Source organism: Phyllobates terribilis, unplaced genomic scaffold (genome assembly GCF_046119375.1).
Source record: "Phyllobates terribilis strain yellow unplaced genomic scaffold, ASM4611937v1 Scaffold_4__5_contigs__length_816908805, whole genome shotgun sequence".
NCBI classification, from domain to species: Eukaryota; Metazoa; Chordata; class Amphibia; order Anura; family Dendrobatidae; genus Phyllobates; species Phyllobates terribilis.
Window position 1 is genome coordinate 176194964 of NW_027362764.1, and position 72089 is coordinate 176267052.

Here is a 72089-nt window from a genome sequence, read left to right on the forward strand (position 1 = left end):
GTTTGAAGGGATGCTAGGACAGTATTGAGGTAAACTTGGAGGAGGACAAGGAGTATGAGGTGGAAAGAGTCTTGAAATCCAGCCGGCGACTTCAGTTTCCAGTTAAGTGGAAGGTTTCTGGTCTGGAGAACAACTCCTGGGTGGATGCTAAAGACCTACTGCTTCAGCAGTTGGGGATCTCTGTGGGTCCAGTGGCCCCTCTTTGACTGTCATGCTTCTGGATTCAAACCCTTGATTCTGTGTTCTGTGGTCAGCATCTCTTTCCGCTGAGCCACAAGAGTTACACATTTTCTTTGGGTGTTTTAGTTCTGTTATCTTTTGGCTTTGTGTAACAGGTGTTTTTGATTTACTGTGTGTCTGTCCTATTACCTTTCGGGTGCAGCTTTAAATACCTTCCCCTCCTGGTGTTTTGTGCTGGTGATAGACTTTGTTGGATTCATTCACTTAGCTGTAGTTTGCATTGGTTGCAGTTGTTTTGTATGTGATTCCTTTATCCCTTAGAGAAAATGCTGCTCTAGCGATCCTAGGAGTAGAGATGAGTGAACATGTTTGTTTTTTTCAAATTCAGCATCCTTAGAGAAAATGCTGCTCTAGCGATCCTAGGAGTAGAGATGAGTGAACATGTTTGTTTTTTTCAAATTCAGCATGAACATTGCACATTTGGCTAAAGTGCGGTAAATGATCGTGTTTCCACTACTGTATTTTTTAGGACTTTGGCTAGGATAGTAGTTGGAGAGGGGGACGTGTTTAATGAGAGGAGTGGGTGAGGAGAGGTCAGAGTAGTGGCGGACTGTTAATCTAATTTTTTTTCTTTCTTAACTTAATGTGTGGAGATTCTGGCAAGCCAATTAGGGCGCAGGAACCATCCACAACGTCCAGACACAAGACCTTTTGTAACTGGCTGCTAAAGTCACATCTCCCTCTCCATATAAAGATCAGACATGTTGTTTTAATGCCATTTTGTCAGTGTAACAGCAGAGAGGCTGCTCCTAGATACTGAGAGACTGAGATAGTTAGCGAGGCGGTTGTTTGTAAGTCAGATAGCTTAGATAGATAGGATCCTGTGTGGCTGTGAAATCGACCTTCCAGCAGATCAATCGATTTTGTTATTAGTGTGGTCCAGACAGAGACACCATTTCAGCATAGACTCTGTTGTGCTGATATTGTGCTCCATGTAGAGTACACCTTTGAAACGCAAATTTTTTCTATTCCTACCATGCTACATAAAGCAGGCCACATGTGAGCTTGTAATTTTTTTGCGCTGAGATTCAACTGTATCCAGTGCTCCACAGTAAAAAATCTATTTTTTTCAGCTCCTACCATGCTACATAAAACACGACACATCTCAGCTTGTAATTCTTTTGCGCGGAGATTCTGTTGTATCCAAGGCTCGTCCACAATAAAAAATCTAATTTCTTCTGTTACTACCGTGATACATACAGCAGGCCACATGTCAGCTTGTAATTTTTTTGCACTGAGATTCAGCTGTATCCAGGGCTCCACAGTAAAAATCTAATTTTTTATGTTACTACCATGCTACATAAAGCAGGCCACATTTCAGCTTTTAATTCTTTGGAGATGATATTCTGCTCCATACAGGGGTTCACATTATAATATTTAAATTTGTTGTCTTAATACTGTGCTACATGAAGCAGGCCACATTTCAGCTTTTAATTCTTTGGTGCTGATATTCTTCCCCATACAGGGGTTCACATGATAAAATATAAATTTGTTCTGTTACTATAGTAACATAGTAACATAGTTTGTAAAGCCGAATAAAGACTTGCGTCCATCAAGTTCGACCTGTTAGTTCTGTAATTGCTAAAGTTGATCCAGAGGAGGGCAAAAACCCCAAATGATTTGGCCAATCTTCACCTGAGGAAAAATTCCCTCCCGACTCTGAAACCAGCAGTCAGAATAAATCCCTGTATCAACCTACTATTTTATTTTTAAGTATATGCTGAAATCTGCCTGGTATCTAGAAATGCATCCAGTCCCCGCTTGAACTGGTGTAGTGAATCCGACATTACCGTCTCCTCACTCAGTGAATTCCATATTCTCACTGCTCTTACCGTAAAGAACCCCTTCCTATGCTGGTGCTGAAACCTTTTCTCTTCCAGTCTTAGTGAATGCCCTCTTGTTACCGTAATATCCCTCCTTTTGAACAAATCCCGGGCAAGATCTCTATACTGTCCCCTAACATATTTGTACACATTTATTATGTCCCCCCTCAACCTTCTCTTTTCCAGGCTGAATAGTCCTAGTTTTGCCAACCTCTCTGGGTATTGCAGTCCCTCCATTCCCTTTATTAATTTTGTTGCCCTCCTTTGTACCTTTTCAAGCTCATTTATATCCTTTCTATATATTGGGGCCCATAACTGAGCACAGTATTCCAAGTGTGGTCTGACCAGTGCTTTGTACAGTGGAAGAACAATGTTCTCATCCTTTGCAGCTATACCTCTTCTGATACATCCCATTACCCTGTTTGCCCTTACAGCAGCGGCCTGACTTTGGGCACTCCAATTTAGTTTGCTATCAATCAAGATGCCCAAGTCCTTCTCCATCTCTGAATTCCCCAATGATTTCCCATTCAGTGAGTACTGGTGACTTCCATTTTTCCTTCCCATATGTATGACCTTACATTTCTCCTCGTTAAACCTCATTTGCCATTTAATGCTCCACCTACCCAGCTTATCCAAATCCCTCTGTAGGTCTGCACTGTCCTCTTTTGTATTAATTGTTTTACATAACTTTGTGTCATCTGCAAATATTGATATTTTACTATTTATCCCGTTGACTGTCGTTAATAAAGATATTAAATAACATTGGGCCTAGTACAGACCCCTGTGGTACCCCACTAGTGACGCTTACCCAATCTGAGTATATTCCATTTATAACCACCCTCTGCCTTCTATCCTTTAGCCAGTTAGCTACCCACTTGCAGACATTTTCCCCCAGCCCCATCATTCTCATTTTGTATACCAACCTATTATGTGGCACGCTATCGAACGCTTTTGAGAAGTCGAGATACACGACATCCACTGGTTCCCCCTGATCTACTCGAGAGCTAAACTCCTCGTAGAAGTCAATCAGGTTTGTTTGGCAGGAGCGATTCCTCATGAATCCATGTTGGTTCGGGATTAAAAGATTATTAGCATCAAGATGCTCCGTAATTGCCTCTTTAATGAAGCTTTCAAAAATTTTGCCCACAACGGACGTCAGACTCACCGGCCGATAGTTTCCGGCGTCACTTTTCGCTCCCTTTTTTAATATTGGCACTACATTCGCCTGTCGCCAATCAAGTGGCACAGACCCAGTCTCAACAGAGTCCTTAAATATAAGATATAACGGTCTGTCTATCACATTACTTAGTTCCCTTAGTACCCGTGGGTGTATGCCATCAGGTCCTGGTGATTTATTTATTTTAATGTTACTGAGGCGTTTCTGTACCCCAGCTTGGGTTAGATTTGTCATACTTAGTGAAGGATTAAGTTTGTCACTTCTCATTTCTCCTGTTAGTTCGATTTCCTTTGTGAAAGTTGTCGAAAAAAAATTATTTAATAGATTAGCTTTATCCTCATCTTTCTCTATGATTTTGCCTTCCTCACTTTTTATCGGTCCAATATTATCCGATTTAATCCTTTTACTATTTATATACGTAAAGAACAGTTTGGGATTTGATCTACTTTCCCTAGCAATACGTCTCTCTGTTTCCTCCTTCGCTATTTTTATTTGTTTTTTACAGGTTCTCGTTTTTTCCTTGTAACACATTAGTGCCTCCTTACTGTTTTCCTGTTTTAATCTCTTGAATGCCTCTTTTTTGCTATTTAACGCCCCTTTTACGTTCTTGTTCAACCATATTGGTTTCCTCTTATTTCTGGCCCTTTTATTCCCATACGGTATATATCTCTCGCACTGAGTATTCAGAATTCTTTTGAAGGTTTCCCATTTACTATTCGTATTCCTTTGATTAAGAACTTTGTCCCAGTCAATAAGTTGAAGGCTTTCTTTCAGCTGATCAAACTTCGCCCTCCTAAAGTTTAATGTTTTTGTTGTTCCCTTATTGATAACCCTACTGAAGGGCATTTTGAAGTCGATAATATTATGGTCGCTATTACCTAGGTGCCCCCCTATCTGTACCTCAGTTATTCTATCAGGCCTATTAGTCAATATTAAGTCCAACACGGCCTTCCCTCTCGTTGGTTCCTGCACTAGTTGGGAGAGATAATTATCCTTAATATTTGTCAAGAACCTTTTTCCTTTCTGAGATCTACAGGTTTCTGTTTCCCAGTCAATATCCGGGTAGTTGAAATCCCCCATTACAATCACTTCATTATGTTTTGCTACATTCTCCTCTGTTATATTGGGTGGCTTATAGCAGACCCCCAGTAATATTTTATTATTATTTTTAGTTCCCTCTATCTCTACCCACATGGACTCGACCCCCTCTTCTCCCTCTCCTATATCTTCCCTTAGTCTGGGTTTTAGACATGACTTTACATATAAGCAGACTCCTCCGCCTTTCCCCTGTTTCCGGTCCCTTCTAAATAAACTATAATCTAATAAATTTACCGCCCAGTCGTAGCTATCGTCTAGCCAAGTCTCTGTTATACCTACGATGTCATACCTCTCCTCCGATATAAGCGCCTGCAGCTCATCCGCCTTATTGGTCAGGCTTCTTGCGTTGGTCAGCATGCAAGATAAAACTTTGGGGTTATTTAGCATCCTATTCTTCTCTAACGATCTAACTGTACTATCCCCACCCCCCTCTCCACCCTCATTATATTCACTTCTCCCCTTCCCCCTTGCTTGCCTCACATCCCACCTATTTCCTTGGTCCCCCCCCCGTCTCTAGTTTAAAAACTCCTCCAACCTATTAGCCATCTTCTTCCCCAGCACCGCTGCACCCTCCCCATTGAGGTGCAGCCCGTCCCTACGGTAGAGCCTGTAGCCGACCGCGAAGTCGGCCCAGTTCTCCATGAACCCAAACCCTTCTGCCTTGCACCAACTCTTTAGCCACTTATTCACCTCCCTAACTTCCCGTTGGCGCTCCTGTGTGGCTCGCGGGATTGGTAGTATTTCTGAGAAAACTACCTTGGAGGTCCTTGCCCTAAGCTTCCTACCTAGGTCCCTGAAATCATTTTTAAAGATCCTCCATCTACCACTCACTTTTTCATTGGTGCCGATGTGGACCATGACCGCTGGGTCTTCGCCAGCCCCACCCAGTAGCCTGTCAACCCGATCCGCGATGTGCCGGACTCGAGCGCCAGGGAGGCAGCACACCGTTCGGCGATCCCGGTCTTTGTGACAGATTGCCCTGTCTGTCCCCCTAATAATAGAGTCACCCACTACCAGAACCTGTCTTGCCTGCCCTACACTTCCCCCCTCCCCCTCATTACTGGAGCATACACTCCCCCGGCGGTCAGAGGATCTGTCGTGCTCCAATAATGCCGGTTCTGAACCAGCCTTCCTATACTTCTTCCCTCTATCCCTCCTAACTGTTATCCAGCTCCCTGCCTGTTCAGCCTGCACTTCCCCTCTATGCTCCACCCCCAGTATTGACCCATTGAGTGTCTGCTCGGTGAGCAGCAAACTCCGTTCCATGTTGTCGATGCTCCTCAGTAGAGATGAGCGTTGTTCTACTCGAACTGTTCGCCAATCTCAAATTCGAGCTGTTTTGGGTGGTGTTCGAGCCGGTCGGCGAACACGAACAATTTGAGAAAAATTCGGCTGTTCGAGGTTATGTTCGATAACTGTTCGTGCACCAAAATCATAACTGGATTTTTTCTCAGTAATGATGAAAATTAATGTTAATACGCAGTTTGAGTGTACAGCGGGGCGGGGGGAGGGGCAGGGGATGGATCTCTGCAGGAACAATGAAGATCTCCATTTTTTTTTCTCTTTCCCGCATTTGCAGTGGGGAGGTGCAATCTGTCAGCCTATCAGCAGCGCACACACGGAGCGAAGTGCTTTTTTTCACACAAGCAAGGGCATGTGTGATTGGCAGTGTATGTCACATGTCCTTGCCCTATAAGACCAAGCCATTTTCCCCGTCGCCACCATTTTCTCACTGCTGCAGCTGCGTGTTAGACGGCACCGCTGTTGCTGTGTGCGCTATACCTTGTTAATTTCAAGCCAATTTTCGCACAAATATACAGATAGCTTGGGAGTAGGGAATAGTTGTGATTGCAGTCCTTTTAAGGACTAGGTTACAGCATTTCCTACGACTTTTATCAGGCAGGTCTGTGCTCTTAAATAGATAGATTGTGGGAGTAAAGACTAATTGTAATTGGAGTCCTTTTCAGGACTAGGTTACATCAGTTCCTATCAGTTTTTGCCAGGCAGGTCTGTGCCAGTGCTGTGCAAGTTTTTTTCACAGCATTTGGCTGAATCTAGCAAAGCTAATCCTTTTTGGCCTATTGCAGTGTGTTAGTCAGTGGAGTAGCCTATCTGCGTTGCAAGATATACCACCTGTGTATAGAATACCAATTTTTTTACTGCACCTAGTGAAGTAAAATCTTTTGGGCATAGCATCATTCTATTAGTCCATCTATACTGACCTCCATCAGGTTGCAAACTGAATATAATTTTTTTCTGCATCTAGCTCTGAAAAAATATTTGGGCTTCTAGCGGTGTGTGGGACTTGGTCTATTAGTCCATCTATACTGACCTCCATCAGGTTGCAAATTAAAAATATTTTTTTTCTGCATCTAGCTCTGAAAAAATATTTGGGCTTCTAGCAGTGTGTGGGACTTGGTCTATTAGTCCATCTATACTGACCTCCATCAGGTTGCAAATTAAAAATAATTTTTTTCTGCATGTAGCTCTGAAAAAATATTTGGGCTTCTAGCAGTGTGTGGGACTTGGTCTATTAGTCCATCTATACTGACCTCCATCAGGTTGCAAATTAAAAATAATTTTTTTCTGCATCTAGCTCTGAAAAAATATTTGGGCTTCTAGCAGTGTGTGGGACTTGGTCTATTAGTCCATCTATACTGACCTCCATCAGGTTGCAAATTGAATAAAAAAATTTTCTGCATCTAGCTCTGAAAAAATATTTGGGCTTCTAGCAGTGTGTGGGACTTGGTCTATTAGTCCATCTATACTGACCTCCATCAGGTTGCAAATTGAATAAAAAAATTTTCTGCATCTAGCTCTGAAAAAATATTTGGGCTTCTAGCGGTGTGTGGGACTTGGTCTATTAGTCCATCTATACTGACCTCCATCAGGTTGCAAATTAAAAATAATTTTTTTCTGCATCTAGCTCTGAAAAAATATTTGGGCTTCTAGCAGTGTGTGGGACTTGGTCTATTAGTCCATCTATACTGACCTCCATCAGGTTGCAAATTAAAAATAATTTTTTTCTGCATCTAGCTCTGAAAAAATATTTGGGCTTCTAGCAGTGTGTGGGACTTGGTCTATTAGTCCATCTATACTGACCTCCATCAGGTTGCAAATTAAAAATAATTTTTTTCTTCATTTATCTCTGAAAAAATATTTGGGCTTCTAGCAGCGTGTGGGACTTGTTCTATTAGTCCATCTATACTGACCTCCATCAGGTTGCAAATTAAAAATATTTTTTTTCTGCATCTAGCTCTGAAAAAATATTTGGGCTTCTAGCAGTGTGTGGGACTTGGTCTATTAGTCCATCTATACTGACCTCCATCAGGTTGCAAATTAAAAATAATTTTTTTCTGCATCTAGCTCTGAAAAAATATTTGGGCTTCTAGCGGTGTGTGGGACTTGGTCTATTAGTCCATCTATACTGACCTCCATCAGGTTGCAAATTAAAAATAATTTTTTTCTGCATCTAGCTCTGAAAAAATATTTGGGCTTCTAGCAGTGTGTGGGACTTGGTCTATTAGTCCATCTATACTGACCTCCATCAGGTTGCAAATTAAAAATAATTTTTTTCTGCATCTAGCTCTGAAAAAATATTTGGGCTTCTAGCAGTGTGTGGGACTTGGTCTATTAGTCCATCTATACTGACCTCCATCAGGTTGCAAATTGAATAAAAAAAATTTCTGCATCTAGCTCTGAAAAAATATTTGGGCTTCTAGCAGTGTGTGGGACTTGGTCTATTAGTCCATCTATACTGACCTCCATCAGGTTGCAAATTGAATAAAAAAATTTTCTGCATCTAGCTCTGAAAAAATATTTGGGCTTCTAGCGGTGTGTGGGACTTGGTCTATTAGTCCATCTATACTGACCTCCATCAGGTTGCAAATTAAAAATAATTTTTTTCTGCATCTAGCTCTGAAAAAATATTTGGGCTTCTAGCAGTGTGTGGGACTTGGTCTATTAGTCCATCTATACTGACCTCCATCAGGTTGCAAATTAAAAATAATTTTTTTCTGCATCTAGCTCTGAAAAAATATTTGGGCTTCTAGCAGTGTGTGGGACTTGGTCTATTAGTCCATCTATACTGACCTCCATCAGGTTGCAAATTAAAAATAATTTTTTTCTTCATTTATCTCTGAAAAAATATTTGGGCTTCTAGCAGCGTGTGGGACTTGTTCTATTAGTCCATTTATACTGACCTCCATCAGGTTGCAAATTAAAAATATTTTTTTTCTGCATCTAGCTCTGAAAAAATATTTGGGCTTCTAGCAGTGTGTGGGACTTGGTCTATTAGTCCATCTATACTGACCTCCATCAGGTTGCAAATTAAAAATAATTTTTTTCTGCATCTAGCTCTGAAAAAATATTTGGGCTTCTAGCGGTGTGTGGGACTTGGTCTATTAGTCCATCTATACTGACCTCCATCAGGTTGCAAATTAAAAATAATTTTTTTCTGCATCTAGCTCTGAAAAAATATTTGGGCTTCTAGCAGTGTGTGGGACTTGGTCTATTAGTCCATCTATACTGACCTCCATCAGGTTGCAAATTAAAAATAATTTTTTTCTGCATCTAGCTCTGAAAAAATATTTGGGCTTCTAGCAGTGTGTGGGACTTGGTCTATTAGTCCATCTATACTGACCTCCATCAGGTTGCAAATTAAAAATAATTTTTTTCTTCATTTATCTCTGAAAAAATATTTGGGCTTCTAGCAGCGTGTGGGACTTGTTCTATTAGTCCATCTATACTGACCTCCATCAGGTTGCAAATTAAAAATAATTTTTTTCTGCATCTAGCCCAGCCAATAGTTTTGGCCTAATACCACAGTTTGGCCACTCAGCTCAGCTCGGTTACCATCCATTGTTTTTTTGTGCAAACAACTCCAGAGTTGTGAATTAGTTAACCACCAAAATGAGTGGAAAAAGGCCTGCTGCTGGTGGAAAGGGGAATAGGCGTGTTGGGAAGGGGAAAAAAGGTTGTGTCCGTGGGGTAGGTGCAGAAGAAAGACCATCTTCCAGCCAAACTAAAATGTCTACTTCTTTTAGCGGACAATGTGATAAGATCCCTTTCTTACGGCCACGCCAATCGCTACAAATTCCAGATGAGGCACAAAAACAGCAGGTGCTTCAACGGATATCAAGTGCTCCTTTAAGTGGGCTCTCCTCCACATCAACTTCAACATCACAAATACTCCAGTCCTCAAAGGTGTCACCCAAATCGCACTTGCTTCCTCACAGCTCCCAAATCTCCAGCTGCCCGTCTGAGTATGAGGTAGAACAGATGGTTGAGTCTGCAGAGCTGTTTACTCATACTATAGCCTGGGAATCAGAGGTCGACTCCAGCGCTTCTGTGAATCCAGACGAGGAAATGATCTGCACTGATGCCCAGAATCTTTATGAGTCGGATCCAGGACCAGACGCAGAAGGTTCTGACCATAATGTAAACCCTCATTCCCAAACTGTAACTCCTGTTGGTGGAGACAATGAGGAAGACGATGATAAGACTCAAATACCTGATTGGAGCGACAACTTTAGTTTTTTGTCAGGGCAGGAACAGGTTGGCTCTGAGGACGACGGGTGTGATAACGCACAGGGTGATGATGATGAGGTCGGAGATCCCACTTACTGTCAACCCACAGTCAGCCAAGAGATGAGGTCAGCAGAGGAGGTGGAGGAAGATGCTAGTGACGACGAGGTCAGGTTGCGCCTTCCTGGACAGAGACGTAGTACTGGAAGCACGTCAACAACTGCATCCTCAAACACAACTCTGCCTCTCACCACAAGTCGTGGTGGCTCTTCAGGTCGCATGGGTGCTAAGCCTTGCATAGCCTGGGCATTTTTTCAGATCGATAAAGATGACCCAACTCGTGTTATCTGTAACATTTGTCAGCAAAAGCTAAGCAGAGGCCAAAAAATACATAGTTTGAGTACTTCATGCATGAACCGGCACATGGACATGAAGCATAAGTTGCAGTGGGAAGCTCAGTGTGCTACAATGCGGCCTAGCCGGCCGGGCCAATCACCGTCTGCCATATCTTGTGCATCCGCGGCCTCTTCATCCTCTGTGACTGGGGGGACAGCAGTCACACCTGTTTTGGGGCGCAGACCTGCCACCTCTTTACCCGCAACAGCCAGCGTGATTGGCAGGTCATCATTTTCTTTGGAGGTGGTAACACCAGCTGGTGTTGAGCGCTGTCTGACATCGATAGCACCACCTTTGGATCAAGGCAACCTAACATGTCCGCCTGCATCTTCCTCACAGACCGGCAGTTTGCCGGGGACACCCTTATCAACCCCGTCTAAGCACAATAGCCAGCCCTCGGTCCCTCAGATGTGGACAAGTAAAAGACCATTTCCTCCTAGCCATGAGAAAGCTAAGAGGTTGAATTTCACCATCTGCAAGCTCTTGGCTACAGAAATGCTGCCTTTCCGCCTGGTGGACACAGAGGATTTTCGAGACCTTATGTCCGTCGCAGTGCCCCAGTACCAGATGCCCAGTCGGCACTACTTCTCAAAGAAAGGTGTGCCTGCGCTCCACCAGCATGTCGCACACAACATCACCGCTTCTTTGAGAAACTCTGTGTGTGACAGGGTGCATTTCACCACAGACACTTGGACGAGTAGGCATGGACAGGGGCGTTACATGTCGCTGACTGGGCACTGGGTAACTATGGTGACAGCAGGACAAGGGGCTGCTGTCCAAGTCTTGCCGTCCCCACGAGTTGTGCGTCAATCCTCTTTATGTCAAAGTTCCTCCACTGCTTCTGCCTCCTCAACCTCCTCTCGGTCTTCCACCTGCACCCAAAGCCTGTCTGGTCATGCCACAAGCTTTCTAACTGCGCAGAAGGGATCCTGCACACCTCCTTACTATGCTGGCAGTAGGGCTCAACGTCATCAGGCGGTTTTTACATTGAAATGTCTGGGAAATGTGAGTCACACAGCTGAGGAGTTGTGGTCAGCTCTGGAGAACCAATTTCATGAATGGTTGTCTCCACTGGACCTGAAACCAGGGAAGGCCGTGTGCGACAATGCTGCAAACCTGGGTGCGGCCCTTCGCCGGGGCAATGTCACACACGTGCCTTGTATGGCTCACGTGTTGAACCTGGTTGTCCAGCAATTTTTAGCCCACTATCCCAGACTAGATGGCCTTCTGCAGAGGGCACGGTCGCTGTGTGCTCACTTCCGCCGTTCGCATCCCACAGCTCAGCGACTTACATCTCTACAGAAGTCGTTGGGCCTGCCACTTCACCGGCTAAAATGCGATGTGCCTACCCGGTGGAATTCAACTCTGCACATGTTGCAGCGACTGTGGCAGCACCGACAAGCCCTGGTGCAATACGTTCTGACGTATAGCCTGGGCCAACGAGATTCAGAGGTGGGGCAAATCACGCTGGAGGAGTGGTCTCAGATCAGGAACCTATGCACCCTTCTGCACAGTTTTGAAATGGCGACGAAGATGTTTAGTGCTGACGATGCCATTATCAGCATGACTATTCCGGTGATTTACATGCTGGAGCACATGTTAAACAGAATTCGGAGTCAGGTGGTGGCACAAGAGGAGGTGAAGGAAGTAGAGGAGGAGGAGTTGTATGCGGAAGGGCTAACATCTGCAAGGTCCAGACGGTCGGCAGCACCAAGGCGGCAGGCATGTGAGGGTGGGGGAGATGGTTTTACCAGGGCGCATGGTAGCAGCCAAACTAGTGAGGAAGGTGCAGGAGCCCAGGAAGAAGTGGAGGACGAACTGATGGAAGACTCATCAGATGAGGGAGACCTTGATCACATTTCTGTTGTGCGAGGTTGGGGGGAGAGGACAGAGGAAGGAAGCATGATTGTTACCTCGCCACCAACACAACAGGGACTTGGTGCTCCTGGATGCGCAACACACATGAGTGCCTTCTTGCTGCACTACCTGCAACATGACCCTCGAATTGTGAGAATTAGAAATAATCCTGACTACTGGGTTGCCACACTGTTAGATCCCCGGTACAAAAGTAAATTTGCAGAAATTATTCCTGCCATAGAAAGGGATGCACGCATGCAGGAGTATCAGCAGAGACTGTTGCAGAATCTTACATGTGCTTTTCCACAAAATACCAGTGGTGCACGTAGTGAATCTCACAGTTCCAACTTGCCAACCGTGGGACCGTCAAGTGTTCAGCACTCAAACCGTAACAGAACCACAGTATCTGCTGGTAACATCAATTTTGCGGAATCATTTCACCACTTTTTTAGCCCATCCTTTGCAAGGCCACAGGAGACAAGAAGTCTGACACATAGTCAACGCCTAGAGACGATGGTACAGGAGTATCTCCAAGTAAACATTGAAGCCACGACTGTGTCACTGGACCCTTGCTCTTTTTGGGCTTCCAATCTGGATAAATGGCCGGAGCTAGCCACTTTCGCCTTGGAGATCTTGTCATGCCCCGCAGCCAGCGTTCTGTCTGAACGTGTGTTCAGCGCTGCTGGTGGTGTGCTGACAGATAAGCGCACGCGGCTCTCCACTGATAATGTAGACAGACTCACGTTCATAAAGATGAACAAATCATGGATCCGAAACGACTTTTCTACCCCTGTGTCATCCTGGGGAGAGTAAAAGCTTGATGATTGGTTAAAATCACCCTACCAAACGTTTTAAGCTTTCAAATTACTAATCATGTTTATCTGTATCTTGACTGGAAAATAATTTGGGCTTTGTAGCAGTGTGCAGCACTGATCCTATTAGGCCATCTATAATAAGCTTCACCAGATTTAAAATTAAAAATAATTTTTAGCTGCATCTAGCCTGGAAAATAATTTTGGGGCTCCGAGATGCGCAAGACACATAAGTGCCTTCTTGCTGCACTACCTGCAGCATGACCCTCATATTGTCAGAATTCGAAGTAATCATGACTACTGGGTTGCCACACTCTTAGATCCCCCAAACTTTTCGATCAACCTTTTCATTTTAATAAAGACCAAAAAAATGGTCATTTTTGAAATTATAAGCATTAGCAGGTTGTTAGAAACTGAAATCAAACAGTTTTCAACTCAAAACTTTATTCTAGGTGATGTTACATTTTCACATAGGACCCCTTGTTCGAAAGGAGCTTCTGAACTCTCTCGTCCATTGAATTTGTCAGGTTTTTAAATGGTTTCTGCTTCAATTGTTTTGCATGAGGACAGAATACCCTCCCAGAGCTGTTGCTTAGATGTGAACTGCCTCCCGCCATCATAGACACTCCTTTTAATGATGCTCCAAAGGTTCTGAATGGGGTAGAGGTCAGGGGAGCATGGGGGTCACACCATAAGTTTGTCCCCTTTTATGCCCATATCAGCCAGAGATGCAGATGTTTTATGTGCAGCATGAGATGGTGCATTATCATGCAGAAAAATGATCTTGCTGTGAAATACACGGTTCTTCTTCTTGAACCATGGCAGGAAGTGCTGTTTGAGAAAATCCACATACATTATGGAGTTCATCTTTAGCGCCTTCAGGGATCCTAAAGGGGCCGACAATCTCTCTCCCCATGATTCCAGCCCAAAACATTACTCCACCTCCTCCTTGTTGGCGCTGTAGCCGTGTTTGCGTGGGGTGTCCATCAACCAGCCATCCTCCACTCCATTCATCTGGACCATCGAGCGCTGCACGGCACTCATCCGTGAACAAAACAGTTTTGAAATCAGTCTTCATGTAATGTTTGGCCCACTGGAGCCGTTTCTGCTTGTGTGAAGTGGATAGAGGAGGTCGACAGGATGGCATATGCACAGCTGCAAACCTCTGAAGGACCCTGCATCTTGTTGTTCGGGGGACGTTGGAGGCACAAGCAGCTTCAAAAACTTGTCTGCTGCTATGACAAGGCTTTTTTGCCGCTGCTGTTTCAACCTGACGTAATTGCCTGTAGGAAAGAGTCCTCAATTTGCCCTTATCAGCACGCACACGTGTGTACTGTGAATCAGCTACATACTTCTTGATTGCCAAGACACTTCATCCTGATCATCGCACAATGTTGATTGTAGTCATGCCTTGACCTAAACACTCCACAATTTGTTGCTTCTCAGCAGCCGACACATCCTTTTTCTTTCCCATTTTGGCAGAAAATGTAGGCTGCTTAATAATGTGAGAGAGCCTTCTTAAGTAGTCTTGCCTTTCATTGGACACACCTGCCAAACTAATTAGCACAGGTGTCTGCAATTGCTTACAGTGATATAAAGAGCCCTGACACACATCACCATCAATGAGTTTAACTGACAAACAAACAAATTCTTCCCTTATCACTCCTAAACACTTTTTGCATAATAATTTGGAACGCGGTGTACATGTGCTTTTCCACAAAACACCAGTGGTTCACGTAGTGAATCTTACAGTTCTAACTTGCCAACCGTGGTCTGTATGGAATTGTTCAATAAAGGGCCCAAAATTAAGATAACATAGATGGGAGAGGTCTCTATGAATAGGAATTCCTAAGTAAGGGAAAGTTGGACTGGATGGAATCCTATATGGATTTAGGGAGGGAGACATCGAGGGCCTCAGACTTCGCTGCATTGATTTTAAAATTGTAACAAAGTGATCTATTTCAGCCATAACAGCAGGGATGGATATATGTGATTGAGTGATATATACTAGGACATCATCAGCAAATAGAGAGCACTTGTACTCGGTGCCTCCCACCTCAATCCACCTAATATTGGGGTTATGGCGAATTGATGAGAGCAGGTGCTCCGTCACTAGGATGTATAAGAGAGGGGACAGAGGACATCCCTGCCTTGTCCCATTGGTGATTGTGAAAGGTGATGAAAATGTTCTGACGCACCCCCTGGGCCTTGGGACACCCGGAGCCGGACACTTTTTGGTGAATGCTGGTGGTTGTAGTCTTCGTGGCGGCGATCCGGTTCCGTGGCTCAGGGCGGTCAAACCAGTGGCGGAACTATTTATGTGGTTTTGATGTTTAAATGTCCGACTACGCCACCCGTGGATTGCGGTCAGAGTGAACCGCCGCTACAGGGCAGACCGCTAAGGCTGGTGTTGTGGGTGCAGCAGAGCGTAGCATAACTCCCCACGGGAGGAGTATAGCCTCATGGCAGTGTATGCGGAGGATGGGGGTGATGGTGCAGGGCAGCAGCAGTAACGACACGGAGTCAGTGATGCAGTTCAGGGCCTTTACTCACAGTTCTTATTATCCAGACCACGTCTGCAGGTAACGGCTGCCCACGTCGTACTGTGCTCACCAGGTGAGGGGCTCAGACAACTCCCAGATAACTTTGGAGCGCTTCACAGGACCCCCTTTGTGTGTCCTTTGTCTGGCCTTTCTTACCAACACTTCTGTCCGGCTGCCTCGGGCCTCCTCTTGGTAAACTTGGCGCCAGTTTCCCTGACCCTATGTGGTGCCTTCCTAGCGGGTGGAGCAAGGGGCTGCGCCACATAAAATGTCAGAGCCTCCGGTTTCTAGCTGAGGGTCGTTTCCTGCCTCCACTAGTTCGGGGACCGGTCTCCCCCTTTGGCCTGACCCCTCCACGCAGGTGGATTCGGGCGTGCGGTGGCGACTCGCCCGTCCGCACCCCTGGGATCCCTTCATTCCTCGTTCCTGGAGCCTTCTCCGCTCCTCTTCCTTCCTTCTCCCTCTTGCAGGCCTGGGCCTCTGTTACTAGGCCCGCCTCCGGAGCAGAGCTCATGCAGAGCCCCTGCTCCCTGCCACTTCTGCTCAGACTTCTCTGCACTGAACTAAGATGGTGCCCACCTTTTATACTCCCTTCTCAATGCACCCAGGAACTGCTTCCTCCCTGCTCCTGCACTGCAGGGTTCCCCTTCCTCAGTGTTCCCTCCCCCCACTCCAGCCAGGGACAGGGACTGTCGTGCCCATCTCAGGGGCATATTGGTCGCCCTGCCCCATGGCAATGTGGTGTAATGCATGCAGGTGTCGGGTCCTGATCCACACTCCATCCTTATCTGATAGTGAGATATCACACCTCTGGGTGAGGTGCAATACGTCTGTAGCAACCGAGCCCTCGGTGCTACAGTTCCATTTATCTTCAGCCTAGGTGACGTATTGTGATACAGGGCCGTGATTTTGTCTATAAAAGGGTCCCCTAGACCCCTACCCCAAGCTTTTTAAGAGAATCATATATGGCGTGCCAGGAGACTCTATGGAATGCTTTCTCAGCATCCAACGAGAGTATCTACTTACAAATTTTTAACTGCATCTAGCCCAGGAAATACTTTGTGCCTAGTAGCAGTGTCTGCTAGTCAGCGGATTATCCCGGCTGTTAAGCAAGCTACACCACCTGTAGTTTGGACACTTAATTTTTTCAAAGGAAATGCTTCGGGACCACGGGATACTTAGTGAAGAGCATCAGGAGGCACCCCAAGGCATAGGGGCTGGGACTGGCACTAGGATGCCTTGCGGTGGACAGCCGAGCTCGATCCTTATAAAAGCTTTTTAACTGCAGCAGCTTTAGTGGACGCTACTGGAGCTGGAATTACGCGGCTGCTGGCATGAGACTTGCCCTCCAATAGATCCTTGTAAATGGATTTAAAGTGTATTCATTCAAATTAGAGGGACAATTTAAATTAAAAAGCTTAGAGCTGCCTCCACCACAGGGGGGCTCGCTCGACCCACCAGCGGACAGGCACCAGTATTGGGAGAGGGGGGCTGGCCGTCAGGGTTCACCGCGGCTCTGGCACAAACCCGGCGACACGGAGGTGGCACGGGCAGGAGCGGACTGAACGTGTCGGCTTCTCACTTTTTGGATTTTAGAAGGGCATGACATGCCTATATCTGTGTCTCCCCCTTCTTTTACTCCTCCACCTCTTTTCTTTTCGCATGACTATATGTACTTGTCACTTTTCCATGTGTTAGTTGTGTCTTCTGAGCAGTTTGTCAGCTTTTGGACACCTTTGAAGGTGTTTTCTATGTGTTTCTATGTGTTTTTGTTTGCCTGCCATTGGTTTTAACGGTGTTCGAAGGTGTTCGACGAACAGTTCGACGAACAGTTCGGCGAACACATGGGTGTTCGACGAACCGAACCGAACTCGAACACTACGGGGGTGGCTCAACACTACTCCTCAGTACCGCTATCTGAGCACTTAGATCCAGAATTTGGGCTTCCAAGTGCACGATATGCTCACATCTCTCGCAGCAGTATGGATCCTCGAGCGGTTGCTCACGGAATGCATACATTGCGCAAGATGTACACTGCACGGCTCCGGACAAAATGGACGTCATTCTAAATATGGGGATACAGTCAGTATATATATACAAGTACAAAACACAATTATTTATATATAGGTGTATGGACGGGGATCAATTAGGGATGTGCAAGTGTATCAATTAGATATCGGCGGGGGATCAGTAAAGTATGGACGGGGGATCAATTAAGTATCAAGTATGGACGGGGGAATCAGATAAGTAGGTCAGGTGGATTAATTAAGTAAAAAGTAAAGTAAAGAAAGATGAAATACAGTCAGCAATTCAGTCCTAAGTCCTCCCTTCCAAACTCCCTGAATCCAAAGTCACTGAAAAACAAGTCACACACTTACTTTCGTTCACACTTACGCTCTGGACACACGCAGCTCATTCACACTCGCAAACTAAGAGATTTAAAGAGTTTTTTTTTTTTTTTCCTTTTCCAGCAATGTACCCTTCACCTCAATGCACTTCCAAAGGACTTGATGTCCAACCAACTGCCCCTTATAAACCCTTAATTATGACCCCTTCCCCTTAATTAACCCCTTGTGAGTAAATCTACACCTCAGGATTTTAGTGCAATGTAGTTAACCCTTAAATACACAGGTAGTAAACTAAGAAACTAAAACTGTAGTGAGAAAATAGGTTTTAAAAAGCCCAATAAATCTAAACAGGTAGAAAAGCACTCAGCAGGTCACAATGCAGCACTCACCGCAATTCACACAGGTATTTTCTGCAGGATTCCCAAATACCTCTTCACTGAAAAACAAGTCACACACTTACTTTCGTTCGCACTTACGCTCCGGACACACGCAGCTCGTTCACACTCGCAAACTAAGAGATTTAAAGAGGTTTTTTTTTTTTTTTTTTTCCTTTTCCAGCAATGTACCCTTCACCTCAATGCACTTCCAAATGACTTGATGTCCAACCAGCTGCCCCTTATAAACCCTTAATTATGACCCCTTCCCCTTAATTAACCCCTTGTGAGTAAATCTACACCTCAGGATTTTAGTGCAATGTAGTTAACCCTTAAATACACAGGTAGTAAACTAAGAAACTAAAACTGTAGTGAGAAAATAGGTTTTAAAAAGCCCAATAAATCTAAACAGGTAGAAAAGCACTCAGCAGGTCACAATGCAGCACTCACCGCAATTCACACAGGTATTTTCTGCAGGATTCCCAAATACCTCTTCACTGAAAAACAAGTCACACACTTACTTTCGTTCGCACTTACGCTCCGGACACACGCAGCTCGTTCACACTCGCAAACTAAGAGATTTAAAGAGTTTTTTTTTTTTTTTTCCTTTTCCAGCAATGTACCCTTCACCTTAATGCACTTCCTATAGTGCTACAGAAAGTAGGCCACATCTGAGGTTGTAATTCTTTTGAGCTGAGATTCTGTTGTATCCAAGGCTCGTCCACAGTAAAAATCGAATTTCTTCTGTTACTTCTGTTACTACCGTAATACATACAGCAGGCCGCTTGTAATTTTTTTGTACTAACATTCTGCCGTATACAGAGGTTCACATTATAAAATCTAAATTTATTGTCTTACTACTGTGCTACAGAAACCATGCCACATTTCAGCTTTTAATTCTTTGGTGCTAATATTCTGCTCCAGCCAGGAGTTCACATTTAAGAATCTAAATTGGTTGCGCTAATAGAATGGTCCTGAAACCATGACACATTTCAGCATAGTACGGGGCTTGGAGCAGCATTTCTAGCTTAAACTATGATCAGTAACAGGTAGATGAGTGACAGGTGTAGGCCTGGTGCTCTGATAGCTCTGCCAAATTCAGGCAACACACATGAAGGAGACCTAACTTGGAGACCAAACATTTCCAATAATTATGGGCGGATACCACTAAAATGGCATCAATTTTTATTTATTTATTTTACTTACTTATATGGCGCCAATAATTCCACAGCACTTTACAAACAACAAATTCCCCATAGTATAGTATAATGGGTCTCTAACACCCCCTCCACTACAGGCAACCCAACTTGGAGTCTTCACATTTCGAAAATATTTTAGTAACATCAGCAGCACTAGTAACAACAGACACAGAAGCCACGACAAAGGTGTCACAACTGCAATAATTTGAGATCAATGCAGCACACTAAAAACTTCACCATCGCCTAGTCTCCCGACCTGCGACTGGGGTGCAAAAGTCATTGGAGATCCATGACTTGTTCATCTTGATGAAAGTTAAGCGGTCTACACTTTCAGGGGACAGCCAGATGCACTTATCCATGAAGAAACTAGCGGTAGTGAAGACACGTTCTGAGAGAACGCTGGCTGCCGCCCATGACAAAACTTCTAAGGCGTGACAGGCGAGTTCAGGCCACTCTTCATTTTGTTTAAGGCCAAAATTCAAGAGGGTCCAAACCCCCCCGATGGCATTAATATTGAGCTTGAGATACTCCTATACCATCTTCTCCAGTCGTTCTCTGCGTGTCAAACTTGTACTCTGTTCTGAAGTTGCATGGTCTGGTCTAAAAAGGAATGAAAAGACTCCCAGAATTTTTTATTTTTTTAAATTTATGTTACTCATCTAGTGCCATTAATTCCACAGCGCTTTACAGACATTTACAGACATTAGTGGCACTCTCCCCATTGGGCTTACAATCTAAATTTCTTATTAGTATGTCTTTGGAGTGTGGGAAGAAAAATTAGTACACAGAGGAAACCCTCGCAAACTCGGGGAGAACATACAAACTCCTTGCAGATGTTGTCCTTGGTAGGGTTGGAACACAGGGCCCTAGTGCTGTAAGGCTGCTAATGTTTTTGCATTGATGACTCAACATTCCCGGGGTTGGAAGTCTATAACTGCGATGCGCGCTGTGTGCTTCACTGCTGTCTTGGGGAAAACCATTCTCAAGATTGTCTTCAAGCATGTTTTGATACTCCAGCATGGGCGTGTTCCTTTCCAGGGGAGGAAGCATGTGGCAAAATTTACTCTTGTACCATGGATTGAACAGAGTGGCAACCCAGTAGTCAGCAGTATTTAGAATCCTAACAATACGGACAACAATCATGTTGCAGATAGTGCTGCAAGAAGGCGCTCATGAGTCGGACTCTTTCATGAGGTCCAAGTCCATAGTGTGTTGGTGGCAGGATAACACTCAAGCTTGCTTCCGCCATCCCCTCCTGGCAACCACACACAACTGAGAGGTGATCATTATCCTCTTCATCTCCTAACTGTTGTGTGTTCATCACCTCTTCCTCCTCAGCTTCCTCCATTTGTTCCTCGGCTCCTGCACCTTCACTAACAGTTTGTCTGGTATCATGATCCCCCATTGATTACTGTAATCCACCCTCCCACTGTAATCCACCCGTCTGTGCGACGACAATCCAGAACTTAGAGATATTGTTAGCCCTTCCACATCCTCCTCTGCTTCCTCATCTTCCTCCTCTTACCTCGGGACCACCACCTCCTCCCGCAGACTATTCAAAGTGTGCTCCAGCATGTAGATGACCAGAATAGTGATGCTGATGATGGCGTGTCTCATTAAGGCAAAGGTTGAGGGTGCAGGTGGAGGTGCTAGAGGAGGTGGAGGAGGCAGAAACAATGGAGGAAGTGTTAGATACAGAGGTTTGACCTTCAAGCCTTGAGGATTCCAAGACTTGGTGTCTAGTGACACCTTGGTATCTAGTGGTTTAGTTCTTCATCCCTGGTGTGTATTTGTTTTGTTCTCCAACCCTAGGTGTTTAGTAGTTTAGTTCTCCAACCCCTGTTGTGTACTAGTTTAGTTCTCCAGCTTCTGGTGGGTTGTGGTTTAGTTCTCCATCTCCAAGTGCCCTGTAAGCCTTTTGGATTCCAAGACTTGTGGAGCAGCCCATTCCTCGGCTGCCCCCACAGCCGCCAGAGTCATCCAGTGGCCAGTAAGCGAGATGTAACCCTCCTGGCCATGCTTGCTCGTCCAGGTGTCAGTGGTGAAAGGCACCCTGGCAGACATAGATTTTTTCAAGGAATGGGTGATGTTGACTGCAACATGCTGGTGTAGCGTAGGCACATCTTTCTTAGAGAGGAAATGGTAACTGGGAAACTGGGGGACTTCGAATGCCATCAGCTTTCACAAAACATCTGTATCTGCCAGGTGAAAAGGCAGCATTTCTGTGGCCAACAGATTGGAGATGTTGAAGATCAAGCTCTTTGCTCTGGCATGTGTAGGAGGAAACAATCTTGTACATGACCACAGTTGTGGGATTGAGGGCTGGCTGCTGTGCTGAAATAGGATGGACACGACAAACTGCTGGACTATGAGAGAGGTGCAGGCGGAGATGTTATAGTGGATTGAGAAAGATGTGGTGTGCTCGGTGTCTGAGATCAGTCGAAACCAGCAGGCATGTCCACTTCCGTAACAGCTGACGAGCTCTCACTCACCCCAACTGTAGCAGGTAAACAATTGGAGGTTCTGCGGCCGGAGACCTATGTGAGAACACTTGCCACGGTGACGGAGGAGGAAGAAGCAGCAGTTGCGGTTGATGAGGCGGCTGTTGATTGGCTAGGCCCGCTAGTCTGCATTTTAGCGCAATGAGATTCACAGTCTAAGGAATGTTGATAGCGCATGTGCCAGTTCATGCATGTAATAGTCGAATTATTGCAATTTTTGCCTCTACTCAGTCATTTTTAACAAAATTGGCAGATAACAAGAGTTGTGTCATTCTTTGCGGTCTCCAAAAAGACACAGGCTAGGTAAACCTTGCCACCCCTGCGAACTGCAGACCTGCGACCGCTGCTGGCCACAGCCACAGTTGTGGCTGTGGATGCAGTGCTTGTCATGGTTGCATCACTCAGTATTGTGTGGGAAGCCGCAACATAACCTCCTAGTCTTCCTCCTCTTTCACCTCCTCTGATGAGCTACTCTGCTGCGTGCCTCTGGGCTCACACCAAGTGGGATCTACAACCTCATTGTCATCCTATCTGTTTTCCCACTCCTCACCCTGAGAGTCACCCTCCTCCTCTTCCTGACCTGACAGCACAGTACAGTCCACGTGCTCCTCTGGTATCTGAGTCTCATCAGTATCACCTCTATGCTGATGACACACATATCTACCTCCCTGGATCTGATATCACCTTCTTACTAACCAGAATCCCACAATGTCTGTCCGCTATGTCATCTTTCTTCTCTGCTAGATTTCTAAAACTTAACATAGATAACAGATAAACTGAATTCATCATCTTTCCACCATCTCATTGAATCGCCCTAACTGACCTATCCATCAAAGTCAATGGTTGCACACTCTCCCCAGTTCCACAAGCTTGACTCTGATCTTTCCTTTAAACCTGAGATCCAAGCCCTTTCCACTTCCTGCCGACTCCAACTCCAAATTATCTCCCGGATCCGCATATTCCTCAACCATGAATCTGCAAAAACACTAGTGCACGCCTTACCGCCACTACTACTGCAACTTCCTGCTCTGTGGTCTCCCTTGTAACACTCTCACACCCCTCCAATGTATCCTTAACTCTGCTAGCTGACTAATCCATCTGTCCCCCCGATATTCCCCAGCCCCTCCCCTCTGTGAATCCCTGCACTGTCTCCCTGTTGGCTAGAGACTCCAGTTGAAAACCCTAACTTTGGCGTACAAAGCCATCCAAAACCTGTCTCCTCCATACATCTGTGACCTAGTCTCCCATTACTTACCTGCACGCAACCTCCGATCCTCTTGTCACAATCGCATACAAGATTTTTCCCTTGCATCTCCCCTACTGTGGAACTCTCTACCCCAACATATCAGACTCTCGCCCGCCGTGGAAACATTCAAAAGGAACCAGAAGACCCACCTCTTCCAACAAGTGTACAACCTGCAGTAACCCTCGCTCCACCATACCTCTACATGAACAGCTCTACCCTCACCTACTGTATCCTCACCCATCTCATGTAGATTGTTTGTGAGCCCTCACCGGCAGGCAACTCTTTACTCCTGTACCAGTCGGTGACTCTTTTTTGTTCAAGATTATTGTACTTATTGTTTGCTATGTATACCCCTTTTGACATGTAAGGCACCATGGAATAAATGGCGCTATAATAATAAATAATAACTATACTATTTGTACTGTGGGTTAATTGATGCCACTTTCCTGGTGTTTGCCTCTAATTTGAGCTGTTTTGGCAGCTTTTGGGCCCCTTTGAAGGTGTTGTGTATGCGTTTGGTTTTGCCTCCCATTGAATGCAATGGGATTTAGATATGTTCAACGAACTGTTCGACGAATTGTTCGGCGAACATCGGGAAGTTCACCAGTCTGAAACGAATAAAACCTTTAAATTTTCGCTCTTCTCTACCGAGGAGCTGTTAAAAACATTCAGGGTAAGCCGCCATTGAGTAGGGGCACCATTGCATTATCTTTGGGTGCCAACCTCCGCGGTCAGACAGGGACAGACCAGGTTCAGGGAAGGGCTTTTCCTAGTCTGAACAGGGACCTGTTAGGTTCAGGTAATTGTCTTCCTGGTTTGTACATCACCTGTGTGAATGTGCTTTGGCTGTCATAGCAATTCCACCAGAATCTGACGTACACACTTTATTGAATCAGAACTATAATTAATCTACATATTTATTTGTATCTATCTATCAAGCTATCTATCCATCTACATACAAAAAGAAAGGCAGCACTCCCAAAATAGAAAATTTAAAAAATGGTTAATGACCCATAGTGACAGTCTTATCTTGAGAAGGGTCCTTAATCGGAGTGAAACGTTGCTGTCACTATGGGCCATTAACCCCTTCCCGACATGCGCCATACATATACTTCTCTGTTGGAGCTGCGTTCAAGCAAAGAGCAGTATATGTATGGCGCAGTGATCGCGCGGGCTCACACTGAGCGCCTCCGCGATCACATGCGGGTATCAGCTCTATGTGAGAGCTGACACCCCGCAGCACCGCCCACGATCGGTGCTAGCACTGATCGCGGGCGTGTAACCACTGTGATGACGCTGTCAATAGTGACAGCAACATCGCAGGGCATCGCAGAAGGGAGTGGCCTCCCTCTTTGCTCCCATCGGCAAAACACGATGCAATCGCGTTATGCTCATGGTCTCCATAGTTACCTCTGGTCCCAAAATGGCCACGGGGTCCTTCAGGGGCCTTCAGGAAGGTGGCTGTGTCAGTTTCTGCTCAGACAGCAGGAGCTGAGATGCCTTCTTCCTGCCTGTCAGACGCTGATTTGATGCATTGCAGAGCATCAGATCAGTGATCTGAAAGTTTGAAGATGATGTCCCATCCTGGGACAATGTATAAAAAGGGAAAAAAACAGTTAATAAAAATTCTAAAAATATTATAAAAAATAATCACAAAATAAATTTAAAAAAAAGAAAAAATATTAACCAATAAATATATTTATTTGTGTAAAAATAAATAAATAAAAGTACACATATTTGGTATTGTGCATAGGAAACGACCCGACCTATAGCATTGTCATACTAGTTCACGCCTTCATTGAACACCGTAAAAAAATGTAATAAAAAACAAGGCAAAAAACGATGCTTTATTATCATACTGCCGAACAAAAAGTGCAATAAAACATGATCAAAAAGACGAATGTAAAAAAAATAGTACCGTTGAAGACGTCATTTTGTCCTGCAAAAAACAAGCTGCCATACAGCTCCATCAGCGGAAAAATAAAAAAGTTACAGCTCTCAGAATAAAGTGATGCGAAAATAATTATTTTTTCTATAAAAGTTTTTATTGTGTAAAAGCACCAAAACATAAAAAAATTATATAAATGCGGTATCGCTGTAATCATACTGACCCAAAGAATAAAGCTGCCTTATCAATTTTACGACACGCAGAACGGCATAAAAAAAACAAAAAACAATTCCTGAATTGCTGTTTTTTGTTCATTCTGCCTACCAAAAAACGAAATAGAAAGCAATCAAAAGATGTAATTTGCCCGAAAATAGTACCAATAAAAACATCAACTCGTCCCACAAAAAACATGCCATCACTTGACTCTGTCGGCAGCAAAATGGAAAAATTATAGCTATCAAAATATGGCCCTGCTTCATTTTCAAGCCCTGCCGTGCACCCAAACAGTAGTTTTCCTCTACATATTGGGTATCAGCTCAGTGTACTCAGGAGAAATTTCACAAGAAATTGCATGGCGCAATTTATCCTGTTACCGTTATAAAATGCAAATTATGGGGCTACAGAAAACATTTTTGTGGAAAAATGGAATTTCTTTATTTCCACGGCTCAACGTTATAAACTTCTGTGAAGCACCTGGGGGTTCAGGGTGCTCACCACACCTTTATGTAAGTTCCCTGAGGGGTCTAGTTTCCAGAATGGTGTCACTTATGGGGGGTTTCCACTGTTTAGGCTCATCAGCGGCTCTTCAAATGCAACATGGCGTCCGCTAATTATGCCAGCAAATTTTACATTCAAAAAGTCAAATGGTGCTCATTCCCTTCTGAGCCTTGCTGTGTCCCCACACAGTGGTTTTCCCCAACATATTGGGTATTTGTGTGCTCAGGAGAAATTGCACAACAAATTTTGTGGTCCAGTTTCTCCTGTTACCATGGTGAAAGTAAAAAACAATGGGTCTAAAGTAAAATTTTTGTGAAAAAAAGTTAAAAGTTTATTTATTTTTTTTCTTCCACATTCTATAAATTCCTGTGAAGCACTGGAAGGGTTAATAAACTTCTTGAATGTGGTTTTGAGCACCTTGAGAGGTGTAGTTTTTAGAATGGTGTCACTTTTGGGTTTTTTCTGTCATAAAGGCCCCTCAAAGTCACTTCAAATGTGATGTGGTCCCTAAAAAAATGTTTTTGTAAATTTTATTGTAAAAATTAGAAATCGCTGGTCAAATTTTAACCTTTATAACTTCCTAAGAAAAAAAAAATTGTTTCCAAAATTGTGCTGAAGTAAATTGCACATGTGGGAAATGTTGTTTATTAACTATTTTGTGTGGCATGCCTCTCTGATTTAAGGGCATAAAAATTAAAAGTTTGAAAATTGCAAAATGTGCACAGTTTTCACCAAATTTCTTTTTTTTTCACAAATAAACATAAGTCATATCAAATAAATGTTACCACTATCATGAAGTACAATATGTCACGAAAAAACAATATCAGAATCACCGGGATCCGTTGAAGCGTTCCAGAGTTATTACCTCATAGGCCACGGCCCCACCATCAGTATTTGGTCAGTATTCGGTCAGTATTTTTTCTCAGCAGTGGGAGCCAAAACCAGGTGAGGAACAATCAGAGAAAAGGTATAATAGAAACAAGTCACCAATTCTGCATTTATCACCCACTCCAGGTTTTGGCTCCCACTCCTGAGAAAAAATACTGACCGTCTGGTCTATTCACTAACCAATGAGTTAAATATAATCTAAGTCTACAAAAAGCAGCTTGACTTCTAAAGTAAAATCTAGCAGAATGGATCTGTTGCCACAGGCTATCAGGCTACAGTTTCGCATTTATCCTTGGAACCACGGAAGCATGTGATGTAGGAAGGTAGGGTTTACATCACTATGCATAAATATTTTTATGTGATTCTCTTGTATCAAAAAGCCAGTAGAATTTTATCACAAGGAGCAGAAAGCTGTTATGTGTTGCAGTAATCTGACAGCCTCTGTGAGCTCGTGGTAACAATTTCCTTTTATTTTTATATTGTGCTTTTTGAGTCTGAGCTCAGCTATGGTCGAAAAGCAATTAGCTGTTACTACTCTGCATCTGCATTGAGCATAAACTACACAGCGAGGACAGACTACAAGAAATCTAAGGACTTTGTAGGTCTATGAGACTTGGGTAATTTATTAATTTATTTTCAATGATTTATGTATATATATACAGATGTAGCAAATGTAATCGTGACAGATGGTTAACCCCTCCGCCCCGAAGCCTGTTTTTACTTTGCTGACCAGGCCAAATTTTACAATTCTGACCAGTGTCACTTTATGTGGTAATAACGCTAGAACCCTAAGGTCACTGCCCCACTATCAGTATTTTTTTAGTACTCGGTCAGTTTTTTTTCCCAGGAGTTGGTGATAAATGCAGAATTGGTGACTTGTTTGCATTATACCTTTTCTCTGATTGTTCCTCACCTGGTTTTGGCTCCCACTCCTGAGAAAAAATACTGACAGGATCCCGATAGTGGGTTCGATAACGAATTCCAGTGATAATGAGAATGTTTTTTCGTGACACATTGTGCTTTACGTTAGTGGTAAATTAAGGATGAAATTGTTTGTATTGATTCGTGAAAATATCGGAATTTTGGGGAAAATTTTGAAAATTTCGCAATTTTCAAACTTTCAATTTTGTATCCTTAAACCATTTAGTCACACTGTACAAAATAATTTTTTAAATAACATTTCTTATATGTCTACTTTATATCAGCATCATTTTTTTAAACATTTTTTTTTTGTTAGGAAGTTAGAAGGGTTAAAAGTTTATCAGCAATCTCTCATTTTTCCAACAAAATTTATAAAAACATTATTTTTAAGGACCACATCATGTTTGAAGTGAATTTTAGGGGCCTATATTACAGAAAATACCCCAAAGTGACACCATATTAATAACTGCACAGCTCAAAGTGCTCAAAATCACATGAGGTTTATTAACCCTTTAGGTGCTTCACGGGAATTAAAGCAATGTGGAAGGAAAAAAATTAACATTTTAATTTTGCCCCAAAAAAATCATTTAGCCCCAAATTTTACATTTTTACAAGGGTCACAGGGTAACAGGATAAAATAAACCTTACAATTTATTGTGCAATTTCTCCTGAGGACACCGATACCTCATATGTTGTGGAAAACTACTGATGGGCACACGGCAGGGCTCGGAAAGGAAAGAGCGCCATTTGACTTTTGCAGCGGAAATTGGCTGGAAAAGATAGCAGACACCATGTCACATTTGCAGAGCCCCTGGTGTGCCTAAACAGTGGAAACACCATAGAAGTGACCCCATTTTGGAAACTACACCCCCCCAAGTAACTTATAGGTGCATCTCACTAAATTAGAATGTCATCAAAAAGTTAATTTATTTCAGTTCTTCAATACAAAAAGTGAAACTCATATATTATATGGAGTCATTATAAACAGAGTGATCTATTTCAATTGTTTATTTCTATTATTGTTGATGATTATGGCTTACAGCCAATGAAAACACAAAAGTCATTATCTCAGTAAATTAGAATACTTTAGAACAACAGATTGAAAAATATTTTTTAAATCTGAAATGTTGGCCTACTGAAATGTATGTTCAGTAAATGTACTCAATACTTGGTCGGGGATCCTTTTGCATCAATTACTGCATCAATGCGGCGTGGCATGGAGGCAATTAGCCTGTGGCACTGCTAAGGTGTTATGGAAGCCCAGGTTGTTTTGATAGCTACCTTCAGCTGTCTGCATTGTTGGGTCTGGTGTCTCTCATCTTCGTCTTGACAATACCCCATAGATTCTCTATGGGGTTAAGTTCAGGCAAGTTTGCTGGCCAATCAAGCACAGTGATACTGTTGTTTTAAAACCAGGTATTGGTACTTTTGGCAGTGTGGACAGGTGCCAAGTCCTGCTGGAGAATTAAATTTCCATCTCCAGAAAGCTTTTCGGCAGATGGAAGCATGAAGTGCTCTAAAATTTCCTGGTAGACGGCTGCACTGACTTTGATCTTGATAAAACCAGCAGATGACATGGCTCCCCAAGCCATCACTGATTGTGGAAACTTCACACTAGACCTCAAGCAGCTTGGATTGTTTGCCTCTCCACTCTTTCTCCAGACTCTGGGACCTTGATTTCCAAATGAAAATTGGAACTCTGGGACCTTGTGGAGTGTGTCAATAACTGCCTTCTGGACATCTATCAAGTCAGCAGTCTTCCCTATGATTGTGGAGCCTACTGAAACAGACTAATAAACCTTTTTAAATGCTTAGAAAGCCTTTGCGGGTGTTTTTTGTTAATTATTCTAATTTACTGAGATAATGAGTTCTGTGTTTTCATTGGCTTTAAGCCATATTCATCAACATTAACAGAAATAAACACTTGAGTTTCACTTTTTGTATTGAAAAACTGAAATAAATTAACTTTTTGGTGATATTCTAATTTAGTGAGATGCACCTGTACCTAGAGGTGTAGTGAGCACCTTGAACCCACAGGTGCTTCACAGAATTTTATAATGCTGAGCTGTAAAAATGAAAAAATACATTTTTCCCACAAAAATGTTGGTTTTGCCCCCAATTTTTGATTTTCACAAGGGTAACAGGAGAAAATAGACAACATCATTTGTTGTGCAATTTATCCCGAGTACACCGATACCCCATATGTGGTGGAAAACTATTATTTGGGCTAATGGCACGTCTTGGAAGGGAAGGGGCGCCAACTGAATTCTGGAGCTCAATTTTGGCTGAAATAGAGTGCGGATGTCATGTCTCATTTGAGAGCCCCTGACATACCAAAACTACAGAAACCCCCACGAGTGACCCCATTTTAGAAACTACACCTGTTATCAAATTAATCTAGTGGTATAGTGAGCATTTTTAAAGCTCGGGCAATTCACAGAATTGTATAACACTGGGCTAAGTCAATGGAAAATGACCATTTTTTCCATTAAAATATTACTTTGGCCTTAGTTTTCAATTTTCAAAAGGGATAATAGGAGAAAATGGACCACAATATATGTTAATCCAATTTCTTCTGAGTACGCCAATATCTCATATGTTGTCGAAAACTACTTTTGAGGCACAGTGCAAAGTTCAGAAGGGAAGGAATGCCATATTGAAGTGCTCATTGCTGGAATGATTTGAGGGTGCCATGTCATATTGGCAGAGCCCCTGAGGTGCCAGAACAGCAGAACACCCCATAAGTGACCTCATTTTATAAACTACACCTCTCAATTAATTAATTTAGGGGTGATTATGACTCGCCCCCTGGGCCGTGTGGGGAACCCGGAACCGGGCCTTTTGTGGGATGCTGGGGGTTGTAGTCACCGTGGCGATGACCCGGTCCCGTGGCTCAGGGTGGTCAAACCAATGGCAGTCTATTGAGGTGGTTTTCATTATCTTCAAATGTCCGACTACGCCACCCGTGGATTGCGGTCAGAGTGAACTGCCGCTGCAGGGCAGACCGCTGGGGCTGGTGTTGGTGAGCAGCACAGGAATGGTAAAACCCCCCACGGGAGAAGTGTAGCCCCAGGGCAGTGTAGGTGGATGATGGGGGTAATGGTGTGTGGGAATAATGACTCGGAGTCTTTGTAATGCAGTCCAGGATCTTTACTCACAGTTCGTTATTCCACATTACTCCGGCCGGCTGTAACTTCCCGCGTCGCACCATGTTCACCAGGTGAGGGGGCTCGGCCAACTCCCAGATGATTTTGGAGCGCTTCGCAGGACCCCCTTTGCGTATCCTTCCTCTGGCCTGTCATACCCCACCAGTGATCACGCTTCTGTCCGGCTGCCTTGGGCCTTCTCTGGGTAAACCTTGGCGCCAGTTTCCCTGACCCTATGTGGTGCCTTCCTAGCGGGTATAGTGAGGGGCTACGCCACATGAAATGTCACAGCCTCCGGTTTCTAGCTGAGGGTAGTTCCCCGCCTCCACTAATTTCGGGGACCGGTCTCCCCCTTGGCCTGACCCCTCTACTCAGGTACATGCGGGCGTATGGTGGCTACCAGCCGGTCCACACTCCTGTGGCCCCTTCTTTCCTCTATGTTCCTGGAGCCTCCTCCGCTCCTCTTCATTTCTCTTCTTCCCCAACTCTCTCTCTCTCTTTCTTTAGTGCTGACTGGGCCTCAAAGGCTAGACCCGCGTCCGGAGCAGAGCTCCACAGAGTCCTGCTCTGTCACATCTTCTCTCTGCCTGAACTCCACTGAACTCCACTCTGATCTAAGATGGAGCCCACCTTTTATACCTCCCTCTAGGTGCACCCAGGAACTGCTTCCTCCCTGCTCCTACACTACAGGGTTCCCCCTTCCTCGGTGTTCCCTCCCCCCACTCCAGCCAGGGACAGGGACTGTCGTGCTCTACTTGGAGCATATCGGTCGCCCTGCCCCCCAGAAATGTGGTGTAATGCATGCAGGTGTCGGGGTCCTGATCCACACTCCATCCTTACCTGAGAGTGAGATATCACACCTCTGGGTGAGGTGCAATACCTCTGTAGCAACTGAGCCCCCAGGGTGCTACAATTATATTGACACTACATGTGTCACAGAATTTTATATTATTGGGTGGTGAAGAAAAAATAATTACATTTTTACCACAAAAATGTTGTTGTAGCCCCAGATTTTACATTGTCACATGGGGAAAAGGGGAAAAATGGCATAAAAATTTGTTACACAATTTCTGCTGAACATGGCAATACCTCATATGTGGCTGTACAGTACTACTTAGCAAGATGAGACTCGGCGAGGCAAGACTCGGAATGGAAGGAGAACTATTTGACTCTAGAGAACAAATCATTAATCGTAGAATAGTTTGTGGACTCCATATACAGAGCCCCTTAGTGCTAAAAGAGAAGAATCCTCCCCCAAGTGACACCATTTTATAAATTACACCCCTCTGGGAATTTATCTTCAGGTCCATTGATGATTTTGACTCCATGGGTGTCTGCCAGACACAAGCAGCAGTGAATGTTGATGTGTCAAAATTGCAAATCTGCTATTGTAGTGCCCTTACATTGTAATGCCCATACATTGTGCTCAGCTCGTGTTTCTGGAAACATGGACCCCATACATTAAGCAGGCTCTCATCACTACAGAAATCCCAAATGTGGATGCTAACTGTGGTTTAGGCACAGTAGTGTTGATCGAACACTAAAATGCTCGGGTGCTCAAAGCTCGGGCCGAGCTCGCCGTGATACTCGGGTGCTCGACCCGAGCAACGAGCCCAATGTTAGTCTATGGGAGACCCGAGCATTTTTGCGGTGGCACCCCCGGCAGTCTTTTAAAAGCCTAACAAGTGCCCAAAACGATAGTGACAGTGCTCAAATGACAATGGGACAGCATGGGGATCGCCCCAGGAAGCATTTCTGACCCCCAGGTCACTGCTGTCAACAACGTTGTCAGAGGTATTAAGCCACTTTTACGGGCTCACAATAAAACGTTCAAAAACTAAACTGAAACTTTTTTCCTGTGAAATATGTTAAGGAATTTCTTTTCCAGGGTAAAGACTTGTGTATAAGGTAAAATAAATAAACAAAAACAAAAATACTTCTCCACACCTTGGGCTATGTTCACAAGTAGCATTTTTTATGTGTTTTTGCACTTTTGTATTGCTTTCAACTGTGACAAATGCATTCACCTGGAAATGTCATTTTAACATTTTACAACCTTATCTGGCCATGTGCTGTGTGACACATGCATAAAGTGCTGAAAAGACATGGGAACAGCATGGGGAACACCCCTGGAAGCATCTCTGACACCCAGGTCACTGTCTAAAAGTGTGCCCATCATAAGTGATCCTTGCCGCCTCAGAAGATGCAGACTTGCAACTATCCCCGTGCAAGTTCTAGTCCCAGGGCAGTGTTCAATTGTACCTCCCCCATTCCTTGCAATACAAGCGCAAGTATGCAGCCTGCCACCCACCCACCCCCAGGCTGCAATACTATACTGCTTGCTTGCACTTGAAATTGGGCCTTTTAGGCATGTGGAGGCGGAATCTGGCCACCACGTCATGGCTGCGTTGGCGGCCTGGAATCCATACTCAGTCCCCAGCCGCCCGGAGGCCGGGTGTCCATGCTCGGTCCCCAGCCGCCCCGCGGCCGGGTGTCCACACACGTTTCCCAGCCGCCTGGGGGCAGCCGGGTGTCCATAAACGGTCCCCAGCCGCCCCTATTTCTCCTTGGAACATCCCCCCCCACACTTTTCTTAGCCCGGCCTGCTTTAGGGCAGCATTGGACGAGCCCACCAGAGAACCAGACTCCTCCGGTGGACCCTGGCTTCTCCATCGGGAAGTTGAGAGTGCCAAGGTGAGGAGCATGATGATGATGACAGAAGTTAGCATCTGCTTTGTTTTCTTTTAATGCAAGTGTAAGTGTGCAGCCTGCCACCCACCCACTCCCAGACTGCAATGACATACTGCTAGCTTGCACTTGAAATGGGGCCTTTTAGTTTGGAGGAGGCCGAAGCTGGCCACTACCTCATGGCTGCTTCGGCAGCGAGGTATCCATACTCAGTCCCCAGCCGCCCCTATTTGTCCTGGTGTGCCTTATACATAAGATTAAGCGCGTATACCAAAACATTACCTGTGCCCTCCCCAGTGCATTTAGTGGGAAGGAGAGCCTATTCCGCTGTAGTGTGTGCATGCCAAACCCCTGTTCATGGTACATGCGAAGATGCTTCCCACCCTACACCTGTCGTTGCAGACTTGCAACTATCCCCATTCAAGTCCTTGTCCCAGGGCAGTGTTCAATTGTACCTCTCCCATTCCTTGCAATGCAAGCGCAAGTATGCAGCCTGCCACCCACTCACCCCCTGGCTGCAATACCATACTGCTTGCTTGCTTGCACTTTAAATTGGGCCTTTTAGGCATGTGGAGGCGGAATCTGGCCACCACGCCATGGCTGCGTCGGCGGCCTGGTATCCATACTCAGTCCCCAGCCGCCCGGTGGCCGGATGTCCCCGCTTGCTCCCTAGCCTCCAGGGGGTGGCCGGGTGTCCATACTCGGTCCCCAGCCGCCCCTATTTGTCCCGGTAACCTTTCCCACACTTTTCTTAGCCTGGCCTGCTTTAGGGCAGCATTGACCGAGCCCACCAGACAACCAGACTCCTCCGTGGGCCCTGGCTTCTCCATCAGGGGAGTTGAGAGTGCCAAGGTGAGGAGCATGATGAGGATGATAGAAGTTAGCATCTGCTTTGTTTTGTTGGAATGCAAGCGCATGTATGTAGTAGCAGCTAGGCCTGAGGTGGTCAGCGTTTTGGCGCATATCCTACCTCCTCCGAGGATTGCTGGATGTTTTCCAGCTACTATCCAAGTTCTATGACTCCCGTTAAAACAAAGCTTCAGGTGATAAATGATGGATGAGGTAGTGGCAAAGGAGAAAGAGCAGGAGGAACAGGGACCATTCACATCAATATCAGGCTAGTCAACCAGATATGTCTTGTAGGATATGTTTCTGTAGCAAAAGGAGCGGTTCGGCTACACAGTTATAGGGCATACAGTGAGTGCAATGCCTACCAAAAATTTCGAGGCACTCCAATGCCCCTTGGAAATGACATCGAGGTCAGAGGGCCTTAACAAAACCTTTTTTTCCATTTATAGCAACTGGGTCTCCTGTGCACTGTTGGCATAAGCAGTGAATGGAAGGCTTTCCAAAAATTATGAGGAACTGCAATGCCCCTTACAAGAGCCATGCAGTACAGCATATTACAAACATAAGTCCCATTATTGGGGAGTGGGTCTCCCAGAGGATTTGCTTATGCCTTCCAAGTAAAAGCTTCCAAAAATTAGGACGGAGCAACTTGCAATGCCCCTTACAAGAACCATGCAGTACAGCATATTACAAACATAAGTCACATTATTGGGGAGTGGGTCTCCCATAGGATTTGCTTATGCCTTCAAAGCAAAAGCTTCCAAAAATTAGGATGGAGCAACTTGCAATGCCCCTTACAAGAACCATGCAGTACAGCATATTACAAACATAAGTCCCATTATTGAGGAGTGGGTCTCCCATAGGATTTGCTTATGCCTTCCAAGCAAATGCTTCCAAAAATTAGGACGGAGCAACATGCAATGCCCCTTACAAGAGCCATGCAGTGCAGCATATTACAAACATAAGTCCCATTATTGGGGAGTGGGTCTCCCATAGGATTTGCTTATGCCTTCCAAGCAAAAGCTTCCAAAAATTAGGATGGAGCAACTTGCAATGCCCCTTACAAGAGCCATGCAGTACAGCATATTACAAACATAAGTCCCATTATTGGGGAGTGGGTCTCCCATAGTATTTGCTTATGCCTTCCAAGCAAAAGCTTCCAAAAATTAGGACGGAGCAACTTGTAATGACCCTTACAAGAACCATGCAGTACAGCATATTACAAACATAAGTCCCATTATTGGGGAGTGGGTCTCCCATAGGATTTGCTTATGCCTTCCAAGCAAAAGCTTCCGAAAATTAGGACGGAGCAACTTGCAATGCCCCTTACAAGAGCCATGCAGTACAGCATATTACAAACATAAGTACCATTATTGGGGAGTGGGTCTCCCATAGGATTTGCTTATGCCTTCCAAGCAAAAGCTTCCAAAAATTAGGACGGAGCAACTTGCAATGCCCCTTACAAGAGCCATGCAGTACAGCATATTACAAACATAAGTCCCATTATTGGGGAGTGGGTCTCCCACAGTCTTTGCTTATGCCTTCCAAGCAAAAGCTGACAAAAATAAGGACGGAGGAACTTGCAATGCTGGCAGCCTGGTGGTATAGTGGTGGTGGAGGCTGAGGATAAGGAGAAGAACATAAAACAGCCGAAATGAGGAAGCGTATACCCATGTGTGGGTGTGAAGCGGTGCATGTGAATACACCTCCCGAAATAACACAGTGGATTTGACTTTATGTTACTCTGCTGTCATTTGGTAGTGATGAGAAGTCTGAGCCAATCCAGCCCTTGTTCATTTTGATAAGGGTCAGCTTGTCAGCATTGTCAGTTGACAGGCGAGTGCACTTATCAGTTATAATTCCCCCAGCGGCACTAAAAACACGCTCCGATAACACGCTAGCGGCAGGGCAGGCCAGGACCTCCAAGGCGTAAAGAGCGAGTTCATTCCAAGTGTCCAGCTTGGATACCCAATAATTAAAAGGCACAGAGGAATCATGGAGGACGCTGGTACGGTCGGCAAGGTACTCCCTCACCATCTTTTGAAACTTTCCACTCCTTGTGAGAGTACCCCGCGCCTCAGGGCCTGTAAGCTGGGCGGGTGTCAGAAATCTGTCCCAGAACGTTGACAGTGTTCCCCTGCCTCTGCTGGATTGGAGTTGCATCTCTCTCGCCTGTACGCCTTGGTTGGGCAACGAACTGTGACCTCTGCCGCTAGCGTGTTCAGATGGGAATTTTTTTAAGAGTTCTGCAGCAAGGGCCTTCTGGTACTGCCCCATTTTTGTAGACCTCTCCACCTCAGGAATAAGAGAGTGAAAGTTCTCCGTGTAGCGGGGGTCTAAAAGTGTCACCAACCAGTAATGACTGTCACCCAACATTTTGACAACGCGAGGGTCACGGTTAAGGCAGCGTAACATAAAGTCAGCCATGCGTGCCAGACTGGTAACGGGCAAGATTATCGTGTCCTCACCAAGATGACGACTGACCATGCTCTCCTCCTCCTCCTCCTCCTCCTCCCCCCTGTCCTCAGGCCACCCACGCTGAACCGACAGTATGACACTTGTACAGGTACTACCGTCTACAGCGCATGATAGCAGCTCCTGTTCGTCCTCCTCCTCCTCCTCCTCTCCCTCATTGTCCCCCAATGCACGTTGGGATGAGATGAGGCTGGGCTGTGTGTAATCGCCCACTACGGCTTCTTGATCCATCTCATCATACTCTGGCTGCAATGCCTCCTCTTTAATTCTCTGCAGAGAGCGTTGCAAAAGACAGACAAGTGGGATGCTGACACTAATGATGGCGTCATCGCCACTCACTATCTTGGTGGCCTCCTCAAAGTTTGTCTGGATGGGACATATGTCAGACATCCAGGTCCACTCCTGAGGTCTTATGTGTGGAGTCTGACCTGAATATCAACGGCCTTGTTGCAGCTGGTACTCCACAACTGCTCTCTTCTGCTCACAAATCCTTTGCAACATGTGAAGGGTAGAGTTCCAACGTGTGGGGACATCACACACCAGTCGGTGTGCCGGAAGCTGCAAATGCTGCTGCAACACAGCAAAGGCGGCGGAAGCTGTAGTCGACTTGCGAAAATGAGCTGAAAGGCGGTGTACTTTCACGAGCAGATCTGGCAACTCGGGGTACGATTTAAGAAACCGCTGAACCACGAGGTTAAGCAAATGAGCCAGGCATGGTACGTGTGTGATCTCACCTCGCCTCAGAGCCACCACCAGGTTACGGCCATTGTCACACACGACCATGCCGGGATGTAGGTTCAGCGGTCTCAGCCACAGATCTGCCTGCTCTTTCACAGCTCTCCACAACTCACAAGCAGTGTGAGGTTTATCACCTAAGCTTATGAGTTTCAGCACAGCCTGTTGCCGCTTGGCGGAGGCAGTACTGCAGTGCTTCCAGCTTGTAACTGATGTGGTGATATCTGAGATGGAGGCTGAACATGAGGAGGAGGAGGAGGAGGATGATGCGCAGGAGCTATACACTGTGGGGGCAACTATGACTGACATAGGGCCCGCAATCCTCGGTGTGGGGAGGACATGTTCCGTCCCAAGGTCCGACTGGGTCCCGGCTTCCACTTTGTTTACCCAGTGTGCCGTCAGAGAGATGTACCATCCCTGGCCACAAGCACTTGTCCACGTGTCCGTTGTCAGGTGGACTCTCCCAGTAACTGCGTTGTTGAGGGCACTGCAGATGCTTTGGGACACGTGCTTGTGTAGTGCGGGGATGGCATACCGGGCAAAATAGTGTCGACTGGGGACCGAGTACCGAGGGACGGCCACCGCCATAAGATTGCGGAAGGATTCCGTCTCCACCAGCCTAAAATGCAGCATTTCCAACACAAGCAGTCATGAAATGTGCGAATTTAGGACTGTGGCCTGTGGGGCTTTAGTATGGACAGGGGATTGACTTGCACACACAACAGGGGGTTCTATTGCACGCACAACAGTGGAAGAAGCAGTGGTGACACCCGCTGACACTGGTCGTGGACCCTGGGTTTCGCCCCACAAAGTCGGGTGCTTTGCTGCCATGTGCCTGATCATGCTGGTGGTGGTCAGGCTGGTAGTTTTGTCACCCCTGCTGATGCTGGCATGGCAGGTGGAACATATGGGCTTTTTGCGGTTATCAGCAGAGTCTTTAAAAAAATTCCAGACTCTGGAAGACCTACCGCTTGTACTGGCAACGTCCCTCGTGTTGGTGTTACGGGGAACGGTTGCCCACCTTCTGTCTGCGGCCACCACACTGCTTCTTCCTGCCTGTTGGGGTACTCTGCCTCCCTCCCCCTGTGTGATGCTGGCCTCACTCTGCATGTCCTCCTGCCACGTTGGGTCAGTTACTAGATCATCCACCACCTCCTCCTCTTCCACTTACGCACCACGATGCTCCTCCTCACTTCCTGGCAATTGTGTCTCGTCATCGTCCACCTCTTGTGACAAATTGCCAGCGTCGACTTCCTGTGGCCGTGGCTGTTCAAATATTTGGGCATCGCTACATGGGATCTCCTCTTCCACTACTTCAAGCGTATCAGGCGAGGGGCACAAATATGGAAATGGACCAGTGAACAGCTCTTCAGAGTGTCCAAGTGTGGGATCAATTGCTGTCTGACGACACTCGGCATGTTGGGAGGAAGGAGCATCAGGGTGAGGAGGAGTATGCGGTCGAGACTCACGGCTACTAAGAGTTGACCGTGTGGAAGACAGACCGGAGGTGGTGGTGCCCAGGTAACTGGAAGTATTATCTGCTATCCAATTAATAACCTGTTCACACTGATCAGTTCTCAATACTGGTGTTGTTCTGTGCTTCCCTAGTAATTCGGTCAAGAAGTGGGAGCGAGAAGATGTGGCTGTTGGTTGTGGCACATTTTCACGTTGGCCACGGCCCCGTCCTCTGCACGAACCATCACCAGAACGTCCACTTCCACGTCCCTTGCCACGCGCCTTGCCCATTGTAAAGGAAGTAAAATAGCTTACACTTGCACTATCAATGGAAAAAGGGTAATAAAAAGTAGATTAGAACCGTGGAAGAGGAAAACCACAGTTCTATTTCTCTGGCCTACACCACGCGCCTTGCCCATTGTAAAGGAAGTAAAATAGCTTACACTTGCACTATCAATGGAAAAAGGGTAATAAAAAGTAGATTAGAACCGTGGAAGAGGAAAACCACAGTTCTATTTCTCTGGCCTACACCCGACTCTTTTAAACAATCTGAACAATCAGGGAGAAACTATTACTGTTTTTCTTTACGTAAAAAATAAAACTGGACAGTACCACAGTTATTGTTTACTGGAGTATACCAGACTTTTTTAAATATATAGATTTGCGGCTGAACAGTGAGCGACACACTCAAACTGTTTTTTTTTTAGATACCAAAGGCCCAAAACTGGATAGTACAGAGATTTGACCCGTGGAACTGCAAAACTACACTGGGATTTGTCGAGCCTACACCAGACTATTTTCAACAGATATATTTTTATGTCACAACAGTCAGGAGACACTACTGTTTTTCTTTACGGAAAATATACCAAAACCTGAATAATAGAGATTTTTTACTGTGGGATGGCAAAACCACAGTTATTGTTTACTGGGGTATACCAGACTTTTTTAAATATATAGATTTGCGGCTGGACAGTGAGCGACACACTCAAACTGTTTTTGTTTTAGATACCAAAGGCACAAAACTGGATAGTACAGAGATTTGACCCGTGGAACTGCAAAACCACACTGGGATTTGTCGAGCCTACACCAGACTATTTTCAACAGATATATTTTTGTGTCACAACAGTCAGGAGACACTACTGTTTTTCTTTACGGAAAATATACCAAAACCTGAATAATAGAGATTTTTTACCGTAGGATGGCAAAACCACAGTTATTGTTTACTGGGGTATACCAGACTTTTTTAAATATATAGATTTGCGGCTGAACAGTGAGCGACACACTGAAACTGTGTTTTTTTAGATACTAAAGGCCCAAAACTGGATAGTACAGAGATTTGACCCGTGGAACTGCAAAACCACACTGGGATTTGTCGGGCCTACACCAGACTATTTTCAACAGATATATTTTTGTGTCACAACAGTCAGGAGACACTACTGTTTTTCTTTACGGAAAATATACCAAAACCTGAATAATAGAGATTTTTTACCGTGGGATGGCAAAACCACAGTTATTGTTTACTGGGGTATACCAGACTTTTTTAAATAGATATATTTGCGGCTGAACAGTGAGCGACACACTCAAACTGTTTTTTTTTAGATTCATATGACCGAAAAGTGGATAATACAGAGGTTTGAACAGTGGAAGTGCAAAACAACACTTCTGTTTCTCTAGCCTACACCTGACTATTTTCAACAGATATATTTGTGTCTGAAAAATCAGAGACACTCTTTTTTTGGGGGGTGGGGGGACACCAAAAGGTTAATAAGACGGGTATTTGTACAGTGTGTAGGAGGAAAAAAAAAAGAGGATTTAGATGAAAAAAAAAAAGGATTTTTCCTGTCCCCTGAGACCTGGAGCTAAGTCCAGCAATATCAGCAACAGGAGCAGCACACAGGACTGTAATGCAGCGTTTGCTGGTATAACCACTGCGTCTCCTATACAGCCTGCCTGCCTGATATCTGGGGTGGATATTAGTCCTGAGAAGGACTGTTTGTTTGATCTGACAGCCTTTACAGACCCTACACTAACTATTTCGCAGTTTATATCTCTCCCTAAATCAGCAGCGCTGTCCCTACACTGTCTGATCCGGAGCGACTGTGTCCAAGATGGCGGCGCCCAGTTTTAAATACTCGAGGTGACGCTGAGTGGCCCGCCAATCACTGTAATGCCCACAACCAACATGGCTGCGGCATTACAGTGACTGGCTGGCAATCCCTGCATGTTCATTGGCTCTGTAAAGAGCGCCAGAAATGCAGGGCGGAGACCCGAGTAACCCGGAAAATGCTCGGTGCTCGCCGAACATCCCAAGTAGCGTGATGCTCGGGCGAGTACCGAGCAGTGTCAAGCATGTTCGCTCAACACTAATCAACAGCATTGGTTTTATTTTATTTTGTACGACGTTTCTTGTGTGGTATAAGTGATTAGACAACTTTATTCTTCAGGTAGAAGCGATTACAGCGATATCAGATTTGTATAGGGTTTTTATGTTTGGTCACTATAATATACTAAAAGACGCTTTTTTTTGCAAAGCAAAGTTTTTGCATCACTATATTTGAGAGGTATAGTTTTTATGTATTTGTGCCGACAGTCATGTGAGGGCTTGTTTTTTGTGAGACAAGTTGATGTTTTTATTGGTACCATTTTCAGTGACATAACGTTTTTTGATCGCTTTCTATTCCAATTTTTGGGAGGCAGAATGAACAAAAATCTGCAATTCAGGAATATTTTGGGGAGTTATTTTTATGCCATGCATCGTGTAGTAAAAGTAATAAGACAATTTTATTCTTCGGGTCAATATGATTAGAGCAATACCACATTTATATAATTTTTTTAAGTTTTGATGCTTTTACACAAAAACTATTTTACAGAAACAATAATTGTTTTTTAATCTCTCTATTCTGAGAGCGATAGCTTTTTTATTTTTCTGCTGATGGAGCTGTATGGTAGCTTGCTTTCTGCGGGACAATATGACATTTTCAGCGATCCCATTTTTATTTACATTCGACTTTTTGAACACGTTTTACTCCACTTTTTGTTCAGTGGTATGATGAAAAAGCATAATTTTTTGCCACTTTTTTACGGTGTTCACTGAAGGGATTAATTAGTGGAACAGTTTTGTAGGTCAAGTCAGATATGGCAATACCAAACATATGTACTTTGTTTATCTTTGTTTTTACATAAATATCTTTTTATTGGATTCATATTTTTTCATTTTTTTGGTCTTTGTGTAATTTTTAAAAAAATATTTTTACAAACATTTTTTTTTTTAACTTTTTAACCTTGTCCTAGTATTGGGAATCAACTTTCTTGGACCTAGTTGCTGAGGCATGTCAGCTACTGCTCTGAGCAGGAGCTTACAGGCATTCATACCTGGCTGACCCCACAGCCATTACAATTGCGTTGTGCTGATCAGAGCAGAGAGGCAGATCCCTCCCTTTGCTATGCTGATTGATGTCACTGTCACTATTGACAGCGGCATCAGAAGGGTTAAACACCCGCGATCTGCGCTAGCACTGATCGTGAGCTTTGTTGCAAGGTGTGTCAGCTCTCAAATACCGCTGACACCCACTTTCAATTGAAAGTGAGCCTGCGCAATCATCACACCTTACATGTACGGCGGTTTGTGGGAACGCACCTCCCCCAGTGCCGTACTTCTACGGTGGATGTTGTGAAGGGGGTAAAATATGTGAAGCGGTATATCTGCATAGCATGGATGCCTAACATAGAAAGTAGATGAACGTCATCGTAAGCAATTATATACTTTGTTCATTAGAGACATCTGTCTAGTAATGCATTGTTGGTCTTCAGAACCGCATCAATTCTTAATGGCAGATTCCAGAAGGTGTTAAAATTGTCTTTCAGTAATATTGCTCCATGCGGACAGGAAAGCTGCTCACATTTGCTGGTGGCAGATTCTGAAAAGCCAGTTCTACTCTACCTCCTTCCAGAGATGCTCAATCGAATTAGAATCTGGGGATTTTTAAGGTTGTGGAAGTAAAGAAGACTGACTGTCTTGTTCCTAGAATCAATCCATGATCCTTGTGGCATGGTGCAATGTCCTGCTGAAAGTTTCCTCCTGTCATAAGTTAAACAAGTGCCATGAAGATTTGAATTTGGTCCTACAGTTCGAATGTCTGTCCACAGGTATCAAAGGATCCAATGTGTGCTAAGGAAATATTCCCCATACCTTTTCTCCACTTTTACCAGTCTGGACTGTTGACAGGAAGTTTTCAGTTATTCATGCCAGCAAATTCACCCCCCTTTCCATACCTCCCCCTACCTCAGCATGGTGTAAGAGAAATTTGGAATTTGGATTTATCTGACCAATGTCTATTTCCTGCTTAGTGATCCTATTTTTGAACTCTTTTAGCCATTAGAGTTTGCCTTTCTGTTTTGCTTAGGCATTATATACACTAATTGGTAATCTGCTGATGTAGCCTATCCATCTGTGCTTAGGAATGGCATTTGTGCATTAAGCTTTTTAAAACTCATTATATTGGGGGTATCAAGCAGCTCTCATTCCAAGGAACACAATGCTCTATAAGACATCTATTCTTGTGCTGCTTGGCGGCTAAGTGGTTAGCACTTTTGTATATGTTTGGGTCCTGGGTTTCATTTTGACCAGGAATATCATCTGCATAGAGCAAGTTTAGACTCCCTGTGTTTTTTTTGGGTTGTCTCCTATCCTACACAGACAGACTGGTGCGGAATTTCGATTTTGAGACCCACTGGGGACATTGAGTGGTGACAATGCTTGCACTGTGCAGTGGAATATGCTAGTGGCATATCAGCAGCCAAAATGAATAAAAACTATATAAATAGCTAACACTACCAAAGTTTCAAAATAAAAATGAATTACTCTATTGGCTGCCCTTTCAGTTTGATACAATGGGAAACTTTTGGGCCTCAATGCAAAATTTGCAACAAGCCTCCCATCTAACGTCATTTATAATTCTGTGGTTTGTAACTTTCCTCAAATATGGATGCAAATCTGACGAGCACTGAAGCCACTGACATTGTGTTTCTGTAACCTTTGTTCAGGCCTCTACAACCAGCTCGGCATCTGGACCTAGTCGAACAGCATTTATATCATACTTGCAAATCTAATTACACCCAATCTTCTATGAGGTAGGGGCTTGCATTGTCTGTTGCTCTTGTCCTTCTTTAAATTGCCAGCAGCTTGCTTAGTGGGAACCATCAAGTAAAAAAACGCCATTAACCTGCAGATATGGGGTTAATCTGCAGGTTAATAGCATTCTGAAGCTGCCCGGTGCCCACACTGAGAGTTCTGGAATTAACTTTATTCCTCCCGTCAAACTTCCAGTTATAGGGTGGGCTGGCACGGCTTCAGACACCGCTCAGTGCTTAGTGAGCGGATTCTGAAATCACACCCCTGGCACTAACTGACAGCACTAGAGCCGGCTGTCAATGTCGGGGACTACAGCTTCAGAACACTATTAACCTTTACATGACAGGTTCCCTTTAACTCCATGAAAACAGGTCTATTTGGACATGTCTATTTTTTAAGAATTTTCATCTTTGCATTCCAAGATCCAGGACCATACTTTTTTTTTATATATTTCAGTTAACTTAGCAGTAATAGGGCTTATTTTTTGTACTATTGAGTTCTAGATTTCAATAGTACGATGTCTGGGTACATATAACTTCTTCATTAACTTTAAAGGGATTATCTGGAACTTTGTGAAAAAAAATGTGCCTAAGCACTAACAGGCAGGTAGTTGCTGCCTACCTACCGGTTGTGCCTGGCGACGTTCTTCGCCAGCTCTGTCGACATTACGTCAGCAGAAGCAGCTGAATCTCCGGTAGGTTGTACTACAATATTCATGCAGGTTGTATAACAATATTCATAAAGCACAAAATATGTAACCAGCTTGAGAACATATCCAAAAAATGTTATGGTGTTCTCCCTCTATATAAATACGAAAAAGTTTAGAGTGGTGAAGTACTACTAAGCATACATGCAGGTAGGTAGCAACTACCTTCCTGTTAGTGCTTAGGCACTTTTTTTTTTTGCAAAGTCCTGGATATCCCCTCTAATTACTTTTTAGAGAGAGCAAGAAAAAAAAATGAAATTCCACCACTAATTATTCCTTTTTTTTCACCATGCAATGAACATTACATGTTAGCTTTACTCTACAAGCTGGTACACATTGAGCACTACCAAATATGTAAGAGGGTTTTATTTATGTTTTTTAGGCCTTATTCATAACTTTTATATTTTTGAGTAAATGTAGTCATGTCGAGGTCTGTTTGCTGTTATGTAGATACCATTTTGAGGTACACATCATTTATCTTTAATTTTTCAGCGGACAATGTGAATGACGAAAAATAATTTCACTATTTTTTTGTATTTCTTTAATTGTATGAAGTCCAACTATTATGTTATTATTCTTCTACTGGTCACTAGAATTTCAAATATATACTTTTTTTAGACAAACAATTTGTAAAAAAAAATAATTTTTAAAGAAAAAAAAGGGGTTTTTATCTTGAGGGAGGTTACATGACATTAAACACAATTTCAGATACTCATGGCAGACCTGCGGCCTTTTTTGCATCAAACACTGTCAAACACCATGAAATGATTTCTATGAACCACAGCTTCTAAGCAGTTTGTCTGCAGAGATTAAAGCTATTTTCAAACTCGGCAAATATGGTAGGATTCCTGCTGAATATTACAACCATCGTCCTGTCGTTGATCATGTGGGCACAGTGACTGTGTCCATGTTACCACATTGGGCTAATAGTATTGCACAGGTCCTTTGGAGCACTTCTACAAGGGGTCACAAAGTTTTAAATATTATATTAGCAATGCAGGAGATAAAAGGACCGACACTACTGTTGCACCTATTGCCAGAATAGAAAACTCCTAGGTATAGCTGAATATACCGAGCCCCTGTATCTCTGGTGCCCACTGAAGAAAACAACAAATAAGAATATATCCTTGTAAAAAGAAAAAAGATGGCACTCACCATCCCATAAAAAGTTCCTTTATTGTATCACATTAAAATTTGGATGCAGGAGAGTGTGTGAGACACATGTTGGATGATGGCTGTTTCACGCCTCCTGCACTTTAACGGGTCCTGTTTAAGCTCAGGACCCATTGAAGCGCAGGAACGGCCGTCATCCAACATGTGTCTCAGACTCTCCTGCATCCATATTTTAATGTGATACAATAAAGGAACTTTTTTTATAGGATATAGTGCCACCTTTTTTCTCTTTACATGGACTTAAATATAATATTTCTCTGTTGGAACAATATTTCGACTGGAGTCATTTACTAATTGCTTATATGTCTATAACTGCTGAACTATTCTGGTAATAGTGCCCAATGCTTTTCTTTTGAATTCCAGTCAGAATATACACTTAATCTGTCCAGAAGCTTCTTCTTGTGCTCTGATTCATATACTATGGCCTGCACAATATCTAGAATCACTATGCCACCAGTTTGACGTAGAATTCAGGAATTCAGAATGTACTACTGAGCATGTGCGACCACCTTAGATGGACAGCGACACTTTATTTTTAATTTATTCCAATTGGAGAGTTATTTAACAGAAACATAAAATCTAATTATGGGACAACCCCATCAAACAATTATGCTAATGTTTTAGGATATCTCAGTTAATGTAGAACCTCGACTTCTACCTCCAAAGCAGGTGGAATTAAGCATTATGATGCACTATTGGACTGCAAAGGGCGCTTATATTGTTCTTCAATAGGGGCGCTGTTCTGTCTGTGTCTACTAGTGCAATGGATTTAATTCATCGCACTCTCAGAATTTTTGAAAGAGGTGATTTATTTAAAGCAAAAAATTATAAGATACTTTAACCAAACCAGAGATGGGTGACAACAATATAGCGAGTATAAGACGTTTCGGCCTGAATCGACCTTTTTCAATCAGTCGCTACTGGAAAACAAGAAATCATAGTATAACTATAAAGTAATATATACAAATATATAAGTATGAGACTGTGTTAGTTAACTCAGTGCATTAGAGATATTAACAAAAGAAATACAAAATACCAATTTTAGAAGAAAAAGAGAGAATGGTAAAAACACCAGGAACAGGGGAGGGGGGGGGGGGGGGGTGGCGAGGGGAGAAGGGAAGAGACTTAGGGAGAGTGGGAGACTTCACTAGCTGTTTACACATTTATAGTATAGTACAAATGCATGTCATAACAATTGCAGCAGTGTAAAGAGACTGAAAAAGAACTATCTTTTACTGGATGGTGTAGATATGTGAAATTAAGGCTGTGTGCTCAGGTAAGTCAGACCCCTTGGAAGAAAAACTATGGAGAAGAGGTATAAGGGAAAATGTGGAGTAGATGTAATAGGACATGGTATAGTCTAATAGTAGCAACATACCTAGGATAAAGGTAGGTATTTCTAAGACCAAAGCGTGTTGGTTTGGGCAAGCCTAGGGGAAATACAATAGTCAGTATTGGGGAGGTATGAATACACCAGGGAGATCAATAGCAGGGTAGTATACTCAAGAAAGAGGGCCGGTATCAGTCCGGTGTCTGTATAGTGGTAACGAATAGCGGTGCTGCCAGCACCAAGCTCGTGGAGAGGACGTGTATCCATAGAGGAGCGGGGCCCTTTTAAAAGTCCGCGTTATCGCCGGACCGGAAGGGGCGGGGCGCCGGATGTGACGTGTGCCCGTTCAGAATCATGCAGCCAGGCATCCTGTGTTGTTCGCGTTGTTCGCGCGATAGGTGGAATGGGGGGCGGGACGTTGAATATGATGTCACTGTTTACCCAGTGTTGCCATGGGGACCTGAGTGCCCTGTCTGTAAAGCGCGATAGGTGGAGGGGGCGGGACGCAGCAAGGTTGTTATGGGGACCAAAGTAACAAAAGCATTAGAAGTGTAGACGCTGCAGAATGAGTCATACAGAGGCAGGACAAGCAGCATAAATGAGTAGACGCAGTGCGTGCAGTCTAGTGGGTCATATCACAACAGGACAAGGAGAACAGTCATTGGACTTATATCAAATGGAGGGGGGGAGGTGGGGGAGAATATCTAGCTGTTAGATGTGTGTAACAAATTAATCTTTAGTGCATAGAAACTAATGGGGGGTAAGCCTAGCTTGTATGGTTAATTTCTATTGTTACGCAGGTATTTTTAAGCTACTTACCCCCAGGGAGAGGTTGGGTCAATGTGTCTGCAAGGGAGAAAAAATGCATAAGGTTATTTACACTTTTACATCCTTTTAAGGATAATTTTGTCCGGGAGGAGAAAAGCCGATAGTAATAGATTTATCAGTTGATCCAATTCATTTCCCTGTTCAGACCTTTAGGGGAGAGTGTCTGTAGGGTGTAAATCCAGTAAGCCTCTCGATCTTTTAGTAGCTTAATGTGGTTCCCTCCCCTCCTTGGTCTTGGGACCTGCTCAATGACATGGAAACGTAGTTGTGCTACGGTATGTTTGAATTTGGAGAAATGATCCGGTAAAGGAAGCCAATTTTTGCCACACCTAATGGTGGACTTGTGACTGGCGATACGGTCCCTTACATGTTGTGTGGTTTCACCTACGTAAAGTAGGCCACATGGGCACTTGATGACGTATACCACGAAATTAGAATCACATGTAAAGTATCCGTTGATTGGGTAACATTTACCCGTCCTGGGGTGCGTGACAGTATCAGAGTTGGTTATATTCGAACAGGCTGCACAGCTAAGGCAAGGAAAGGTACCATGTCTCCTGGGACTGAGGAGGCGTTGTGTGGCGGTAATTCGGGAACTGCCTAGGTCGGCCTTCACAATTTTGTCCCTGATGTTGGGGGCTCTTCTAGTACACATGAGGGCTGGGTTGGAAAATGCTGGAATGTCTGGGTAGGCTCTCGAGAGTAGTGGCCAATGTTTCCTAATAGTGGTATGTATTTTTGACATAAGAGGATGGTAGGTATGTACAAAAGGGATTCTTTCTTTTTTTGGACTGGGGGGTGATTGTTGTCTGGGTTGGAGTGTTCTTGCTTTCTCTTCATTAAGAAGTTTAATGGGGTAGTGTCGGTCCTGGAATTTTTGTGACATGGTCACAGTCGTTCTGGTAAGAGTTCTGGATTGCTCACGATACATGCCACTCGATGAAATTGGGACCGGGGTAGGCTATTTTTGGTAGCCTTCGGGTGACTACTGGAGAAATATAATAGGCTGTTACAGTCTGTAGGTTTGGTGTAAAGGTATGTAGTAAGGTGACAGTCCGAGTTTTTTGTAACAAGCGTGTCCAGAAAGCAAATTTGTGTAGAGTCATGGTTCAAGGTGAACTGGAGTTCAGGGTGAACGGAGTTAAGTATGGTAAAGAAAGTGGTTAGTGTATTAGTTGGTCCTTTCCAAATGCAGAAGATATCGTCTATGTAGCGGTGGTATATGATGCAGTATTGCTTAAACAGCTTATTCGGGTAGACGAAGTCTTCCTCAAATTTGTGCATGTGTGCAGTAGCGTAAGCCGGTGCCATATTCGAACCCATCGCGGTACCCCTTCTCTGTACATAGTAGTCGTCTCTAAACATAAAGTAGTTTTCATGTAATACTAGGGAAAGTAGTTCCAGACATAGTTGAATGGAGTAGGATGATAGATTTGACAGAGAGAGTAGGTGTGATGTTGCCTCCGGTCCTCTAGTATGGGATATTGAAGTGTATAGACTGTTAACGTCCAATGTCACTAGTATGCTGTCAGGGGGCACGCTGTGGGTATTCTTAATGACGTCCAGGAATTGATTAGTATCAAGTAGAAAAGCCCTAGTTTTCCGTACCAGAGGTGTGAGAATTTTCTCCAGATATTTAGCTAAGGGCGATAGGATGGAGTCAGTGGAGGCCACAATAGGGCGGCCAGGTGGGTTGGTAGGTGACTTATGGATCTTTGGTAACACATAGAAAACTGGAATAGTAGGGTGCAAGTTAGTCAAGTATGTGACTGTGTTGGAATCAATAACATTAAGTGTGTGATACCTTTTAAGTACATCCTGTATTTTGGAGTGAATTGCACTCATGGGGTCGTTTTGAATCCTGACATATGTGTCCGTATCCGCTAGTTGGCGATAGATTTCACCAACATAGTATGATTGGTCCAAAATTACTATCGCCCCTCCTTTATCTGCTGGTTTAATTACTATCTGTTTGTTATCCTGGAGGGTCTTAAGGGCTTGTTTCTCAACTCTGGAAAGATTTTGATGTGTGGGGTAAAACCCTAAGCGTTGTTCGTGCAACAGACCTTTAATATCCTTATCAATGAGAGCTATTGTGGTCTCAGCTGCATGGTTGGTACATGGTGGCATAAAGGAACTTAGATTTCGTAACCCTAAAGACGAAATAGAGAGTGGAGGAACTCTGTGAGCGGATGTCTCAGTAGTGAGTCCAAAATGAGTCTTAAGGCATATCGAGTGGTAAAACCGCTGTAGGTCCTTCTCCAGCTGGAAAGCATCCCAGGTGGGTGTAGGGCTGAAAGAAAGGCCTTTCTGCAGAACTTGCAATTCTGTGGGAGTAAGGGTATGACTTGAGATATTCCTCACCAGGTTACTCATCTTACCTGGGACCGCGTGGTCATCCTTTGTCCTCCGAGATCTTCTGGTGGGTCTGTGCGTTGGTATCCTCCTCGTTTGCCCTTCTATAAAAAACGCTGTCTCTTTGGGCCAGTGGAGGAGTCGCTCCCGGAACTGAAAGAACCTTGATTGCGTTGCATAAGTTGTCGATGGGGATAATTGCCGGAGGAGGTGTTCCATCGGTAGACTCTATCGTTGGCGTAATCGTCGTTATCACGCTGAAACTTTTGATGTTTTCGTTCCTGGAGTACTTTTTGATGTTCCGAAATAATTTTGTCTCTTTTAGTCCTGAGATTATTCCAGTCAGGTAGAGATAAGTTTGCTGGAAGTTGTGCTTCTGTTGCCGCAATGCTCTTTTCTATGTCCTTGATAGCTTTCTGTAGATGTTCAATAGTTAAGATGATTATATCAAGTGAGCATTTCCTGGTGATTTTACCATTCTCTCTTTTTCTTCTAAAATTGGTATTTTGTATTTCTTTTGTTAATATCTCTAATGCACTGTGTTAACTAACACAGTCTCATACTTATATGTTTGTATATATTACTTTATACTTATACTATGATTTCTTGTTTTCAGTAGCGACTGATTGAAAAAGGTCGATTCAGGCCGAAATGTCTTATACTCGCTATATTGTTGTCACCCATCTCTGGTTTGGTTAAAGTATCTTATAATTTTTGCTTTAAATAAATCACCTCTTTCAAAAATTATGAGAGTGCGAAGAATTAAATCCATTGTACTAATTTGGGCCTACAAGCCTATTGCATCAGCACCTCGACTCATGACCGAATGCACGCCAACCTAATCCCCTATTGTGTCTACTAGTGGACACCCTTACATGGGCCGATAGACAGGTGACCTGGCTCACTTTAAAATTACTACAATAGCCCCAGATCATTGCAAAACACATCCATAAAATCTAAATTTTATTGCAAATTAAAAATTGATACAGAGCCATAAATTGATGTAAAAGAGATGTCATCATTTCAAATGACACTAGTTCTATTTCATAGCTTTTTAAAAAAAAATCTTAGGCAATTGACAAAAATCCTGATTCTGAAAATGAGTAAACAATTACATGATTTTTTTAGATATGTACACAACTGTTGATGTTCAGTATAAACATAAATATTCAGTTACTGTTTTAGGTCACTTCTTCAACTGTTGCTCGGTCTACTACAAAAAAAAAGCTAACGGATACAAAAGTTAACTATGTCACAGGTGTCTTAAATTGGGCCGTTTATTACTGTGTAAACTACTGGAACACCAGCCGATTATTCACTTACAGTAACATTTCTATTCCACCCAATTATCATTTTGAATTTTACTCACTCCTTCATTTCTTAAAAGCATCCTTTGGGATAAAAAGTGAGTTTTTTGAGCACTTAAGCAGATTTCTCTTTTTTAAAAAAAAGTTTAAATTTGGTTCATTGATACATAGCCCATTTATTGAACAATTTCAGATAAAAAAAGTCCTTTAGAGTCATCTTTGGACATCACTACGTACAGGATGTGACAAGAAGAGCAGATGAAACATAACTATGTACAAGAATATGCAGGTTGCATCTCTACGGTTACATTCCGGTAAACATAAAAGGGAGATAAGGAAGAAGAATATAAATATATAAAATAATTCAATTTTTATTAGAAATAATGAACAGCAAAAACAACAGACAGCAAAATAGATAAAAACATGAATAAAAATGTTTACAAGTAAGGAAAGGAGGAGGGGCTTGAATAGGGTAATCCAGAAAGGCCACTCCAAATAGGCAGGTTTTAAATAAAGTGAAGTATATGGTAACCTTGTTTAAGATAAGTGTATTCCATGTAGTTAACAAGATTAAAGAGTTTACAATACAACATAACATGTCAATTCATATCAATAGATCAAAGTAGGAATACATCTATAAAAAATGTAAGCTACATCAATAGAGCAGACAGATAAGCATATTTACCAGGTGTGGTAGATCGCTCTCTCAGCTGCACATGGAGGTAGACACAGGTACGCTGTCTTTAAATTTCGTGTTGGTTTATTGAAGTGCAGCATAAACCAACATTTAAGTCCATAAAAGAAAACACAGCCTACTGGGCAAAACAGGAAAAACCAAAACAAAATGGCAACACATAGCATGGCCATCCTTCTCCACTACCTTTTTAATCATGGACTTTGGGATCTTGCTGAACCTCTCCACTAGGCTGTCCGTCTGAGGATGGTACACTGACGTCCTGAGTTGTGTAATCTGGAGAGCCTTACACAACTCCCTCATCACCTTCGACGTGAAAGAAGTTCCCTGGTCTGCCAGGATCTCCTTTGGCAGGCCCGTCCGGGAGAAGATATGTACCAGCTCTCGGGCTATGCTCCTGGCAGAGGAGTTTCTTAATGGTACCGTCTCTGCATACCGTGTTGCATAGTCCAGCACAACCAGTATGTATTGGGGACCCCTGGCAGACTTCACTAAGGGCCCTACAAGGTCCATGGCAATTCGGTCAAACGGGACCTCCATAATGGATAACGGAACCAGGGGACTCCGGAAGTGGGACATGGGAGCAGTTAGCTGACAAGTAGGGCAATACCGGCAGAAATTAACAATGTCTCGGTGACACCCAGGCCAGTAGAACCTTTTCAGGACTGCTCTTGGGTTTTGTCTACTCTCAGATGCCCACCTAAGACATGCAAATGGCCAAATCTAACACCCTACGTCTATAGGGACTTGGCACCAACAACTGCTCTAACACTTCCCCTCTTGGTTTAGTGACCCGATAAAGCAGCTCCTCATTTAAGGTGAAATATGGGACACTGGTGTCAGCCCGTGGCTCTTGAGCGACCCCATTTATCACAGTCACATTGTCAAATGCACCTTTCAAAGTAAGATCCTGCATTTACGTGGTCCCAAAATTCCCCCCCGAAACACCCAGTTCAGGAATCTCATCCTCATGGGTCTCTGTCTCGTCCTCGTCGCCAGCAAGGATACACAGGGGCAACTCATCCGCCTCTGACTGTAATGGGGATTCTTCATGGACCAACCGGCTCTGGTCTGAGCTAGTGGGCACCACTGAATTCCCCACAAGTCCCAGAACAGCCTGAAGTCCTGCCCGATTATAACTGAGTGTAACAAGTCTCTGACCACGCTGACCTCATGGGACTCAGTATCACGGTTTGTTTTTATAGTCACTTGGGCGACAGGGTAGTCCTTGGCGTCCCCGTGGAAACAGTGGACGCCTAAAAGTTTCCCAGGGATCAACTGGTGGGGGAGTGTGGCCCTTCCCTGAGTCACTAAACTCCCCGAGTCCAAAAGTCCCGACACCAGTACCCCATTTATGGTCACGAGACAGGACTTTGGCCCCTCAACGTGCTGATAGTCCACACTGCAGGTGGGGTATGCATAATGTGAACAGTGCCTTCCAACGCTGCAGGGACGCTGCTGTAAGACAACGGGCAGCTATGTGTCCAGGACCATGACATCTCCAGCAGATCTTGTCTTTCCCAGCGGCCTTTGCCAACCCCTCAGTTGTGGCTCTGCTCCCCCTCTTTTGGGACTGGCCCCCTCTGAGTACCCAAGTATGGGGATGCAGCACCACCTGGCTTCCTTAGGGACCTCTCAACCACCTGGTATCTTTCTACGAGGCCGAACAGGTCATCTGCATTCCAGGTGTTTCCCTGGGTAACCCAGGTCTGTACTGGCCTAGGAAGGGAGTGCGCAAATCTGTCCATGACAACCCGCTCAACCAACTGAGCTGGAGTGGAGGACTCCGGCTGCAGCCACTTCTGTACAAGATGCAGAAGGTTGAACATTTGGGAGCGAGGGGGTTTATCACCATAATACGCAAATTGGTGAACCCTTTGGGCTCTGACTGACATAGTCACTCTAGCACATGCCAGTATCTCAGTTTTTAATTGAACATATTCCTGGGCAGCCTTCTGGGGCTCACCAGTCAAATAGGGGGCCAGCACATCCGACCACTGCTCCATCGGTAGCTTTTCCCGCTCTGCCACCCTCTCAAACACAGTCAAAAATGGCTCCACATCACCTGGGGTCATGTTTTGCATGGCTCATCTTACAACTTTCCGGACGTACAAGTCATCACCTGGAGTTGGGGGAGGGGCTGTTGGCCTCCCACAAACTACCTCTGTGAGCAACTCCATCTGCTGCTATCGGAGCTGGTCTTGTTGGTGCTGCTGCTGTTGGTGGATCAGTTGCAAAAGCAGCTTGCTTGTCTCCTACTGGGCTAGCACCAGGTGCTTGATCAGGTCCTCCATACCACCTGTCTTCATTTCCTGGCTTATGGCTGTCTTTACCCAGGACATGCGATTTGTCCTCCGCTGCTACACGTGGCTCCTGGGGAAAACACAGCCCGCTGGGCAAAACAGGTAAAACCAAATCAAAATGGCAACTCAAAGCACAGTCCTTGTGGTAGCAGGGATCCGCCTGCTCAGAGTTTAGCAACTCCACATAGTTCAGGCCAGCTCAACACAAACATGTCTGGAGTTATTCTCTCCAGACTCACTGAACCCTGAATGCCTCAGCACCCCTTCACGCCGCAGTCCTTTTCCATTTTTGTGCTTTTGTTTTTTGCTTCACTTCTTCACAGAGCCATAACTTTTTTATTTTTCTGTCAATATGGCCATGTGAGGGCTTGTTTTTGCGGGAAGAGTTGTACTTTTGAACGCCACCATTGGTTTTACCATATCGTGTACTGGAAAACGGGAAAAAATTCCAAGTGCGGTGAAATTGCAAAAAAAGTGCAATTCCACAATTGTTTTTTAGTTTGTTTTTTTACCATGTTCACTAAATGCTAAAACTGACCTGCCATTATGATTCTCCAGGTCATTACGAGTTTGTAGATACCAAACATGTATAGGTTCTTTTTCATTTGAGTGGTGAAAAAAAAATCTAAATTTGTTAAAAAAAAGGCGCCATTTTCAGGGACCTGTAGCGTCTCCATTTTCCGGGATCTGGGGCCAAGTGAGAGCTTACTTTTTGCTCGTTGAGCTGACATTTTTATTGATACCATTTTGGTGTAGATACAATGTTTTGATCGCCCATTATTACATTTTATTGCAATGTTGCGGTGACCAAAAAACGTAATTCTGGCGTTTAGATTTTTTTTATCATTACGCCATTTACCAATCTGATTAATTCTTTTTTTACATTGATAGATTGGGCGATTCTGAATGTGCGATACCAAATATGTGTATATTTGATTTTTTTTATTGTTTCATTTTGAATGGGGCGAAAAAGGGTGATTTAAACTTTTATATTTTTAAAAAAAAATTAATATTTTGAAAAACATTTTTTTTCTACTTTTTACTTATTTCAATAGTCTCCTTAGACTTGAAGCTGCGATTGTCTGATCACCTGTGTTGCAAATAAAAATGCTCATCTGCTATGAACGCCGACCACTGGGTGGCGCTCATAGGAGATGGCTATGACAACCATAGGGGTCTCATCAAATTTATCTAGTTAACAGCCGCGGGTGGATCGCAATTCTACCCGCGGCTGTTGCGGGTACATGTCAGCTGTATAGATCAACTGTCATGTGCCCGGAAAAGTGCGAGCTCAGCTCCGCAGCCCGCACCAAAGGGGTACATGTATTGCGCATGTCGTGAAGGGGTTAAACCCCAGACCACACCCTGAGGTGGAGATATCGTGAATGGCCTCCCGCACTCACTCTAGCCAATCACATAAAACTGTCCAATTTAAATATGGCTGATTAACCCTCTCAGCACTTATCATGCAGGAGAAGACTTCCAGTTTCACATCACTGAAGCTAACAGCCTCAGTGAAACATATCTCCCCTTCGAAACCCTGCCAGTGACTTTGTCACACAGGGTAAACTAAGGTGCCCATTCCCACGATGAGTTTATAGTGAATTTTTGACAAAGCATGTTTTGCAAAAAAATGCGGCGTCTTACATTTCCAGCAAATTGGATGGTATATATGGAAATCTCATGCCCAGTGTGCTTTGTCTCATGCTGGCAAACTGACCTATGATGCATTTTTGAAATGTGCAATATGTCATTTTCTCTTGCGGGTACACAGAGTTTTATATACATATTTTTCCCATAGAACTGTTTTAGATGCGGAAAATTCACAAGTAAAAAAATGCATTGTGTTTTCACTGGCGAAACACAATGAAAATGCATATCATCCACATATGACTGAATCAATAAAGTTTTGTCAAAGCTAAACACCAGGAAAAAGCAATAACAAAATAGAAAATTTAAAAAAATTACATACCAAAAGAGACAAAAAGGGCAGCATCAAAACGCAGTAAAAAGCACAAATTGAAAAACGCACTAAAATACGCAAGTAAATTAATTTGCATAATAGATGCAGAAATGCTACCGAAAATCTGCAGCATCAAAAACTCAAATACTCATTGTGGGAACATAGTCTAAGAAATTCTGCTGGTACTACAATCGCAAGTTTTATGTGGTCTCTTCATATGCAGTATCCCAGTAGATACAAGTACTTTTGCATCACTTTTGCAGTTATCTGACAGCTGGGATGATTGACTGCTGTAGCAGTCACTCACATCATTGGGAAGGTGTTGCGGGGTATTCAGTGCATAGAGTCCGGGGTACTGCACTTGAATTGACCAGCTTTGGGGAACTTGAGAAAGTTTTCATGCGAAATGGTGTTGGCCGATTGGGTTTTTGTTTGCACAGCACAGTTTGCATATGTTTAAATAAAAGGTTAGCACTATCGTCATGGGGTTACCTCGACAGTTTGGAGCCATAAGACCTCAGCATCGGATGGCTCCTACTCCAGCTCAGAGAAGAAGCACTTCTCCGTCATTTTAAATGTGTGTTTATTTCTTCTGGCAGAACAGGGGTTAAGCAGCCATGTTGGAATTCCCTGTGCTCACAGCTGAGCTCAGTTAGCCACTCCTTTTCCCTTTTAAATCTGGGTTCTGATACAAATCCTTGTCAGAGCTAGCTTTTGCTGCATGACTAACGGAGGGAGAGGAGTTCTTATGAGAAGGAGAGTTGAAGGAATTATTTGTGACTGTAGTCTGATTTATACACGTGGTAATTCCTTATCCTTCTCCATTCTTGGTTTATTCCCCTACCTTCATATCCCGATGCTTTCCTCTGTTATATGCGAGTGAATATTTTGTGTGCCTGGAGATTTCTGTTTACCCCTGGCTGTGTAACCCTGTTTGTCAGGTTGATGTACTACTGTGCACAGTAGTGTCCCCTTCTCTGGGTGGGGGGAATGAACAGACGGAGGGATTACTCAGGAGGTAGGGTGAGGGTCGAGGCCCCGGCATCTTCAGCTTCAGAGGTATATCGGGGAATATGGCAAGCTAGGGCGCCCCTAGTGTTAGGGACAGGGTAGGAGGACAGCTGTGTCGTGACAACTATATGTCGATACCTAGTGTTGCTATCTTCTGCCTGCAATTTTTTTTTTTTTTTTTTACAAAAAAAAAAACATGCCTAAGGAAATGAACATTGATGTGAAAATACTGCTCTATCCTGCTTCTAGTTGTCTCCCACATGGATATGAATTCATCTTCTTAGAACATATCGCAAGGAGACCTCATTTCATTGCCACAAACAGTAACCAAAATTCAGATTTATTTTCCCTCTGTCGGGCCACTATTTATTAGAGAGTGAAATACAGATAACGCCATGTCCTCTCTATGTCATTTTTATAGTAACACAACTTCTGTGTGATGGCTTGCTAAAACTCTACAGATATCAACATTTTCATCTCTTGTAAAAATGTCCAGTGCAAAATGGGATAATTATGATAAATACACGGAATTTCATAATCAGTTCTCTTTGAATTATATATTTATGAATAAAGTCCACGTATCTAAGTTTGGATGCATTGGTCATACTACATCCTTACTATACCTTAAAAACCTAGTAAAAACCTAGTGTGAACTAGACATCCCATTCGCAAAAGAAATAAATCTAATAATCAACTGGATCCAAAACATTGGAAACTTGGACGCAATGTAGTATATCACCTCGCACTAAAAATGAGCAGAAATATTTGCAGGACCCAGCCGCCACATCTGTAGTCCTCGACTGCTGAATGGGAATCAAACAAACTAACTCCTTCCTGCCAGAATCCCTGTGTCACAGGTGTGTCAGATATAATAGACAGTCGCTCTGGATCTGGCTGTAGAAGGTCACTGCACTTGGCATTACAGACGCCTTCTTAATCCTTCTTCCTTTAGGACCCAGCGGCGACCTCCCTCCTGCTGTTGATTGACACGCCCTTGCTTGGGAGTTAAAACCCATTCAGTTTTCTCCAGGGAATCGCCAGTGATACGTCTATGTGCCTTTGTGCAGGCTTGGAGCACTAACAGTCAGCTAGCTTCTTCTCTGGTTCCCTTGGAGGACAGTTGGCGTTACTCCTCTGGTGTCTGCTCAAGCTAAGTTTATCCCCTTTGTTTGTCTACCTTGTTGTCTTTAGTTTGGAGTGGAGCCTGACCAGTGCTCACCCCTCCCTCTCCATATCTAGGGCCAAGCTCTAGGGACATATATGGCTTAGGGTTCTGCTCGGCGATAGGTGTGGAAACTATATAGGGACGGTAGGGTTGGCAGGGTGATATTAGATCTGCCTAAGGGTCTCCAATCCCCTTTACCTTAATGTTTGGGCTTCCTCTCCCTCTTCCCTTCATGTTGGACTTAGTCTTTCCCACACTTTGCGTGACACCCTGGTGCCTCTACTGATTTGTAGATCAGGCGCAACTTGATTGTTGCGTCATGATGACCCCACAGTGTTGTACATGGGCTAGTAATCAGATCAGGCACCAGCAATGCCGGAAGGCAGGAGGCGGTTCACAGGGCTCCAATCCAGCAGCAATGGAATACAAATCAATTCGCTCATCTATAAAAAAAAATGGACAATCAAGTAATATATGGTCAATCACAGCTGCAGTTGCTTTCTACTTTCTAATAAAAGCAGTCTATCAAAGATAACCCTACTATGATGTCCATATACCATTAAGGACAGTTAACGACACAATACAAAGCCATGCAAAGAACATTGAACAAGACTGTTCTTGCATTTCTTGCAGACAAATCATTTCAGACATTTGTATTATATGACGATTCATCCTTAAATTATCCCTAATGTTTTAACTTCACAGCGAATTAACTTGTATTTTTTTGTATTAGCTGCAATTTGAGAAGTTCACACCAGTCCAGTTATTTCAGCTGCCAATTAATTTTTGATTAGGTCACTTACTTAGCAATTGTACTAGAAATCTGAAATTGCGGAGTCTGCTAATGGATGCAACTTGTACAATAAGGAAAACTCACACAATAACTTTTGTATTTTAATTCAGTGAAATTATTGTCATTAATTTCCTCTAATTATTCCTTTTATATTAAAAATATAATGCAAATTAAAAACAATTAGAATGCGTAAAATCCACTGAGGCCTTTATTTGGGATGATCTTATTGGTTTTGGTAATTGTGAAAATTGGTATCATTAGGCTGCACTATTTCAATAATGTAATTTTAACTACTTAATATCACTGGCATGTAGTTGGTGGAAAATTAAGGAAATATACAATATCTAGGTAATATAAATGCTGTCTATACAAAATATTAACTTTTAGTAAACCCTTTTAAGCCCAAATAAGAACACTTATGCTACCTGTCAACAATTTTGCCTTCATTGTGGACTTTCCATTTGTAAAAACCTGCATTGCATTCTCCTGTAATTGCTATGACTTCTGCAAGCCTGCCTTCGGTCTTATGGATTCAGTGGCAAATTCCACTTGGAATGGATATTGTAAAATGCTGCCTATAGTTTTCTGTGAGTTCAAATTGTACCCATATTTGCCTCCATTATAATACGGAAGTATATAGATGTTTTTGTTTATATATCTTCTATTAAACATCTCACGTTGCATTGTGGTGCAATTATCCCTTTATAAGCATTTGTTGTGAGAGAGAATACTTTGCCTTTTAAAGGCCCTACACGAATGGTGATAGGGTAATATGGACCAAAAAATGACAGCAGAACATAAAGTAGGAAAGGATTTCCTGGAACCCAATTTAAAGAAGATCTTGTTATTCGCACACACATACACTGTATATGTAACATTTTAACCCAATATGAGTTTTTAACAAATATTTAGTCTAAAGATAGGTCATCAAGGTATGACCAGAAAAAGTCTTAACCCTGGACCTTCATCAATCTGTAGAACAAAAAGACTTTGTTGCGACCCCTTCTTTGTGTTCCCAAGCAGATTCAAATCTTCTAATTGTTGGATGTCATCAATTAAAAGCTTTATAGAACCCCTTTAACATACATTTAAAATATTGTATTTATATACTACTGAAGCCTTAAAGGGAACCTAACAGCTGATACATGTTTGCGGATCCATGGGTAGATGCTGGCTGCACAATTTCAGCCAAGTATGATTTCTCCCCGGCCGCTGTGCTTGAGAGATAGCTCTCTCCTTATAAACGCATGCTGGGAGAGACTTTTCACTCCAGGACAATGGGAAGGGCAGAAGTCGCTGGGTACCCGCATGTCCGACTAGTCTCCCGTGCAGCTCAGTCCCTGACGGCTATTAAACTATGTTTTTCTATGGAAAGCTGCAGCATTTCAGAGCCAACATATAGAGTATAGCTGACATCATGCAGCCAGCGTCTGATACATGTTACCCACAGATCGGGCAGCATGTATCAGCTGTCAGGTTACCTTTTGGTATACAAACTAGGCACTCTTGGGGTGAGGGGATTTATATTCCCTATTTGAATAATCATTTTCTGAGATCAGATAAATATATCTGCTTGAGTAAGACTTCTCAGATTAATGATCTACACTCCACATCATAAAGCATATTAGAGGGGCTTACTCTGCAAAAGAGGTACATCTTAAAAGCATTAACTGATCCTCGCATTGATATGATTTGCATAGTATAAAATAGGTTTAATCATTTGTAAGCTTTATTGTTGTCCTTGTTGTTACATCCTTTTTATACATGTGAATTATAACCAGGTGAAAATAATTTTAGCCTCTTAAATCCTGCTGAGATTTTGGAATACCATTTGCATGGATGCGTGAACAATAATTCTGAACAATACGACCAGCTGTCCATTGCTTGCCCACCGGCTTGCTCTGTGATTTTAGAGCTGATAGAATTCAGGTTGTTTACCAAATAGAGACACAGAAGTAAAAGATACCTGAACAAGCCGTTATGGAGGTTAGTTACGATGAGGTGCTTCATTTTAACACTGTGACATTATGAAAGTACAAATGCCACATTGCTTATTTCCAATAGATATAAATCTATCCCAGTAATGTGAAGGCCACACTGGTGCTTGGCTCATTGCAGAAGAGGGCTGATGGCACTTTGACTCTAACAAGCCATGTACCTGTGTGATCAGTACATAAGAACCAAAAAATTTTTGTTTAATAAAGGTTCATACTGAATTATTGAAGATAAAAAAAACTTGTGAAATTGACACCCTTTTATTCTGTGAAACCTACAATACCCCTTTTATATACAAGATATGATATTTAATTGATTGAAAAAAAAACAAGCCAACACATAACCTGGTTGGCACTGTTGGAAGTAGATTTATTAAGGGAGTTTTCCTTTAAATACATTTTACACCTATCCACGTCGACCACATCAACAGAGGTCGCCAAATTTCATGTGTGAATAAAGTGGTAGCATGCACCAGACACAAAGCACTGTTATGTCCGATACATATGTTTAGTGGAAAAAAACTTTTATAGTGTATTTAAACAGGCTGACAATGGGGAAGCAAGTGTTCGTAGGAATGCTTCTTCCTTATTATCAGCCGGTGTAAATATGCCAGCATCCATCTGATGTGTTAATAAAATACCTGTATGTCAGATTTTTGGTTCTTTTATGACAGCGTAAAAATCATCTTTTTTACTATGAGAGCTTAGCGGTATAACCACTGTAGGGATTCACGCTCTCTGATAGGCATTAGGCCTTAGCTAGTGTTCACACAGGCAATGCAGTTTTGGTCCAAACACGTGTAGTTTTTAATTGCTTACCAAAAGTTGCACAGCACTAAGACAAACTCAAACCCTTAGCCTTGTCCAAGAGCTATCTAAAGAGAACAGACTCTGGCTACTCATACATGGCTATGCTAGTCTCAGCTCGGTCAAACAAAACAGCTATAGTTCATAGCAACCACTAATACTTGCGGTTCTCTGTCCACAGCCTATGCAGACTCTTCTCAGAGAGGGATTGAGGCTTTCCAACAATTTTCGGCTCCAAGACACATCCAGCCTGGTGCTCACGATCTGTGCATTCACCAGATAACACATTTACTTCTGCAAAATCCAGGAGACTGACTGACTCCTCAGTCACTCCATTCAGAGAGAGATCCCGACATGTCTCTCTCCCAGCTACAGCTCACATTTTGGCTGAACACCCAATGAATCTGCTTCCTGCTTCTTAGAGAAACCATGCAGGTGCTTCTAATCAAAGACTGCAGCACTGGGATTTAACCCTGTCCTTCCCAGCTATGATACACCACCATCCCACATGCGCTAAAACCAGCATACTGTGAAATGAGTAAACCTAACATGTTGTATTCTTGGATTGGGTAACAATAATCTCATTTGATTCACAAGTTAAAATTGAGTTCCAAGTTCTTTCTACGATTTAAAAATCCTAATAATCAACAGAATGTTGCACCGTGTAATTAGCATATATGTTGCCAATAACATGATGCAGTTTGGGGACAGAATGATGGTAACAGACCATTAATACTATCTGTAAATTCATCTCCCTGTGTAAGAAAGCACCAATCTATCCCCCAAATCAGCCAATCGATATGCATTATAATAACCCCACTTAATAGCTACACATGCAGGTATGACTGTAGATGTATAATATAATATTAGGAGTTGTTTGCTGAAGGCCTTGAACCATGAAGCTATTCATCTGCCTGTTACAATGAGGTACAAGTTGACCATTGTTAAATTCATTCCTTAATATAGTTGCTCTGCAAGGCCACTCTCATCCATACTAAGTGCATATTAAGCAGAGTGGCCTCCTGCTAACAGGCTCTGAATTTTTAAGTTGCATATAAATTCTTAAAAATCTTATCCACTTTTCTGCTACCGTAATATACTGCAAATTTTTTGCTGCAAAGCCAGACAAGAAATTCACATTGTATGCTCCCTGTGTGAACTATCTCTAAATGTTTAAAAGTTAAACTGCAAGACATCTGTCAGTAGACTTGATATTGGTTTTGGTCGTATTCCTATAAATTTATTCGTATAGAGAGGCCACTGATAATTCTGGACTAGCCAAAGTATCACAGTGTTGAAAAGCTTTAACCTCCAATTTAATTTCACAGTACTTTAATGCTTGAAAGCTCCTTCAAGACAATCCTAGCCCATCACTTACCATCCTCCTTATGTTTTCCACAAAAGGTCCAATGCTTCCTTCTACTGACATAATGTAACCACACTATTACTTTATTTTTAACTTTTTAAACTTTGGCGCCCCTGAGGGTTCAGTCGCCACAGAGGTACTGCACCTCACCCAGAGGTGTGGTGTCTCCTTCGCTCAGGTAAGGAGGGAGTGCTGCCCCGAACCCCAACACCCGCATCCAACACTACACTGCTCCAGGCCGGCTGGAGGGGCAACATGGGTGCGTAGAGCTGAGCCCTGACCCTGGCTGGAGTGGGGGGAACCCAGAGGTAGGTGGAACCAAGTAGTGGGTGTGGGTGGAGGAAGTAGCATAGGGGAGCACCATAGTAAGAGGTATAAAAAGGGAAGCCATCTTAGGGTGAGTGAGTTCAGAAGGGTCAGACAGTGAGAGAAGTCAGTCTGGGAGCAGAGTCTCTTTTGGAGCTCTGCTCCACAAGTAGGGCCTAGTCCTAGAGGCCCAGGAGGGGAGCAGAGGAGTAGGCTCCGATCTAAAGAAGGGATCCTAGGGGGTACGGCGAAGACAGAGGGATCGTAGGCCGCAAGAAGGGGACCAGCCCCTGGACCAGTCGTGTAACTCCAAGTCTCTGCTGGAAAAACCGGAAGCTTCTGGCTTATATAGTCAGTTGCCAAAAGTCTCATTCTAATCTCCGCGAGGGTCAAGCAGGTCTGGGAACTCCAGTAAGACAGGAGGGACTTCAGAGCACCCGAGCGGGATTGACAGTGGGGAAGCGCAGGGCAGGAGGGAGAAGACCCAGCGTGAAGACGGTCTAGCAAGGAACAACAGAAAGCGGGGTTCCGTCAGGTGCACCCAATTTGGCTGAGGAAGAGCTGAACCCCTGCCTAGTGAACGCAGCACGACGTGGGGAGGCTGGCACCCGTACGGTGCACCAGTGGAACTGTCATAAGAACTGTGAGTAAAGACTCGGATGACTGCACCGTACTGCCTCCGTCCATTCTTTCATCTGCGCCATCTTTCCCCCTGCACTACAACGCCCAGCGCAACCAACAACACCTACACTGCCCTGGAGCTAGCTCTTCCTGTGGAGAGCCACACCATCCCTACTGCAGTAACATCAGCTTCAGAGGACTGCTTCGCAGCGGCGGCTCCCTTTGGCCGCATTCCACAGGTGGCGTTACAAACTTTACAAATCCCCTATAAATAAAACCCCCTTTTTGTTGACCGCCCTGGGCCACGGACCGGGCCAGCCACCGTGATATTCCCCCCCACCACATCCACAGGCCCAGCTGCCGAGTACCCCACGGCTCTGGGGGCGCGTCATCTTCTGGCGTCACGAACAGGATACGTGACCAGCCCGTTATCGGCGGGTATTGTGTGCCTAAGGCACTGTTTTTCTACATTGAATGTGGCGCCCGCCCCAGAAGAACGGGCGCCATTATGTGCGTGATCAAGAACAACAATATGGAACCTCCCATCGTGGGCCGGGTCCCAGAATGGCGCCAAAAGCACACCCTGCCCCTTGCAACAGTGACTGTCCCCGTAGATGTGTCCATCAAGGCAGGGAGGACGTCACAAGGAGTGACCGACAGCAAGCAGCCATGGGACTGCCCCCGAAAGGGGAGAGGAGGAGGAGAGAAAGAATGGAGACAGGGTGTGGTCTTAACCAGTCTAGACAGACCGCACCCGGCAACCAGCATGGATGGAAGCAAATATCCAGCCTCCGCCTCTGGCCTGCAGCAGCAAGCGACCCCCCTCGCCCTGGAGGGGGAATCTAGTAAATTGTCCCTGGAGGATGCGGAATTCCTCCAGGGTGAAATCCTGGAGCTGAGCCAGCAAGTAGAACGGGCCAAGCAAGCAGCGGTCACCAAGTAGAGGAGCGAGCTGCTAGAAAAAATGGCAGCACGGTGGAGAGCAGCACCGGATGCCGGCGGCGGTAGCCCAGCCCCGGCGGAGCCCGCTGAATACCAGGAGGCCGTGTGCAGCACAGGAGCAGGTAGGAAGAAATCCCCTGTCCCGGGTGCTGCAAGCGCCGACCTGCTCCTGGGCCTCCTCCACCAGCACTCCCCGTACCCCGCCATGCCCTCCCTGGAGCAGCTGCTCAGCCCGGAACCTCCACCCCCGGGCGCTGATCCTGAGGACCTTCTACTTGGTGCCCTCCCGGAACCTCCACTCCCGGGCGCTGAAGCCAGGAACCTCCTGCTCGGTTCCCTTCCGGAGCCTCCACCTCCGGCACCCGAGTGGGTGTATGGCGCGCCAGCCTTCGATTGGTCCGCCCGGTTCGAGGACCAGCAGCCGTGCCCGCTACTCCCGACACCAGCGCCCCCGGTTGCCTGCCCCAGCGGAGAAGAATTTAGTTGGGACAACCGGGGGGGGACCTGATGGGGTTCCTGCAAGAGACCCAAGCTGAAGCCCTGCGGAGGAAGGAGTTCTGCAGGCGGGAGCTCCAGCAGCTGGAGAAGGAGCGGCACGCTCGGCGGGCGCGCTGTGAGTATCTAGAGGCCCGGAACAAGGCCGCAAAGGCTCAAGCCCGGCAGGCGGAGTCTGCCCACCCCAGTCCCCGTGAAGAAGGACTCGTGGTGAAGTTCGACCTGAAGGCTGGGTGGGGCTTCATCCGAGATCCCGACTTCGCAAGGGACATTTTCGTGAACCGGCGGGATGTTGAGCCCGAGCTGGAACAGGGCCATCCCGTCCGGAATCTGTACCCCGGTGACCATGTCACCTACACGTGGCACCACGGGGAGCGTGGGTGCTACGCCCTACAAGTGTACCGCGTGATCAAGGACACACCCCCGCAGGACATAGCTGATGACCCGGCTGGATCCAACAAGAACCAGAAGTACCCCAGACGGGGACCCCACTACTAGTATAGTAGGTGTAACTAGAACGTATATAGTCACCCGTAAGGGTATAGTAACTTTAAGTTTGAAATAATGTTTGTTTTAGTGCTTGCATAATTACCCGTCAGGGTATACAGACTCCAGGCTGGGGACTGTGAACAGCCAGAAACTTATATTGTACATAGTTCTGCACTTCTTAAAGTGCTCTCTATTGGTTTTATAAGAGTAACCAAATGATCTCAGAAGAAATACCCGTTTGGTGTGGCGGAAGACGTGGTCCACCACCAGGATCACGTATGCCCTGGTGACCGCCCTGGGCCACGGACCAGGCCAGCCACCGTGATATCCCCCCTCCCACCACATCCACAGGCCCGGCTGCCGAGTACCCCACGGCCCTGGGGGCGGGTCAAAACCTTTTTAGCATGGCTACTGGATGAATCAGGTTGCATTTTAACTTTTCTGCAATTAGAACAGCATTCAGTTTCTTTAAATAGCAAGAAAACGATCCCTGAAATTCCAAATAAGTCCTAAAATTTAACAATTTTGCATAATCTCCATTAACAAAGTTGTCCAAAAATTACTTACTTTATGGGGAGGTCAGGCATAAAATGTTTTTGTTTGTTTTTTTTGGGGGGGGGTGCATATGGATTGCAAAGGCATACTCACCTCCTGTTACCCCCATTGATCCAGCAAAGGTCAGTCCTGTGGCGATGACTTTGCTGTCCAGTTATCACAGGGCCGCTGACGCATGTGATTGCAGCATTCAGGTGACTAAATCAGCGCATCATTGGTTGTTTCTCTGTTGAGTGTCTGATCCAATAACCTGATGCTGCAGTTAATCACCCGCTTCAGTGGTGTTATGACATCTAGATTGGACAGTCATCTTTCTGACCACTGGATCGGCCTGCACTGGATAATCAAGCTGTCATGCGTCTGGGTTTGAACCCTTGAGCCTGTGCTTTATGGTCAGTTTCTCTCTCCACTGAGCCACAACAGATGGACCTTTTCTCTCGGTGTTTAGTTTCTGTTACCCTAAAAAGAATGAAGCAAGAATAACAGGTGTTTTCATTTACTCATTTGTCTGCCCTATCATCTTTCGGGTGCGGCTTTATATACTTTTTCCCTGCTGGTATGTCCTGCTGGTGATAGTCTCATTTGAATGTCCAGTTATACTCTATAGTTTAAGCCAATTAGTGAAAGACCAGCTAGGGTTTATCTCTCTGCTGTTTATGTTCTTTACCCTGCACCTATCTTCTGTTTCTTTTTAGGAAGTTGGCGGCTTATTCTCTAACAGTACGTTCTTAACCCTAGAACGCATGACCATAAAAATCTACACTTTCACATACCTGGGGCCTTTTAGGCCCGTGTGCAAATAATAAATAAATGACCAACTGGAAATGACAAACAACTATATACCTGAGGAATACCTAGAGTTTCAAAATTCTAACTAAAGAAATCTTGCAGAAAATAGAAAACAATTAACAGGGCGGGCCTGCGAGGCCCCAGGTATGCATTCTAGGGTTAATCATTTATTTTGTATTTCGTGACTTGTTTTACTCACTCTCTTTCTATTTCACCACACTTTCCCTTCTGTAGTTAATTTGCACTCTGCTCTGTCCTCCGGTTCTTTAGAAGGGACGCTCGATGGCTTTTAAGGGAGCATAGACCCAAGTTGCCATCGTCTAGTCTGTGGTTAGTGCTATTTCAGCTCTTGCAGAAACCACTAGGGACTGCAGGGTCAGTGGCAGTTTTTAGTGTGTTACCTATTTTCTCGAGTGAGTAGCTACACTCTCAAAACACAGGTTTAAAAGGAGTGGAATATATCTGGTTGTTATTTTATAACAACCTATGCCCTCAAAACATTTTTGACCCTAGATAACACATATTTTGTATGAAAGAAGACCGTTTCAAGGGTAGAAAGAGATTACAAAAAAAGGGTCTGCTCTTTGAAACAGCACCGCTCTCTACCACATACTGTGTCAGGTATTGCAGCTCAGCCTCTGTTAATTCAATGAGTGTGAGCTGTAATACCAGACACTAAAAATGAACAAAAGTGATGCTGTTTCTGGAAAAATAATCTAATTGTTTTATTCTAACCTCAAACAAGTCCATTGAAGACACTCTTAATGCAGACAATTACAGCTGTGTTACACTTGATTGGAGTTAGTGACAGTTATAGTCACATTTTGCAAAATATTTCTGTCTAGAGCATCAACATCTCTTCAGAAATAACACACATGCCACATCTTAACTCTGGCTGATATTAACACGTAAAGTATATATTATATTAGAAAACACTTATTATACATTTGTAGATTTTTTTCCTAGCCCTAGATGTAAAGAACATTGCCGTACAACAGATGTTTAGTTGTCTAAAGTTAAATTAGTCTGTGGCCTCAGCCTAACTAACAGTGAACAGGTGCTTACATCATAAAACCACAGTCACATTTGGCAGGGATGCTGGTGGTTTCAAAGAGACCAAAAATTAAATAGGCGTGAAAATGAAATTAATGTTTCAGTACTTTGTTTAACCGTGTAAACAGTCAGCATGCCCAGCTAATAAATACATAGCCTACCTTGTTTCTACAGATATTAAAGTGGAGCAAAAGTTATCAGAAACTAAAAATGGTACCCAGGATAGGTTAAGTTCCCAAGATGAGTTTGGAGTCTGCAACATGTCAATTTCTCTTGCAAGTAAGGTGTGTTTTATTTGCAGGACTTCCCCATAGAATTGCAACAGACGGAGAAAATCTGCAGGTAAGAAACGCATGTGCACTTTTAGTGCATTCCAGTTGAAAAAATGCAGCAAAAACATGTGTCTAAACCTTGAAACACAGCTGTGTCCCCTACATGACATGTGGAAGAAGGTGCTATGGTCAGAAGAGACCAAAGGTAGAACTTTTTGAGGTAAATGCAATATGCTATATATGGAGGAAAACTAACACTGCGCATCGCCTTGAAAACACCATCCCCACCATCAAACATGGTGGTGGCAGCATCATGCTGTGGGGATGCTTTTCTTCAGCAGGGGCAGGGAAACTGGTCAGAGCTGATGGAAGATGGATGGAGCTAAATACAGGGCAGTTTTGGAGGAAAAGCTGTTCGAGGCTGTAAAAGACTTGAGACTGGGGCGTAGGTTCACCTTCTAGCAGGAGAACGACTCTAAACATCCTGCTAGAGCTACAATGGAATGGTTTAGATCTAAGCATATTCATGTGTTTGAATTGCCAAGTCAAAGTCTAAACCAAAATCCTATTGAAAATCTGTGGTAAAACTTGAAAATTGCTGTTCACAGATGCCTCCATCCAATCTCACTGAGCTAGAGATACTAGTTTGCAAAGAAAAATGGGCAACAATTTAAGCCTCTAGATATGTAAAGCTGGTAGCGACATATCCCAAAAGACTTGCAGCAGTAATTGCAGAGAAATCTGGTTCCTCTACACTTCACAAATACTTGCTACTTCTTGTTGGTATATGATATAAAATCCCAATAAGATACATTTAAGTTTGTGGGTATAACTTTTAACAATGTGGAAAGGTTCAAGGGATATGAATATATTTTTTAATGCACTGTACATATTTGGCGTGGTCATATCTCCCAACTTTTATAAACAGAGAGAGAGACATGTATTGCAGCATATGCACAGTAATTATGCCCCTATTTAAGCCCCTTAGTGTTCTTACCCACAGAAAGCCTTTTCATGGCCATTAAAGCGTTTGATGCTCTCAAAAATGCTACGACAAATAGAGTATAATACCGCCACACCTGCCAGTATGATGACCCCACTCAGTATTATGCCCCTACAGCCATCACTCAGTGTGAAGTTTTCCCACACAGCACCCCACACAGCATGATGGCCTGCCAGTATGATGCTCCCACTGTCCCTCAGCATGATGCTCCCACGGTCCCCACTCAGGATGAAACACCCACAGCATCCCATCTCACACAATGTCCGGGTCCCCACAGCCCCCTACACAGTATGATTGTCACTCAGTATGATGCTCGAAGAGCGCCTTAATGTGATGGCCCCCACAACCCACCCCCTCGCTCAGTATGATAGTCCCCAACGCCAGTCCCCTGCTAAGCATGATGGCCCCCAATACCAGCACCTATCTCAGTATGATGGCCCCAAAGACCAGCCCCAACACTCAGTATGATGACCTCCAATACCAGCCTCCTACTCAGTGTGATGTTGTCCCCACAACCCACCACTCAGTATGATGTCCCCAACTCACTATGTTTCCCAAGTCTACCCCCTACTCATTGTTATGTTCCCCGCAGGCCAATCCCCACTTATTATGATTTTCCCAGTGACCCCCCACTCAGCATTATGTCCTCCATTACAAATTCCTCACTCAGTATGATGTCCCCCAAAGCCCACCACTCAGTATAATTTCTCCAAAGATACTGACATTAAAAAAATAAATAAATACTACCCACCATGCCGTGTTCCCCGGACGCGCTGTACAGGTGTGTGCACCTGAAGGCTCCACACTTCAGGTGCAACATAGTGAAATTATTGCACATGCAAAGCTCAGAGTTTCAGAGATGCTGTGGATGCCACTAAGATTGTGATGACAGGTGGGGAAGAGGACCCAGAGCCAAGCAGTGCTAGGCATCCTGGCTTACGGGCCACATATCTAGTTATCCAATTATCAATTTATCCTGTTAGAATAGGTTCACTGATGGAGTCAATGAGTTAACTCTTTGAACAGCCACCAATGTGCACTGAAACAACAAGCCTGTAAAAGCCAACCAGTGAGGTTTTTTTTAAATGATATTGAACGCAAAAATGATTTTAAGCCAAATGCCTTTAACAGGTATTTAAAGAACTTCTCCGAAGAAAATAAGTTTTCACTTATCCAAAACATTTTGACCAGTGAGGTTTTGACTATTGGGACCCGGAACCATCGGCAGAATCTGGAATTTTTATTTCTAAAGAGGCACTATTATCCCAGTTACAAAATGAAGTGGCAGGCCGGATGCTCGACTGCTACTCCATTCAACAACTTTGAGATTGCTGGATAAAGCTGAGCGCAGCATCACACATGCGCACTGCCACGCCATCATAACATGGATAAAAATGCCGCATTGTGCGGATTGGTGCAGGTCCTGGCAGTCAGACCTTAGCAGTCAATAAGTTATCATTATCACCTATCCTGTGACTCGATGTTAATTTGATTTCACCTGACAATCCCTTTGACTAAAAAAAAAATGTTACCCAAAAGTGTCCAACTTCACATCCATTAATTATGGAATCTAAAAGATGCCTACACATAAAGAGGTCTGTCTTTAGATTTTCTTTGATGACCTTGATTTTTGGTCTAAGTTATACTGAGCCTACATAACTTCATACATCCATGAATCACTCTTTTAATATATGACTTGATTATTTCTAAACAGAGTTTAATACTGTTTAAATCCA